Source organism: Garra rufa, chromosome 2 (genome assembly GCF_049309525.1).
Source record: "Garra rufa chromosome 2, GarRuf1.0, whole genome shotgun sequence".
In the NCBI taxonomy this organism is placed as follows: Eukaryota; Metazoa; Chordata; class Actinopteri; order Cypriniformes; family Cyprinidae; genus Garra; species Garra rufa.
Genome location: NC_133362.1, coordinates 29,496,246 through 29,568,334, shown reverse-complemented (window position 1 = coordinate 29,568,334; position 72,089 = coordinate 29,496,246). Strand labels below are relative to the sequence as shown.

At 37.9% G+C, this 72,089-nt stretch overlaps 4 protein-coding genes across 5 annotated transcripts in view; 2 read left to right on the top strand and 2 right to left on the bottom strand.

The window, feature by feature from the left end:
* fam204a (family with sequence similarity 204 member A) overlaps nt 1–7,574 on the bottom strand; it is a 22,184-nt gene extending 14,610 nt beyond the window's left edge. The window contains exons 1-5 of the mRNA XM_073835070.1: nt 7,166–7,574; nt 6,926–7,016; nt 6,577–6,619; nt 5,234–5,336; nt 1,702–1,791 (exon numbers count right to left, since the gene is read on the bottom strand). Of these exons, the coding sequence (XP_073691171.1) occupies nt 1,702–1,791; nt 5,234–5,336; nt 6,577–6,619; nt 6,926–7,016; nt 7,166–7,396 (558 nt within the window). The 5' untranslated portion in view covers nt 7,397–7,574. The remainder of the gene's footprint in view (nt 1–1,701; nt 1,792–5,233; nt 5,337–6,576; nt 6,620–6,925; nt 7,017–7,165) is intronic.
* Nucleotides 7,575–43,596: 36,022 nt separating this feature from the next.
* LOC141325097 (probable E3 ubiquitin-protein ligase TRIML1) lies at nt 43,597–48,934 on the top strand. Its single transcript, XM_073833600.1, has 5 exons — nt 43,597–43,689; nt 44,119–44,343; nt 44,523–44,542; nt 47,360–47,502; nt 48,006–48,934. Exons 1-5 carry the CDS (start codon nt 43,597–43,599, stop codon nt 48,554–48,556), a joined length of 1,032 nt encoding a protein of 343 aa, XP_073689701.1. The 3' UTR covers nt 48,557–48,934.
* Nucleotides 48,935–49,304: 370 nt separating this feature from the next.
* Nucleotides 49,305–63,547, bottom strand: LOC141325404 (hyaluronan-binding protein 2-like). 2 transcript variants are annotated; one of them, XM_073834066.1, is made up of 15 exons: nt 63,393–63,547; nt 63,033–63,150; nt 62,861–62,947; nt 62,559–62,666; nt 55,886–56,002; nt 55,649–55,759; nt 54,121–54,292; nt 53,735–53,829; nt 53,454–53,573; nt 53,208–53,288; nt 51,410–51,701; nt 51,071–51,213; nt 50,346–50,480; nt 50,106–50,251; nt 49,305–50,016 (listed from the first exon to the last, which is right to left on the bottom strand). In XM_073834066.1, exons 1-15 carry the CDS (start codon nt 63,450–63,452, stop codon nt 49,852–49,854), a joined length of 1,950 nt encoding a protein of 649 aa, XP_073690167.1. In that variant the 5' UTR covers nt 63,453–63,547; the 3' UTR covers nt 49,305–49,851. The 2 variants fall into 2 exon arrangements, with proteins under 2 accessions (XP_073690167.1, XP_073690168.1); XM_073834067.1 differs by having other exon boundaries at nt 62,870–62,947.
* Nucleotides 63,548–71,228: 7,681 nt separating this feature from the next.
* Nucleotides 71,229–72,089, top strand: part of atrnl1a (attractin-like 1a) — a 326,819-nt gene continuing 325,958 nt past the window's right edge. Inside the window, exon 1 of the mRNA XM_073834640.1 lies at nt 71,229–71,449. Coding sequence (XP_073690741.1) covers nt 71,229–71,449 — 221 coding nt within the window. The remainder of the gene's footprint in view (nt 71,450–72,089) is intronic.

Here is a 72,089-nt window from a genome sequence, read left to right as displayed (position 1 = left end):
TAAGGGGAATATGAAAAAAGTAAATAGATTTTTTTATTGGTAAAAGTAGCATTAAAACCTTCTGTGTTAGCAGTTTTGGCTCAGACTTAGTGTAATGGCTGATTTTAGGTCAAAATATCCACTCTGTTAGTATCCACCCTAAGTCAAGTCAGAAAGAATGGACAGCAAATTATGTTTAAGTTGAAGTAGTGTATTTAAAAGTTATGACATTTTACATTTGTGTCTCTGGACCACAAAACCAGTCATATGCTTTCCATTGATGTATGGTTTGTTAGAATAAGGCAATATTTGGCTGAGATACAACTATTTGAAAATCTGGAATCTGAGGGTGCAAAAAAAAAAACGAAATATTGAGAAAATCGCCTTTTGATATATTTATGGTAGGAAATTTACAAAATATCTTCATGGAACATGATCTATACTTTATATCCTAATGATATTTGTCATAAAAGAAAAAAAATGATAATTGAATTGAATTGTTGGTTATTGCTACAAATATACCTGTGCTACTTAAGACTGGTTTCGTGGTCCAGGGTCATATGTTTTACATAGTGTTTCCACCACAAACAAAATTACTATTGTAATTAGCTGTATGTCTCTCAAAGAACGTCCATACATTTAAATCATAAGTATTTAATTTAAATTGTTATTTATTTGTCCCTAACATTTTTGATTGCATTTGGCTTATAATTATTTAAAATTATAAACCTAAGGTTGACCAAACTTATTTTTTCGCATCTTTTACATTTCATCCTAATCATAAATTACACAAGAATTGATTTAAAAAAAAACATTTTTTAATTTTTTTAGTGTTATGATGTCCAAAAGGCACTGAATACTAGGCATGACCCAACAACACAATACAACAACCACATCTGTAATAAATAAATAAAAAAAAACACTGGTTTTGGAGTGGAGTGACATAAAAAAAAATCCAAATGATATTCACAAAAGAATTATGTCTTCTTTAAAAATGCTCACCAAATGTATAGGCAAGTGAACTGGAAGCACATTCCTAAACCTTTTCTGTACTAAACTGTTTAAGGTTGACAGTGAACATCAATTCCATGCAGTAATGCTGAAATCAAAGCTTAGGCCAGAATTTAGCGGAATGCATTTCAGATTCCATTGAATCAAAGTTGCGAGGCTTAAAAATATTGCCCGCTATGATTGCCCCAACTTCAGAAAAGTTGAATGTCTTTTTAACTGCAATTACAGCTGTGCGAATGTTACATTTTCTGCCAAATTAGCTTGGAAGCGCTTGATCCTACGTACACTCCTAAAATGTGTCTTTTTAAAACTGCAGGCACTGTATTTAGGTACGAGCTCACTTCAAAGGTGTAAAACTGGCACCTTGAAAATGTTTTAGCGCTCGGGTTGAAAGCATTGTAGCCTTCATTAAAAGGCAGAACCGAAAGTTCTATACACACTGCCGTACTTCAAACTGGGGGAGGGCTTTCCATTAACTTTAGTGTAAAAGGGTTGCAAGACTTTCTGCCCAAGTCGAATGATGCGTGTGTGTGTGTGTGTGTGTGTGTGTGTGTGTGTGTGTGTGTGTGTGTGTGTGTGTGTGTGTGTGTGTGTGTGTGTGTGTGTGTGTTTGTAGCTTCTGTGTCTTTGCAGGCAAAATGGCCGCAGACCCATTAGCTCAATTTGTCACAGTTGAAGCGCCCCCCGAGATGGCTTATCTGGGCAACATACCTCTCGAGTAGAAAGTCTGTCACTCAGCTCTTCCGCCTTCCCATAGTCCCCTTCAGCGATGGCACTCTCTATGCTCTTTTCCAGGCCTGACTGAAGATGAGAAGGAGGGAAATAAAATGAAGTGATTTTCAAATAGAAAGAGAAGGATGAGAAGAAAAAAAAAATCAAAGAGTAACTTAAAAACTCCCTCAGGCATTCTTTTTAATATGATTGCCATTACAACAAATATGTAGATTTCCTCTCATAAATGAAAATCGTTGGTTGATTAAATATTAGGCAAAAAATCTGTCTAGCCACAGGAGGTTACCAAACATAAATGTTGGTCTTTAATTAGATATTTCCATCAAAGCAGCAGGATTGGTGGAGCAGGGCTCTCTGTCTGCTATTATGGATCTTCATAAGACAAATCCCAAAACAAAAACACATTCTCATTTTCTACAGCATGTTTGTTGGTCTTACCGTCCAAAAAAAGCTGTGAAAGCCCAACAATACATACATGGAATTACACCGAAGACATAATTTATTCTTGAGCTAATGTATATTCCATACTGTGATTTCAGAAACGGTCATATAATATTCATTCTGCTTAGGTAAACATTTCAGAGGGACTATTCCAATCAGCCTCACTCACAACTCTATTAAAATGTATTTTCACAGCATATGCTCAGCCCTTTAATAATGTTTAATCCAAAATAGATATAGCCTTTGAAAGCGAGGGAAAATGGGGCAGCAGAGCTGTCTAATTTAGCAGGACAACTGGATATATATAATCTAAACAATATTTTAACTCATTAACCCAATATTTTAACTTGCTAATGCAAAATTATGTGAGCTCGACATGAAACGATATGGACAATTGAATTAGCAGCGTTTTCCTACTTAAAACATTTGCCAACATTCTGCTTACATGACAATTTACAAATTAAAATAACGGCAAAAAGTGTTTGGAGTTAATGCCGCAGAATGATAAGTAATATGCATTAGTGCAAAATTGGCTTGAAGTTACAAATGAATTAGTTCTGTTTACAAAGCTTTGCACTTAAAGAGACTTATTTATAGAAAATTTAATCAGTAAATTCCTGCATGACGAAATTAAATTATGAGCCAATGTACAAAGTCAGCTTTCTTGAATCATTCCTCGTTCTCTCACATATTCTGCTCTCATCTTACAAGGAACAGACTGAATTCATATACTGTATAAAAAAAATTAAATAAAATAAAAAAAAAACATATTACTGCTTTAAATGAAACTAAGCTGGACAATATCTAAGCAAAACACCACGGACAAACATCTATTGCTTTTTTTTTTTTTTACAGCTTTTTAATGGTTTAATGACTTTCTTATTTATTTATTTTATATGTACTTTTGTACAAACAAATGAATTTTAAATGAAAGTTTAAACTTTTAAATCATATTTTCAGATAATGTGTTTGAATTTTGGTAACAATTTACAATAAGGTTCATTAGTTAACATTAATTAACATGAACTAAGAAAAATGCACAATACCTCTACAGCATTTATTAATCTTAGTTCATGTTAATTTCAGCATTTACTAATGGACCATAAATTGTGACCCTGGACCACAAAACCAGTCATAAGGTTAAATTTGACAAAACTGAGATTTATACATCATATGAAAGCTCAATAAATAAGCTTTCTATTGATATATGGTTTGTTAGGATCGGACAATATTTGTCTGAGATACATCTATTTGAAATCAGAAATCTGAGGATGCAAAAAAATCTAAAAGACTGAGAAAATCCCCTTTAAAGTTGTCCAAATTAGGTTCTTAACAATGCATATTACTAATCAAAAAATACATTTTGATATGTTTACAGTAGGAATTTTACAAAAAATCTTCATGGAACATGAACTTTGCTTAATTTCCTAATGATTTTTGGCATAAAAGAAAAATAAAAAATTTTGACCCATGCAATGTATTTTTGACTATTGCTACAAACATACCCCAGCGACTTAAGACTGGTTTTGTGGTCCAGGGTCACAATTGTGTTTTTTAACATTAGTTAATGCACTGTGAATTAACAAGAACAAACAATGAACTGTATCAACTGTATTAATAGTGTAATAAATGTATTGTTCATTGTTCATTCATGTTAGCTATTATATTAACTAATGTTAACAAATGACCTTATTATAAAGTGTTACCAAGAATTTTAATGTGACAAATTCTCAAATGTGACCCAAGACCACAAAACCAGTCATAAGGTTATATTTTTTGACATTTCTATGTATACACCAATAAATAAATACGCTTTCTATTGATGTATGGTTTGTTAGGATAAGACAACATTTGGCCGAGATACGACTATTTAAAAATCTGGAATCTGAAGGTGCAAAAAAATCAAAATATTGAGAAAATAGTCTTTAAAGTTGTCCAAATTAAGTTCTTAGCGATGCATATTACTAATCAAAAATTAAGTTTTGATATATTTACAGATTTACAATTTACAAAATATCTTCATGGAAGATGATCTTCACTTGATATCCTAATGATTTTTGGCATAAAAGAAAAATACAATGTATTGTTAGCTATTGCTAAAAATATACCCGTGCTACTCATGACGGCTTTTGTAGTCCAGGATCACAAATATAAAAAAAAAAAAATTGTAAAATGTCCTAACCCTCACATATCAATAATCAAAGCCATGATCATCAGATCTTTATTCCTATTCCAAACATGGCATAAATGTTTGAACATGTTTGTGCTGGATTCGAAAGTGGGTAGTACTAAAAAAGGTCCATTTAGAGGACAAATAAAGACATATGGGCCCGGTTTCACAGACAGGGCTTAGATTAAGCCAGGATTAGGCCATAGTTCAATTAGGACATTTAAGTCATTTTTATTAATGTGCTTAGAAAAAAAACATTACTGGTGTGCATCTTGAGACAAAACAATGGCACTGATAAATTTTAAGATCAATCAGTGCAATTTGATTTCAGTTGAAACAACTCAGACTTACAGTTTAGTCTAGGACTAGGCTTAAGCCTTGTCTGTGAAACCAGGGGATGATGTTTATTATATCGTTTATTCTTTTTTATAACATGTGATGCCTTTTCAGCATCTGAGTGGGAAAAATCCTAATGTCATATTTGTTAGAGAAGCTGTCCAGTGTATTTGATTTGCAAGCATAGCCCTCCCTATCACTGAATTACAGCATTACAGAGAGCTCTTGACTCCATTATGCTGTGGCTTTCAATGGAGAAATCCACCTCATATAAGAAATATTAAACACCAACCAGAACAGACAGTGCAGCTACATCCTCATGTCAAGATTAAGGTAATCTCATCATTAAATATAATATGATCTATTCTGTTATGCTCAGTGTCATGTGGAAGAAAAGACGCCTCCTCTCTCTGTCTTTCACGTTTGATAGAGGAAACAATTACGAGTTACACATACAGTAGGCACAGAACAGAGCAAGGCAGTGGGATAAAAATGCTTTCAGCATTAGAGTGGAATTAGGACACCCACAGAGTGCTAGAGGAAGATGGCAGAAATCATTGTTACCATGAGAGGAGGTCTGTTACAAGGAGGCGGCTTGAGTCTATCATTGATGCCAAAATACTGCGCGAGTCCCTTCCAGTGCTCCTCCCGTTTCTCTTCGGGCTCCCTGGGCAAAGACACAAAATGACAAGTCTCTCTGTTTATTATTATTATTCACTCTAGGACTAGCATGTACACTTCAATTATTTCTGCACACATCCCTTTTTGCTGTAACAGTCAGTATTTGGGAATATAAGGGTGTTCAGTGAAATAGGAAGGAGATGTAAGTACTACGATGAAACATGTTTGTTCCACTCCTTTTCCCTCAAGGCTGCAATAATCTTAACAGATTTTAAAAACTAAGCATCATGCAGCTGTCGATTCTCCATTCACTAAACAACTACGGACCACACACTACCAGACTTTTTAAGTGGTTCCAAACACAACAAACTCACGTAGAAACATGCGCCTTGTTGCTTGGAGGTGCATGACATATGAAAACAATATGTGCTCTAAAATCGACTCAAAATACCAAACTTGTTTGATATTCTCCGATTTTATCTAACAATAAAAAACGAGTCTGTGTCCGCCATACGCTAATTGACTTTCAGTTAAATCTGTCAATTCCAATCTGTAAACTGTGGAAAAAATCTGCAAAAGTTGTGTAGTGTATTCCAACCTACAGTGGTTTTTTGGTATCGGTGATTGCGGAATTAAGTTGCATCACATCGTGTTTTTCTGACATCAATAATTCATTTTAGAAGTATATTTGAATTTAAAATCATCAAATGCGAGGAGAGTTGAATGATTGATATGAAGTTTTCAGTACATATTGGAAACTAATTCAGTCAAAGTTTATTAAGCCTAAAAATGTGTTTTAGCTTCAAGTTGTTTGCACAACATCCCTCATAGTCTCTCATGACTTGCTGACTAATGTACTGATGTTTTGATGAATGATCTATTACGGAAATCATCATTAAAGGAGTAGTTCACTTTCAGAACTAAAATTTACAGATATGTACTTACCCCCTTGTCATTCAAGATGTTCATGTCTTTCTTTCTTCAGTCGCAAAGAAAAACATTTCAGGATTTCTCTCCATATACTGGAGTTCTGTGGTGCCCCCGAGTTTGAAGCTGAATTTAAACTGTATTTTGGAAGCTCAAACTCGGGGGCACCATAGAAGTCCATTATATAGAGAGAAATCCTGAAATGTTTTCTTCAAAAACACCATTTCTTTTCGACTGAAGAAAGAAAGACATGAACATCTTGGATGACAAGGGGGTGAGTACATTATCTGTACATTTTTGTTCTGAAAGTGAACTTCTCCTTTAACTGTCTTGGAGCAAACCATAATTGTCCATCATACCTTTTCTCCTCAGTGTCACAATCCTGTGTCCCACCTGTTTGAGCTGTAAAAACCAAAATATATTAATACACTGCGAATAAAAAGGTATGTACAAGCATTACGATACAAGCATATGAGAAAGGCAATGACGTCTGTGAGTTATAGTTCTAATTTAGAAAATCCAACTGGACACCCAACGTTTAACCCCAACAACTTAAAAAAAGTGCCTAGCATTGTGAATGCATTAGAAATTCCTTTCAAACACAAATCAACACAGCTGTATGAATAAATAGGATACTGTTAACCGCAACAGAAATAATATAGGAGAAAAGCACTGGTAGGCAATGAGAAAAAAAAAACTTATAATGACCTTTCTTATGGCGCCTTTTTCTTTTCCGCTTTTCCGTTTGTGGTTCCTTCATTCTCTGATCATCTTTAACTCTCTGGAGCTCTTTGAACTTCTGAAACAATAACAGAAACACTGTTTTTAAACAATGATACTGTCATAATGATATTAAAATACATTTTGAATGAACCAAATGCAACTTGCTTTACTTTCTTCTGCCCAATTAAATCAGAAATCATGCATAACTACAGTAGACCCACATACTTGCCACTTTTCCAAGGAAACTCCAGGAAGACAATCATCCCCAACTGCATCATTGTGCAAACCGGGTTTTGTGTTATTACATTCAACCTGTTCACAAACTGAATGCGGCTCTGTGTCTGACTGACATGTGAGCTGTTCGCCTTGTCTGTTTTCTGCTGTCACTCCTTCATCAGCTTCATCAGAGCTCAGGTCAGCCTCAGTGAGACCCGGCGGCAGAAGTCCACTGTACATGTTAAATCTGGCGAATTATCGAATACGCGACTCTTGCAGACGTCCGCATTATTCTCTGCCACAAAAGCGGCGGTGATTATGTCTGAAAGAAATATATTTTTACATGCGACTGATGATTTAACGATATCATAATATATCAGAGAACTACATCAACAACTGCATAATGCTTACCGTTGCCTTCTGTATTTCCGCATTTTGAACATAGAGCTTCATGATTGGATCGGCGGAGGAGCAACAGCTGTAACATAAACGCTGATTGGGCACTTTGATCTCATTATGAAATGTGATCCGCCCCTTTACAAAATAGTGGCGGTTGCTGTTCTGTATAATGAATCAAAAAAAGGAGTTTAGTTCACGGTTAACATTTATGTTAAATTCGTTAGTTTGTCTAGCTCTGTATAAATGTGCTTCTTAACCATGGTCGTTTGCCAAATTATAATAATAAAAAAAACAATTAAATATGAAGATCATATTTTATCAAGTACAATATAATATCTAGTATAGTATTTCAAGTGTATCAAGTCTGTTTAACATTTATTTCTTTAAAACTTTGGAAGGTTTGTTATTATTGGTGATAAACTGGTTAAAGCCTAACAAGCAAAACGACTGTATCACCCACACTCTTTTTTATTTGCACAATAAATAAGCATCTACTAACCTGATACTTTAACCAAAAATGCAACAAATAACAATACAGGCCTACTTTTTTATCCAGTAGCTGTACATTTTAAGTTAGGAATGAGTAAACTTATTCAAACATAGTTGTATGGCAGTTAAGTTATGAAATATATATATATATATTTTTTTTTTCTGTTCACATTTTTTTCTTTTTTACAAATGGCAAACTAAAACACAATTGCTCATGTTTTCCAGAGTGATAAGAATGTTCTTATATGAGCAATGTCTCCCAATTTATTCAGACAGCTGAGGGCATCACCACATTATCATTCAAATGATTAGCATGCTAATCTTGTTTAGCCTGTGGCATTGGCAGACGAAAAACACTGATGCTTAAATTGCTTATTTATATCAAATAACATCAGTTTTCTGTTTTGTTGCTAAATAGGGGTGGGCTTTGTGCCTAATTGCAAAACCACCTATTTACTTAAATGATTTATTTAGTGTGCACAGATTCTGAGGCAACAAGCTCATTTGTATTGTCATAATGTCAGAAATTTTCATCAGTATAATTTCTGCTTGTTATGCCTCCAGCGGGGGTGCCACTAGTTTTGAATGTGCCCGGCAATTTATCTCTCTCGCTCTTTCTCATTTGCTTTCTCTCTCTCTCTCTCTCTCTCTCTCTCTCACTCCCTCTCTCATTTGTCCCTTCCACACTCTCTATCTTTGCCTGTACATGTATGTTCTGTAACCTGTAGTGAATGAGGAATGCTCCTCATTTGTGCTCACTGCCCCTTTAGTTGTTAACCCTGGGCCTTTTTTAAGTATTTATTGACCTTTTATCCCTGTATGTGTGCGTGTGTGTAGTATACAGTTGAGGTCAAAAGTTTACATCCCCCTTTCAGAATCTGCAAAATGTTAATTATTTTACTAAAATAAGAGGAATCATACAAAATGAATGCTATTGTTTATTTAGTACTGACCTGAATAAGATATTTCACATAAAAGATGTTTACATACAAGAGAAAATAATAGTTGAATTTATAAAAAGACCCTGTTCAAAAGTTTACACCCCCCTTGATTCTGATACTGTGTTGTTACCTGAATGATCCACAGCTATTTTTTTTTTTTTTTTGTGATAGTTGTTCATGAGTCCCTTGTTTGTCCTGAACAGTTAAACTGCCTGCTGTTCTTCAGAAAAATCCTACAGATCCCACAAATTTCCAGTATTTTTGTGTATATTTTTGTGCAATCCTTTCGAACAATGACTATGATTTTTGAGATCCATCTTTTCACACTGAGGACAACTGAGGGACTCACATGCAACTATTACAGAAGGTTCAAACGCTCACTGATGCTTCAGAAGGAAACACGATGCATTAAAAGGTGGGGGGTGAAAACTTTTTGAATTTGAAAATCAGGGTAAATTTAACTTATTTTGTCTTCTGGAAAACATGTAAGTATCTTCTGTAGCCTCTGAAGGGGAGTACTAAATGATAAAAAAATATGATATTTAGGCAAAAAAAGAAAAATATAGGCCTACACATCATTCTGTTCAAAAGTTTTCACCCCCGGCTCTTAATGCATGTTTTTTTTTTCTTCTGGAGCATCAGTGAACGTTTAAACCTTCTGTAATAGTTGAATATGAGTCCCTCAGTTGTCCTCAGTATGAAAAGATAAATCGCAAAATCATACCATCATTGCTGGAAAAGGTTCAAATGCACAAAAATGCTGGAAAACCAAAAAAATTGTGGGACCTGAAGGATTTTTCCCAAACTGTGCAAAAATATGGCTTTTGATGCAGATTATAAGGCCCAGGTGAAATTCTGATTGTTTGTAATATAAATCAAAATGATATTTGTAACAGTATAGCAGACTTAGGGCTGGGCGATAAATCGAAAGCGATTCTAAAGCGCGTTTAGTGAATGAAGCCGGTACTTTGATTAGTAGTAAATCTCCATCACGTGCGTTCAGCTGCGTTCAGCTGGAGTGTTCAGAGGCGTAAATCACTGACAAGCTACGCCTAATCGCGCTCAAAATCGAATCGAATCGAATGCGATTTTTAGAATCGCTTTCGATTTATCGCCCAGCCCTAAGCAGACTACTTACATAAAATGCATACAAATGCAAAAAAATCACTATATCTCCCAATAATATGTTGATTAAAATTATATCAACTTAGTTTATGATTAAAGCTCTCTAGTTTTAATTGTGATGGACAAAACATATAATGCAATGCAATGAAGACATTGGATAAATAGAAAATGGATAATTGGATAAACCTATGTTACTTCAGTCCAATAAATGTTCATCTTGAAATATTAATAACAATCATATCATTTTTACAATTGGTTTATAAATTTCAGAGCAAAAAGACACATAAGGGTGGACATTTTTAGGATTATACCAAAGGCCCTTTACTCTCTAAAAGAGTATAAATTATCAAGACATGCAGATCGTTTGCAATGTTTTTTTTCCAGCAAAGCTTTGATTATTTTGAACATTTAGAGGCCTAAGACATTTATGTATCAGATGTGATACTGTAGGTTTTATATGGTTAGTATATGTTGGATTTCTTGGTTACTGTATGTGCTTAAAACATCAATTTCATCCAAAATCAAGAACTTTATGTAAATATGATATGATAGGGCTTAAGTCAGCAAGATATATTAAACGTCACTCTATGTAGCCCATATCCCCTCCACTGCAAACTGATACCACCCATCCCGCAGTTAATACCAATTTAATTACATATGTGACAACTCAATGTCAAAGGCAACTAGAACTTTTAAAGGTAATTTGGTGGTGTAATATATCAGTGAGTTACTAGTGTCAAAATTATGTGTATTCGTATTTTATTTAACTTTATTACAAGACATAATTTTCTCTCTACACTGGCACTTTTGTTCGGTTTGGGCTCCAGATCATTATTTCTGTCATTTATTTTTTATTTAGAGTTTGTTGTTTAAAACTTGGAAACCCTTATTAGTTTTGGTTAAAGCGGAAAAGAGGTGGTAAGTGTGGTGAGATAAACTAATAATCTCAAAGCCTTAATTATTAGTATCTTACTGTGACAGGCTGTATTTTTTTCCCAAGCCAGCCAAGTTGAACCTCAAATGAGGAAGCGCATGTCTGAGGAAAGAGTAATAATTTAAGTCATCTGGATCTGGCTTGGGGTGGCAGAATTCATTAGAGCAGATTAGCTGAGTGTGTACAAAGTAAATGAGATATCTAATACTAGCCAACACGGAGGTCCAGGGATTCCTCATTTAGCTCTGAATATGAGAAACCATGTTAAGAGGCGATTATATATAGCTTGACTTCTGGACTGGCTATATGCCTGTTTTCCTGTGCATTTGGCCCAGTGGTGCACTCTCGTATTTAATGACCCTTGACTTTTAGCCTCCATGTGTACAGTATAAAAACGGCCAACGCCGCAGCGCGAGGGAGGAGGAAGAAAAGGGTGTCACCCAGATGAGATTATTCACTGTTATCCTGACAGGGCAGCCAGCTGAATTGTTTTTGAGAGAGAAGCGAGGGAAGCTAATTATGAGTTTAAGAAGAAGGTTGAAGGAAAAAAAATAATAAGATTACAAAGAATAATTTGCAGATATAATTACACCAAAATTGGGTACACACAATCGTCAAATACATGTATTGCTTGACCTGGGTGAGCCAGTGAAATAAATCCTTCTTCTATAGCCTTTGTTAATTTGTTTTTATCATCTCCAAGTGGTGTTTGTGCAGGCAGTGCAATTTGCATGTGTAATTCCACTGTGCAAATTGACAACAAGTAGATAATTCTGGGAAATGGGCTAGTTGCAAGGCCCTAGCTATCTTCCTGTGCCGATTCATTTTGAGGAACTGCTGAGGCATGAAACTCATACATCAACTATTTCCTGACAATGCTCAGACTTATTGTCCCCTAAAATGTCATTACAGCCATTATTTATGGAGTTAATTCATTTATTAAACCATATTTACGCAGACAGAATGTCACATTGTGTCCATCGTCCAGAGTGACGCCTTTAATGATGATTTTAACACATTTTCTGTTTTAAATTCTAGAAGAAAGCGAAAGCACAAAGGGGTTTTGTTTTTACGTCAAGGCTTAGCTACTGTTGGATAGAGGTAATATAGTAAACACAAACCTTATAATAGTTGAACATAGCCAGACATTTAAAATAGCAATATATATGTGAAATAGAAATTATGTGTTTGAAGAATTAAGTTGGAATAGAGTGCAGTATTGAATTACAGTACAATACACAATATTTTTTAGAAACAATTTAGTGTTATGTGTAACAGGTGCTCCTTATGTTTCTGTTGAGTATGTTAATGCAGCAAATTTTAAATATGTGACCCTGGACCACAAAAGCAGTCTTAAGTCGCTGGGGTATATTTGTAGCAATAGCCAAAAATACATTGTAATTATTGATTTTTCTTTTATGTCAAAAATCATTAGGAAATTAAGTAAAGATCATGTTCCATGAAGATTTTTTGTAAAATTCCTACTGTAAACCTATCAAAATGTAATTTTTGGTTAGTAATATGCATTGTTAAGAACTTAATTTGGACAACTTTAAAGGTGATTTTCTCAGTATTTTGATTTTTTGCACCCTTAGATTTTAGATTTTCAAATAGATGTATCTCGGCCAAGTATTGTCCTATCCTAACAAACCATACATCAATAGAAAGCTTATTTATTGATGATATATCTCAGTTTTGTAAAATTTAACCTTATAACTGGTTTTGTGGTCCAGGGTCACATATAGGTATATACCCAGCAGGCACCTGATGTCAAAATAACGCCAGGTTAACGTTGGTCCCCAGTGTCGGACAAATGTTGCATTTTGGTTGAGAATGAAAATCGGGTTGATTTCAGTATTTGACATCAATTTGACATTGACTTAACATTGGATTTTGGTTACACAATCTAAAAACTACAAAATATCAATGTCAGCTGACTAATTTGATTGGACATAAATGAACGTTGACATTAGACGTTAAATAGACATTGAATTTTTGTCTCCCAATGTCGCAACTGAAATTTAACCAAATATACTTCATTCTAATCGGTCAATCGCATCATCTAGCAGTCAGATATTTCTTAACATTCGCTTTCACAAGTTAATCACATTAAAGTACAAAACATACAAAAATTTACAGATAATTTACTCACCCGCTTGTCATCCAAGATGTTCATGTCTACTTTCTTCAGTCGTAAAACAATTTTGTTTTTTGAGGAAAACATTTCAGGATTTCTCTCCATATAATGGACGTCTATGGTGCCTGTGAGTATAACTTCCAAAATGCAGTTCAAATGCAGCTTCAAATGGCTCTAAACAATCCAAGCCGAGGAAGAAGGGTCTTATCTAGCGAAACGATCGGTTATTTTCTAAAAAAAAATTACAATTTATATACTTTTCAACCTCAAATGCTCGTCTTGTCTAGCAGTTCAAGATAGATTCAAGACAGTTAGGGTAGTTCGAAAAACTCCCTTCTCATTTTCTCCAACTTCAAAATCGTCCTACATCACTGTTTTACTTTTTTTTTTTGTAAAGGCCATTTTATCTTCTTTGCACATTCACTTTGTAAACCCTTTCTGCAGCGATGTAGGATGATTTTGAAGTTGGAGGAAAAAAATGTGATGGGAGTTTTTCGACCTACCCTAACTGTCTTGAACCAGAATACACTGAGCATTTGAAGTTAACAAGTATATAAATTGTCAGTTTTTTTTTAAGAAAATAACCGATCCTTTCGCTAGATAAGATTTCTTCCTTCTTCCTCAGCTGGGATAGTTTAGAGCCCTTTGAAGCTGCATTTAAATTGCATTTTGGAAGTTCAAACTCCATAGAAGTCCACTATATGGAGAGAAATCTTGAAATGTTTCCCTCAAAAAACAATTTCTTTATGACTGAAGAAAGAAAGACATGAACATCTTGGATGACAAGGGGGTGAGTACATTATTTGTAAATTTTTGTTCTGGAATGAACTTTAAGGCTACTTCCTAATAATTGGCTCAAAAGAACAGTTCATTCAAGAATTGGATCTAGTAGCCTGTTTAAGTCCACTTTTCCACTTATAATCTTGAATATTTCATGTAGCCTACACATATTTATTTAGAAAGTTGCCATGTAATAAATGAGAAAATGTACAGTCTGATGGTCATTAAAGCCGCATTTCAACTGTTTGCCAAAAATCCTTAACTACTTTCCATCCAATGGTTAGCTTGCTGCGAGTGAGAGATGGTAAGTAGGAGCACTAAAATAATATTCAATATTCCGTTTCAGTCAGAAATACATCACAAATTTGAATTAATGTTGCAAACAACTTACAGTTCACGCAGATTTTTAAAAGTTCCAGTCTGTTGTTTGTTGATAGTGGAACTGAAAACAGCAAGTACCACAGAGCAACTACATCGGTGTGCTTATAATTAAGATAATACATTAAAATAATATAATAATATAAGACACAACAATTTCCAATATCAAGAAGCAAAACAAGCTGTTTTGTACAGCCAAAAATAGCTGGATGCAGATGAGACTGAAAGCCAGACCCATAAAATTTACAAATGGCTGCACCCACTCTTACGGGAAGAAAAAGGTGGATACACATTGGCGATTATCTAGCAGCTGACATTAGCTCTCACTAATTGGACTATTAACTGTTTGTGAAAAATGTACTTCTGTATTCTGACACTGTATCTCTACTATAAATAAGGTAACTTATAGTAGATCTTTACAGTACACCCATCGTTTTCTACCCCAAATCTTCTGAGAATGCTGAGTGGTTATACGTTGTTTAAATTCTGCACTAAATATGACAGAGCTCCTAATGTGTAATTGTGCAGCGGCAGACATCTCCTGGTGCGTCATACATTTTAATGGTACATATCTGCACTGGATAATTCCATCATGCCATTCTCATTTATTTTATTTTCTAGTTTCACCTGTCACCTCGAACTACTTATTATGGCAGTAATAGTGAGCTGTATTTGAACCATTAAGCTGTAATGATTTGCTTGTGTGACATTTTAATTCATATAAGGAGTTTGAAGAGGATGGCAGTGTTACTGGGATTAGACGGTTAGTGCTAAAACAAACTAATTTGATTGGCAAGATAATACTTACAGGCTCCACAGGAGGTTCAAGTAGATGTTTGGATGGCAAAAGGAAAAAGCTGTATTTGTAAACACTATATTTCATTAATCCACAACCTTGCTCAGGTAGCTATATGTGACCCTGGACCACAAAACCAGTCTTAAGTAGCACAGGTATATTTGTAGGAATAGCCCAAAATACATTGTATGGGTCAAAATTATCGATTTTTCTTTTATGCCAACATTCATTAGGATATTAGGTAAAAATCATGTTCCATGAAGATATTTTGTAAATTTCCTACCTTAAATATATCAAAACCTAATTTTTGATTAGTAATATGCATTGCGAACTTCATTTGGACAGCTTTAAAGGCGATTTTCTTAATATTTTAATTTTTTTGCACCTTCAGGTTCCAGATTTTCAAATAGCTGTATCTCGGCCAAATATTGTCCTATCCTAACAAACCACACATCAATTGAAAGCTTATTTATCCAGCGGTATAAATCTCCTTTATGTAGGACTCAATGTGATTTCTCACTATGAGGGAGAAGGTTCAAATCAAGGAACCATTCTGATTAATATTCATGTTTTGCTAACTCTTGGAGTGTGCATGCTTTGGTATTTGTATATACTAAAGATAAAGAAACAACTGGAGTATTCATCAGAGAGTTGAGCAAACAATGCTTAAAAGATGACTGAGAGATGGGGTGAGAGACAAAGACAGAATGAGAAAAAGAGAGAGAGGTAAATTTGAAACACTCCACTGAACAGAAACAAGGTTTATGGGCTAAGCCAGCATAAACATATTAAACAGATGAGATTCATCAGTTCTCCAGTGTTAAATCCACACTGCCCAAAAGTAATTTCTGAAAACCAGTGTACAAAAATCGAACCCATCCTCAAGTGTTACACATTGTGAAAATATGTTTGCTTAAATATGTTTATACCCAACAGGGAAGATTCTCAAAACGTTCTTGCATAAACATTCCTTAAGTAACATTAATAGAATGTTCATTCAAAATTATGTTTTTAATAACATTCTCAAAATGTTAGCACCTAAGAATTATATATATGTCATATTTATACAAAGAACCTCAATGTTTTCTCTAACGTTCACATAAACAAGAAAATATAAACATTTTTAAAACATTAAAAAACTAGATGAACATACTTTATTTCTATGAAGAACATTCAGAAATAAAGTTATACACTGTAAAACCCGACAAGTTACAGTAAGTCAAACCGTTTGAGGAAATTTAAGTTTTAAAACCAATAAATAACAGTACTGTAAACTCATCTACATTGAGTTAAATTAACTTTTTTTTTAAATATTAGCTAGTCAATTATTACACTAAACACAACTTAAAAATTTTAAGTTTATTCCACTCATTCAGTTTGATCAACTTATAGTCTTATCAACTATGTAGCTACTTAAATGGTTTAAGTTCATCAAACTCAAAGCAATAAAGTTACATACATCTTACCAAAAACACTGGTACAAAGAAATCATGACAGAACAGGAGGGTTTGCTTAAAGGAGTAGTTCACTTTCAGAACAAAAATGTACAGATAATGTACTCACCCCCTTGTCATCCAAGATATTCATGTCTTTCTTTCTTCAGTTGTAAGGAAATTATGTTTTTGGAGGAAAACATTTCAGGATTTCTTTCCGACTTCTATGGTGCCCCCGAGTTTGAACCTTCAAAATGCAGCTTCAAATGGCTCTAAATGATCACAGCCGAGGAAAAAAGAGTCTTATTTAGCAAAACGGTTATTTTCAAAAAAAAAAAAAAAAAATACAATTTATATAATTTCTCAATTTCTCAAGACAACCTCAAATGATTGTCTTGTCTAGCTCTGTGTGTAGAGATTAAAAACTATATAAATTGTAAATGTTTTTAGAAAATAACCGATCGTTTCGCTAGATAAGACCCTTCTTCCTTGGCTGGGATCATTTAGAGCAATTTGAAACTGCATTTTGGAAGTTCAAACACACGGGCACCATAGAAGTCCATTATATGGAGAGATATCCTGAAATGTTTTCCTCAAAAAACATAATTTCTTTACGACTGAAGAAAGAAAGACACGAACATCTTGGATGACAAGGGGGCGAGTACATTATCTGTAAATTTTTGTTCTGAAAGTGAACTACTCCTTTAAGTATTAATTGAAATACACCAAATGTTCTCAAGCATACATCAAAATAAGTGGGCTGTTTAGCAAAAATTAAGTTTTGATGTATTTAGGGTGGGAAATTCACAAAATATTTTCATGGAACATAACCTTTACTTAATATCCTAATGATTTTTGTCGATATTTTTGACCCTTACAATGTATTGTTGGCTATTGCTATAAATTTTTGGCATAACTGCTCAAGCAAAAATGTCAAACATTTCTAACTCCACATTTAAAATAAAGGGGTATCTATTTTAAAAAGTACAGTAAAGTGAAATCAGTGCAGTGCATTTTATGAATGCGATGCATTTGAAATGCATGCTATGCCAAAGTCATGGTTTTCAGAGCTGACTGAGTTTGCCGCCATTCATATGTAATTAGTTTAGGCGCAAAGTTGCACAACCAGACCATTCCCAGATAAAATCGTACATTTAAATTGAATAATTTATTCCCTTTTTTAGTGCAGGACTTCCAACACATTTATCTGTTGTCTGTTTCTTTATTTTAATCACACTTCCTTGCCTTTTGGACAGCTTCACTGGCTTATAGATTAGTGTGAAATGTACCCCAGTTAGAATCTCTTACACGCTCCAATCAGATGAGCGCAGATTTAATCAGAGTGAATCGTCCATCCCACCCGTGAGGGGCTGCCCAGATGAAACACACCTTATATTCATAACTTCACTTACATGCCTGATTATGAAGCGGGAGATAGCAGGTAACTCTCATTCTCTGCTTTTTTTTCCGCAGCACAATTTTGCCTCCAAACTTGAATAGTTAATCGTAGCCCCTTTCTTCATCAGCCGAGAATCAAAATCTGAACAGAGGGGAATATATATCATTAAAGATGAAAAAGAATCACAAATTGAATTGGCCTTCTGGACCAGATATATTGTGTTGAATTTCACTTTCAATAGCTTTTTTTCTCTTTGCATTAATTTCCGGCCACTCTAACTATCATTTTCTAAGAGAAAACGTTCACGTTCCACTGCTAATTTGTGTGCATGGCTCTGTAATCATGCCATTACTTTCTTTGACATAAAATAATGCCTTTGAATAATGGGAAGTATTACCTGATGAATTAATTTAAGAGATAAGATCGAGGGTAAGAAGCTTAAATGCCATCTTAAATTATATGCAGACCTTGGAAAACTTTCAACGAGTCTCATTTGCATTAGCTTAGTGTTGGGTTCACAGCATGCCTCACCATGAGAAGCCTGAACATACCTCTAAAATACTAGCAGACGGAATAATAAGGGCAATACACAGGAAATTATGCAATTAGTAAAGTATTTACCCCCTTAAACAGCACCAGTATCTCCTTACCAGTATGATAATATCTCTTTTTAGTTTTAAATAGGCCCATTTGCTCTATTCTAAAACCCAACAAAAAACCAAACAGCATTTTAAGGCCTCATATACACACTTCCAATGTGAACAATGTTTTAAAATGTATTTTTATTATGCTATCTTCCAAGGTTAAATTAAAAAGTATATGGGCCATTATACAAAATTGGTGCAAACTGCAGTCTCATAACCAAAAAACACATTTAAAAAGCATTTCATTATTAAAATCTTAGATGTTTACTAAGATCCTTCTATAATCTATTGAAACCCACAATAATATTTAAAATATTAGTAAGCTTAATATATTTATAATCATAGTTTATTGGGTACTTTTAATTGGGAGGTGGCTGTCCCGAGCCCTAAATTTCAACTTATGAAAATGATTTTGAAATCATTTTTGTATTTTCTTTCCATTTATGTTTTTAAAAGTATCTTTTTGATTCTTTTAAAAAGTGAAGTTGAAAAAAAGGATGTACAATTTATGTACAAAATGTGTCCTGCCTTTTTCATGTCATTACCGAAACTAAATTTATGATCAGGAAATATTCCTGTGTCCCTCTCTCTCATATCTACAAGGTGTGAGTAGATAGGTCCCATCATTTTGAGGTAAATGTGTTCAAAAGTCTGAAAAATCTGTGTGTAACTTTAAGAAACGTCACTACCAAATACCTTTTTTTCTGCTATTAAGCACACTCTTTTGGGAGTTATTTCATATTCAAATTGTGTTTTTATATGTGTACCACTGTTCAGAACTGTGCTAGATAACCATCTGCTGAGCTATAGGTTCAAAAGTATCTAAAATTGTCACTACCGAAACATTTGGTGGAGTTTTGGTAGTGACATCTTTATTTTTTTGGGCGTTATCCTATAAAATTGTCAGTACCGAAACAGTCACGACCCTCATATTTGGGGTAGATAAACTAAACTTACAGAGTACAGTTATGCAATTTTTTTTGTATTTTAGTATGTTTATTTTAGTATGCGAGTTGTGTGCTGTCAAGACCGAAACATGTGTCACACCCCCGGACTTTCATGTTGGTTTCTCCCATTCTCCCCCGCAGTTTAGTGTGTGTTTGGTTCCTCCTTCATTGTCTCCACCTGAATGTGTAATCAGTCTGTGTATATGGTGTGTGCTTTCCCCTGTATTCTTGTCGGTCTTTGATGTTATCCTGATGTTTCCACTCCATGTTCCTGTGCCTGCCTGTTCCTATTGGATTTATTAAATGTTCGTTTTTTACTACGTCGTTGTTCGTCTGTTCCTGCCTGAGTTGTGACAGAAAGACCGACCGATAGTTTTTTTTTTTTGCGTGTTCACCTCCGTTTTGTTTTCCGTTTGTTTTCTCCAGTCTTTTGTTTCCGTTGTGTTTCTTCCATGCATCACCTTCGACCTGAAGTCATCCTCCTCCGGCTGAAGCAGGGGGATTTGCCGCTCGAGGGATTTACCGTAATGTTCCAGCTAGTAGCTAACACCACCAGCTACCCAGACGACGCGCTCTGTGCGTTCTATGACGCGAGTCTAAACGCATCATGCAGAGCGCCGTCGTCCGAAGAGAAACAGACCGTCGTTTCCCGCCTGTTCCCAGGACTATCTCGTCAGTGCCACTCCGGACCCAGAGCCCAGCCAGCCACCCCGACCTGCGGATTATGAGCCCATCGTAGACGGGAAGCCCGAGCCCAGAGCGACAGAGTTATGGAGCGCCGATGGGGTCAAAACTTCCGACCAGGTGCGAGTGAGGCTACTACATCAGCGATGGTGGAGTGCTTCGTGGAGCAAGAGAGGGCTGTAGAGAGCCCCGTCCACTGCACCGCCACTGGGGGTGAGCAAGAGCACAACTCTGGGGAATTAATTGACTGTTTCACAGAAATACCCATCTGCCTGGATTTCCCACCCACCCTCCCTCTTCTGCCTAAGCCTGAATCTCCGCTGGTTCCGCCCAGCCGTCCAGAGTCACCGCTGGTTCCGCCCAGCCTTCATGAATCCCCGCTGTCATCTGTCAGTCCCCTTGCTCACCCTCAGCCCACCATCTGTGCGGTGGGTTCGCCGCGGGTCTGCCAGTCTCCATCGGTGTCATGGCTGGAGGATCCCTCACCATCGCCTCCAGCCTCAGAGTCCTGGACTCCGCCTCGGCCCTCCGACCCTGCGGCTCCACCCCGGCTCTCTGCTCCCTCGTCTCCGCCGTCGCCCGTCGGTCCACCAGCTCCACCGGGCTCCATCGTCCCTCCGGCTCCGCCCTGGTCAGTCGTCGCCCCACCTTTGCCTCTGGACTATACTCCTCCGGCTGTGCCTCGTCGCTCCGTCCCACCGGCTCGGTGGACCTCCTCCCTCCCGCGGGCACAGCCTCGGCCCTCTGTCGCTCCGGCTCCACCGCGGACCTCCGGATCTCCATCTCCGCCTTGGTCGCCAGAGCCTTGGGTTCCGCCTTGGCCCTCCGGATCCGCGGTGTCACCCAAGATCTTCGGCTTTCCGTCTCCACCTCGGGCTCTCCCACCACCTGCTCCGCCTCCGTCGGTCGGACCCATGGAGTCGTCAGCCTCTCCTCCACCATGGCTCCTCCCTTCATCGGCTCCACCGTGGGATTACATCTTGGCTGCGGCCTGGGTCCCACCTGGCTCCTCCTGCTCCAGCCCCCTCCTGTCACCTCCTTGGCTCCTCCCTCCGTCATCACCTCCATGGACTGTTCCGTCACCATTCTGGACTCCATATCTTGCCCTCCTCCCGGGAGTCCGTCCTCCGCCGAAACCCCCTCCTGAGACTGTTTGCTGTTTCCCGTTTGTCGGTGTGAGGACACGCCTTCCGGGAGGGGGAGGTAATGTCACACCCCCGGACTTTCATGTTGGTTTCTCCCATTCTCCCCCGCAGTTTAGTGTGTGTTTGGTTCCTCCTTCATTGTCTCCACCTGAATGTGTAATCAGTCTGTGTATATAAGGTGTGTGCTTTCCCCTGTATTCTTGTCGGTCTTTAATGTTATCCTGATGTTTCCACTCCATGTTCCTGTGCCTGCCTGTTCCTATTGGATTTATTAAATGTTCGTTTTTTACTACGTCGTTGTTTGTCTGTTCCTGCCTGAGTTGTGACAACATGGGATGTTTTGTCAAAAATAAATACTGAATTATCGGCTAAGATGTTATGATAGTTTTTAGTTCAATGTATTTTCAAACCAATGAATCCTTAACTTTGAAATCAGTATGATCAACTTTTTGCCTTTTACTAAGAAAAATTATATTCAAAATACAACAAATCTCATAACTTACATCTGAAATATTGTTAAAAATGTAATTTTTATTTATTTTAATAAAATGGCAAAAAAAATATTTACAATGTAGATGTAAGCTAAATCGTAATAGGTCAATATAATTAAATTATTATTACTGTTTTTCGGTAGTGATACATTTTGGGATAGGACAAATATTCCAAAACTTTCTGAAAATACAATACGAGAATTAACTGCACAATTACTAGAAACATGTACCTTGGATATTATACAATTTGCATACATATGTTTGAAAAAAGAAAAAAAAATTAAGACGTTTCTAATTCTGATTGTAGAATGGCCCATATGTGTATAGTGAATATATAAATATTTCAAATACAACATTACATCCTTGAGTTTGCAAACGGGGGACTCTAAGAACATAGCCTTGTTGATGCAAATGACACACCATTGCTTGTGAATGAGAAAATATAGCTCTGCTTTCAGTGCTATGAATGTGCATCTAACTGGAAAATGACCCAACTAAAATGTTAAATTAATTAAGTATAAAAGTCTGAAATCACTTAAAATGATTTTTAATTCCTATTATGGAAGCTTCCTATGTAATAAAATTCTGTAATTTCTAATTCATTTCTGGTCATAACACAATTATTTCTTTTATTGCAGCATAAGGGCATCATTTTGAGCTCTTAGCTCAGGTGGAGAGAAAAAAGGACTCTCAAATTCTAGAAAATCTCATGCCTAAAGATAGAGAGAGACAGGCAGAGAGAAAGAGAGAGAGGGAAGGAAGGAAAGAGGGATGCCTTGCTCATTACACTGCTGTCATTTACTCTTCATCCTTCGTACTCTTTAGTGGCATTAAGACGGGATGTAAATTTGACAGTTAACGCTGTTAGAAAATGGCTAGTTCAAGAAGGGCAGGAATTAGAGATGGGCATTAGGCTCTGATAAGCTGCTTTCCTCCACTGCGGCAGCTGCTTAACATTCATGGGAAAGTCATCATCAAACAACGTTATCGCAGCTCTGTTGACGGCTGAGGAACATCATCACTATGATAATTTTTTTTATAGCTGTGAGCCAGAAAAGCCCCCTTTTATTTCAGCGGTGTGTTAATGAGATAGGGCCTTGTTGGTATGGGCAATGCAAACTTGCCACTCTCCACCGTTTGTTTGAGTCCCTCTGCCTCCATCGCTTCCCCTTTCCTCCCCCTCCTCTTGCTCTCTCTCTCTCGTTCTGCCCATCTCTCTCTCACAATACAGGAGAGACTATTTTATAGTGTGTGTTCGAAGAAAAGAAAACCTTTATGGCCACGTGTACAATCACAGTTTGGTGCGTAAACAGGGATATCGTCGTAAAGTACCAGAAATCTTATCTTATCAATATCCTTTCTTTTTTGCCTATATATGAGGGGCATAATGTATGACTGCCAGTTTTTGGCTCCTTAGTCACATTTAATAATATATCACAATGCAATTATCGTATATTGCCCATTTTGTTTGGTATTATGAGCAGATATGTTGGATAATCCCATATTTGGGCTGCATTATTGTGTATTTTGAATAAGTTATTGCCCTTCAGATAAAAAATGTGCATTGTCCAGTGTCAAAACAGTCCAGTGTGGATAAAAATCAAACCATTCCTTTGTTTTAACCTGCTTATGGCAGTATCAGAGATGAGGGCAGTCCAAATGGATTCTTGGTTTCTTAGATTCACGCAGATCCTAGTACTCAGCAGAGAGAGAATGAGAGAGACATGCACACACCCTGCACAATGAGTCTCTGTCTGTGTTGGGGATACATGGGCTGCCTACTGCAGATACCAAAATCAGATTTAGGATTTATTACTCAGCTTTTGTTTGTTGAGTGGTTTGGGAGAGATTTAGGCACTCTTGATCTTCCAGAGATCTCTGTCAAGGGGGAACACAATGCATGTAGAATCTGAGCGGTTTTAATTAGTTTTTAAACTTTGAAAACTGCCGGGCTTTGTGGTTCTGACGGCAAACATTACTGATTCAGGAAGAGTTTTGTACTTCTTAAGTGGTCTTTAAGGGAACCCAGTGTCATATTGTGTGGCTGCATTGTAGTTACGAATAAGTACACTTAAAACTCCACCAGCCTGTTTTCAACAGTGACACTTGGAATACCTAGTTGTGACTGCTGTGAAGAACTTCAGGCCAAATTTGATAGGGGGTGGGAAGCAGATTTATCAGATTTCAAATATCTGATAAATGGTGATCCTGAATGAATGTGAACACGGATAATATTGTAAATGTTCTGTTCTCACAGCCACAAAACACAAATTTTGCTAAATTGTGTGCTTTCCCATGCCAAACTATTCATTTCAATTGAATTCAAAAAAAGAATATCATAGGAGTGCTGTAGCTTCAGAAATTAGATTTTAAACCAATCTCACTAGGTGGTGGATTGGTGTCTTAGTGTAGGTGTTTTTTATAAAGCATTTCTAAACATTCCCTTATATTCCCTAAAGTGAACCAGAACAATATCTTACAAATTCATTCAACTGATTTGTTCAAAGACACTGATTCATTCAGGAATGAAACAAGCTCTGACTAGGTCAATCCAAAACAGCTACTTTCACACTGCGAGCCTTAGTGCTCAAATCCAATTTTTGCTCAGATCTGATTTTTTTCCTATTGCTATTCATGTTGTTTTAAATGTGGCCAATATCAGATTTCCAGTGTGAACAGATCATGGTTCTGAACTCACCTGCATGTGCAAAAAACTATACGAACAGGGTTGCCAGGTTTTTACAACAAAATCCACCCAATTGCTTGTGAAAACTAGTCCAAAACTAGCCCAATCGTTTTCTGGTGGGTAACTGCTGCGTTTGTGGGGTCGCTTCAACCCACAAAGTTGAAAAACAACTCGCGGCAACAGTGAAAAAGTAGCCCAATTCTGTGGGAAAACTGTGGACTTGGCAACATTTGCTCAGCACGCCGTCATACGGAAGTAAACACAAAGGACATAAAGTAAGCGATTATGCATTTTTTTTTAAAGTGCGATCTGTTGCAGAAGCCAGTAAAATTTTGCACAGACAATACGAAAGATAAAGACAAGGATATGATAAGTTTTGAAACTTTTATGATGCAAGACCTCATGTTTTGCTTGTATATAGAGTTGTCACTGTAACACTTATGAGTTCTGACACATCGCACTTCCACTGACTACCTTTCGCAACTGTCTTTATAATTGGCCAATTATCAGTAAGTTGCTAATTGTGTATGTAAAATCTTTAAAGTGACTTCCATGAGCACAGAATCATGACGTATGTTGATCTTGGGTGACGTAAAAGTTGCATGAATTCCGATATGACTGTTCAGACTGCGGTCGCATTGCAAAATATGACCTGTATCTGATTTAGTACCACATATGGAAGTGGCACAAATTGGAATTAAAAAGATCAGATTCCATGTGGTTTGTGCTATTCACACTGCCATGAAAAAACTGATCTGAGTCATGTAGAGGATGGATACCCGAGCTGAGCCCGACGGTACCCGACGGAACCCGACGGGCCGGGCCGGGTTCGGACAGATATTTAGAAAGGATGCTCGGGTTCGGGTCGGGCTCGGTTACATCAACGCGATAGTGCGCCTGTGTTATAACAGCGCTTTTTGCCCCGTGTGCACTGATGCGCTCATCTGTTGACATTTCCGAACGCCTTCCTACAGTTGATTAATAAAAGCGGGCTTTCCACACAAAAAACTGCACGTGTCATTAGTATGAGAAAAAAAAGAAGATTTTAACTGTGTCGGGCTGGGATCGGGCTCGGACATAAATATCTTAATGCCTGTCGGGTTCGGGTCGGGCTCGGTTACTGCTCTGTCGGACGCGGGCCGGGCTCGGACAGAAAAATGCGGCCCGATCCGCACTCTAGAGTCATGTGAAAAAGAAAGTGTGAACGTAGACAAACTGTCTGAGTAGTATTAATGAAATCTGCATGTACTGCATTTGCCATATTGTAATTGTCATGTGACTTATTGGATGTAAAATTGTCCATCTGTTTTATGAATACTATGAATTTGAATATACTGCCCTGCATACTCTTTTTCACCCACTATATAGTACGGAAATAAGCATATTAGGACGCAGTGACTGTAAGTCATTGAATCGCTCACTTAACCAATTTGTTCAAAATTAATTTAAAAAGGAAATGCCTCTGCTTCCTTTTGCTGTGATTTTGTTTGGATCCATTTACACTGGTGAAGCAAAGCAGACAAACTAACTAGCAATATGAAACGTAAGTTACTTTATTAGGGCCCGAGCCCAAAAGGGCGAAGGCCCTATTGTTTTTCTAAGGATTATTATTATTATTATTATTTTTTTTTCAATGTTTTGGGGGATTTCGGGGGCCTTAACATACACGAAAACTCTTGAAACTTTGCACACACATTGGAACCTGCGGCCATCAGGGCCGGACAGACTTTGACATGGGGGGGTCACCTGGGGGGGGCATGGCACAGCGTTAAAAATTGCGACTTTTGAAGGGCTCTGGAGCGCACAACGGTTGACCTACAGTCACCAAAATTCATACACATATAGACCTCATCTGGCCGAACAAATTTCACACTCAAAGTCCGTGCTTCGCCAAACAGGAAGTCGGCTATTCAGGGATGTCTAAAAAGTGCATGCAATGGAATTTGAAATACTCCTACTAGGCCTTTCCACCGATGGCCACCAAACTCGGTCAGCATGATCTCAAGACATTGGGGACGCAAAATTGCCAGGGGATTTTTGATATCTCGAACGGTTTGACCGTGACGGGGCGACAAATTTATGGCGAGAAATGAGAAACAGGAAGTGCCTAATAACTTTGACATACTTTGTCTGATTTTAACCAAACTTCAGCAGTTTGTTCATCGTCTGATGCCGATCACAGAGATGGGACTATTATGAGTCAAAGTTATAGCGCCACCAACTGGCAGCAGAAAGCGTGACGTTTTTGAAACGCTTTAAACTCAGCCTCTTAATTTTACTCAATTTGCTTCAAACTTCATCCCAATAATGTCAAAACACGACCGATAAGAATCTGTGAAGGGCGTTATCCATAACTTTTATCATGTTGCCATGGCAACGCGTCAAACTTTAACTTTAGTTTTTTGTGTTTTTGAGCCACTTAAAATGCTTAGAATTTCATGAAACTCAACACACACATCTGTATTAATGACAGTTAAACACTGATAAAAGCCCATAAATGGGCGTGGAGCAGGCGCTCCATAGCGCCACCTTTTGACAAAAGTTGGGGGGTTACTTTGTCCTACAGTCACCAAACTCGGTACATATATTGGACTCATCAAGCCGGACAACTTTCTAATTTACACCCATTAGCTACGACCAACAGGAAGTCAGCTATTTTTATTTAAATATGGATTTTTGGAAAAATCAAGCTGTGGAATTTGAAATACTCCTCCTAGACCTTTCCACCCATGGCCACCAAACTCGGTCAGCATGATCTCAAGATATTGGGAATGCAAAATTGCCAGGGGATTTTTGGTATCTCGAACGGTTTGGCCGTGGCAGGGCGACAAATTATGGCGAGAAATGAGAAACAGGAAATGTCTAATAATTTTGACACACTTTATCTGATTTTGACCAAACTTAAGCAGTTTGTTCGTCGTATGATACCGATCACAGAGATGTGACTATTATGAGTCAAAGTTATAGCGCCACCAACTGGCAGCAGGAAGTGTGTTGCTTGCAAAACGCTTTTAAATCAACCTCTTAATTTTACTCAATTTGCTTCAAACTTCATCAGAATAATATCAAAACACGGCCGATGAGAATCTGTGGAGGGGTCCTTGATACATCAAATGCTGTTGCCATGGCAACATGTCAAACTTTAACATTTGTTTCCTGTGTTTTTAAATATAGCTGTGAATAAATTCATATCACTCATAGCAGAATCAGACAGTTCACACCAAACTTTGTCAACATGATGCCAAGATACTGAAGATGTTAAATTGTGAACGGCTTTGGGACATCTTGAACGGTGTTGATGGGGTGATTTATGAAAGTAACAATAAAAAAGATGAAGAGTTATTTTCATATATCTTCAAATTGCATTATTCTAACTCATCAAAACTTTTTACATATAAAGAACAAGAAATTCTTAGGAAATACGTGTAGTTTCAAAATGTTATCATGCTCAGAGGCCCCAAAAACATTAAAAGTGTCACATAAATTTGTCAGATTAAAGCTCTAATACCAGGGATGAACACTAGAGGTCCTCATAAGATAAGGAATTGTTTGACCTTTAATGCTATTTAGCTCATTCTCAGTGTATAAGAATGAAAATAATCCATAGAATCAGTTGATATAGACTGTACTGTCAGTGTACTTTTACATAATTATTTTGTATAGGTGCTTAAAGAGCATTAAAATCTTTTTTTAATATTTTAAGGAAAAATTATATGATTTATATACATATATACAATCTCACTGATAGAATAAAAAATCTTATAAGTATGACACTATACTGCTCAGTTCACTTAATTAGAATGAGAAACAAATACATCAACTAAGTTAATATGTATTTATTTTTAATATATTTGTTTATAATTATTTCACAGATGCTTATAGATCATTAAAATAATATTTAAAAATGGATGTAGATCATAAAACATGGTAACTATTTAAAATAGGGTCTCTTTTGTTAACATTGGTTAATGAACTAACACACAAACGAACAACGAACAATATATTTGTACTCGATTTTCTTCAAACTTCATCAGAATGATGTAAAAACACGGCCGATGAGAGTCTGTAAAGGCGTCCCTGATGCATCAAATGCTGTTGCCATGGCAAATAAATAAAAATACAAAATACATTCAAATATTTGTTTCCTGTGTTTTTGAGGCAGATAGCGTGCCTAGAATTTTATTTTCCATTTTCAATTTTCAATGATTTATTATACATTTAAAGTGCAGCATCCTAACTCTTTGAAACTTTTTTCATACAAATAACTATTCATTCTGATTAAACACAGTTCATTTCATAATTATACAAAACTTCACGAATGAAAGAAAATTAAAAAACAAATCTGATCTCACTCTGCTCTGCACTCTATGTGTGTGTTTGTGTGGTAAGTGGCTGAGTGTAAGGAGATGGGATGGGTGGTAAGAGAAAGAGTCAGACAGGAGGAGAGACAGTTAGGGTTAGTCCAAAGGGTTATTGTGAATGCATGTGCCAACTGGGCACCGTTTTCCTGATGCTATCGGGATGGCGACTGCCAGACGGCGAGGGCCCGGTCAACGCTGCTTGCAGCTTTAATTCATTTGTTGTTGTTTATTAGAAGCACAATATGTAAGACCATTTTATTAAAATATGCAAAAACCACTAGAACAGTGTTATAGTTTCTGCTGACTTGTGTACTTACATTATCCCAAATGTTTCGAAGAATGTTTAAATCCAGAGAAATAAGCAATTTTACTTAGTGTAATAGACTGCGTCATTGCGTCACCTGCCAATGACGTCATACACCCTCGATTTTTCGGTTTTATGTTGTAGAAAACGTGGAAACCCCAAAGATACTTTATTAGACAGGTGATGAACGCACAGAGTAGAATTATAACAGAACTTTCAACACACTCAAATGTAACTAGTATGATAAAACAGCACTGCTTTTTCCTACATACACATGACCAGAAGAAGCAAAACCGGTCGACTGTGGCATAATAAAAGCTCTGCTGCTTTCGAGCCACGTGCCGCGTTTGTCCTTCATTAGCAATCGCTCCAGCATCCTCGTTTCGCTTCCACGACTTACAGTCCCAACCTGCTTTGTCCTACAATGATCTTAATAAGTCTTTAATACATTAGCTCATCCATGGACATAATTGCTGCCTGATTCCTGCAATTTTGCGTCGGCTGTGAGGATGAAGACAACAACTCCCATGATTTCACACTCAATCACAGCATCATCAAACGTCTTTGTTTTAAATATGTGCCCTCTAGTGGCGTGATCTAGTTAACTGTGATTTGAATGTAGGTGTTACGATATAACCTACATGTTCAGAAAACAGCTTAATTAAAAACAGTATGCTAAGGGACGGTATAATTTGATATTGTGCCATACATACTCTAATGTTCGTGATAATTTACCCCCTGGAAATGAGTCTAATTAGCATGTGTGGCATATATCCAGATTATAGGAAATGCCATTATGATTCTAAAACTCCAGAGATGCTGATTCACGATTGGAATGTAAACAGCTTCTCATTGTTCATTACTCAAACCACGCTACCCCATGAGTCCTGCATTGCATAATGGTGAAGATCACATAGAACATATGCAAAGCATCATCGAGGCACAATGCTTTGACAGAAGCGGAGGAAAGCAAAGCAAACAATTGTAACAGCAGTTACTGGCTTTGATTTCTCTGGTGGCTGAATAAATAATAGCCTGCTTAGAGCTGTTGTTTGTTTTCCGTCACTCCACGCGAGCACCTTATTTTTCTCATGGCACCATTTTTCTCTTTCAGGATTTGTTCTTTTCTTCAATTACAGCCAAGAACCCGGACCGTTGAATGAGAGGCCTACAGCTCTTTGTATTGGTCTCTCAAGCTACTTAAGGGGTTTGAACATGAAACGCACACCGCTCAGCTTTATAAATGAATTGAACTTTATTCCTCGCAGTTCCAGAGTATATGAAAGCAACACCTGTAAGCCTGTAAGAAAACTGCAATAATGATTTTTTTTTTTCAAACAACGTTCAAGTATTCTGGAAAGGAGTGGTGGAGTCACATAAAAGTGAATAAACAATGGCATAATCCACTGGTTTTCAAATGGTTTTGCCTCAGGAACCAGATTTTACATTGGACATCAAGTGGTGATCCAACACAATGCTAAAATTATTTATGATACAAAATTGAATTTTATTGGTTTCATGCTCTTGGCAGCCAGTAATTCAGCTTGGAATACATTGGTGTCAGAACAAACCTTGCTACAAGTGAATCTGTGTTTAATGTAGTGTTGTATTTTCCTTTAGTTTGTATAAGAAATGAGGACATGTCATGCAACCTGCCTAATTTGACTAGCTTCCTCTATAAAGTGACACTGAATTTGGAAAATACTGTAACACTCATAATTTGTTTTTGTTTTTCAAAGTTTTCTAGTCTTAGTTTTCAATTTAGTTGTAATCTTATACAGATACATAAATTTCCCCATACACGCAAGTGTTTTTAGTGGTATTTTCATGTTTAATGCAGACAAGTTGTAAAGGTTTCAGTGTTTTATAAGTGTTTTATAATATACCATGTATCTAAACCTTAAATTAACTTCTGGATTTTTTTCTGTAATTGCAGAGTGTTGAACAAGTATAGTTTAGTTTCAGTTTTTCACAATTGGGTTAGTTTTTGATTTAATATTAATTTTAGCTTTTGCTAATGACTTTGAGAAGCACCTAAAGACTGTAGTTTATGACCTAAACAATCTTTGAGAATAACTTTTTGTCGTCATAGAGAGTTTCATTTCAGCTACATGCAGTGCATCTCCCAATGATCAGTAGGGCTGATTTACAAGTGGACAGCGACATTTCTGTCCGATCTGACCGAAGTCTCCTTCTCGGGACAGAAGAGGACTGTATTAGCACATGAGGCTTGATTTGTCTCAGTGCGCCCTTGTTAAGTTTCTTTAATAACCTTGTGTAAACCTAAACCCTCTGTACTCAGCGCTCATTAAGGCAAGCTGGGAGTAATGCCCTACTGATTGCTCTCCCTGCATCAGCGGCAAGGCGAGGAGGCTTTAACGTACGCGTGCCTCTCACATGGAAGGGAAACCAATAGGGGTCACTACTTCGCATTCCACAGAGCCATTACGGGGTGAAGCGGTTCCACCTGGGCCTTCGGAGGACTCCTGGAGTCAGTGTGTGTGCATGCGTAGTAAGTTATCGCAGAGGAGGACAGAGGACTCATTGTTGACAAAGGTGGTGGGCACCAAATCAGGCCCTCATCCATTTCAGCGGCAGGCAAGCGCGGCTCATTCCGTAATGATTTTGATATCGGAAAACGAAGTCGAGCCATTGACCTTCAATAAGGGAAAAGCCTTAATGGAAATTCCCCATTTTTTCTGCACTGCTCCCATAAGCTGCGGGAGCATTATTTCAAGCCCATTACTTCCTAATCACATTGTAAAAATCCTTGCGCCTTTCATCTATCCCACCCCCTCCTTTATTTGCGATCCCTTCTCTTTTTTCTTTTCCTTCCCTCTCTCTTTTGCACTCGCTCTGCGTTGGTGTTCAGATTCTCAAGTATGAATGGATTACTCCGAAAAAGCTGTTACTCAAATTTGAGGTCAATTCCAAATCCAGAAGAGAGAGCGAGAGAAAAGAGAGAGAGAGAAAACAAATAATGTTGCATTATTCCTCTACCCATAGTGACCTGCTTTTCAACAGTTCCTCATCTCCCTGTTCTGAGCTGAGGCTTAGTTCCCATTGATAGAAGGTAATCTGCAGCACAATTTCTCCCCTAATATATTTACATTATTGTGTGGGCCTAAAAACAGTCTTTCATGGCTCAGTGAGGCTCGGGTCGTCTGGAGAATTTGCCTACAGGATTGAATCCTAAACAGATGTCAAACAGAAGAGCGTTATAATGACACAAACAACAATGCCGCACACTTTGTCTAATTACGACTGAATTTTGAACATACCAGCGGTGTGTAAAGTCGTAAAGTTGCGCAACTCGTCTCTTATTTAAACATGCAGGATTCAACCCAAACTCTGTGTACGCTCATTGTTCAGGAAGGACAGTTAGCGCGGACTGCTTCGGTCAGAGACGGTGATAAAGCGAGGCTCAGTTTGCTCGCAGTCATGGAAACTAGTTATAATCTAGAGAGGGAGGCAAATAGAGAGGCAAGCTGACCTCCTCGGTATCAGCAGGTTATCCTGCCCCGCAAATATTAAAGTAAGTATGTCTGCTCTGCCAAGAGGCCTGCACAATAGGCACATTTGTACAGGGAAACTGGATCTGGTGGACGGGAAACCATAAACTGACTTGGCAGACTTACACAACAACTGGATGTCATTGAGTCGGAGAGACCTCTGCCCGATCCGGGAGGAACCGAGGGAACGCGTGAATGCTATCTTGGCTCGTAGCTGTTTTGTTTTCTATACGGCGAGGCTAATATTAAGGATTCCGGAGCTAATGATAAGTTAATGTGCATAATTAGGAAGCCATACCAATAACAGAGCTAAATGTGCGCACGAAAGTGTCCGTGTGTCGGAACGTAGAATAAACAACGTCGGAAGGCGAGTCATTTTCCGTAATGTATGTAATAAACAAAGCTCGGATTGTTTATCCAGCGTTCAGTATGTGTGAAATTAGCACTCGAGGAGAAATGTATTATATCTGTTAAACAATCCCTTCGTGAGTTTTCTGAAAATGACGCACCTGCTCGCTGTTTAATTTCTTAAATCCCAATTAGTACATGTTTTAGTTCAATTAACCGATTGTGTTTTAGTAGTTATACGAATTTGGCAGAAACAAATCCTCTTATTGAACCAAATATGAATGTTTGTAATAAGAAAAGGCCCCCTCGGAGAAAGGCAAAGTGCATTAAAGCTAACGAAGTGCATTACACACATATTAAAGTAATTTTCTCTCCGCCTAACAGAATTGGCCCAAAAAAAGAGAGGGGAGAAAAAAAATCACTTTTAACTTGTCATTGTACTTCAAGGTATATAGGTTTTTCACTCCTTAACTTTGAAGTAGGCTGCAAAATGTGCAGGTAGAGGGAGGATGACATCTAATCATCAGCAACTTCAAAAAGCATGCTGCCACTTAGCACTCCAAAAGCTAATGTCCCCGAGACATTCAGAATGTAAATTATTCAAACTCATTTAGCGTCGGCAAATTGGTCTAAGTTCAATCAGAAAACAGACTGACACTGAACAAGAGGAGCAGCCTAATTGTACTTGTTTGTCAAATGAAAATTTCATTTGGGTGGAAATGGAGGCTCCCAGCAAATTCTTTTAAGGTGAGCTCCTGGTTGTATTATCAGCTAAACACAGTAAAATCCATAATCATATGGCGATAATGAAAATGGTGCCAATGTTAACATTCAGGCTTTCTTTGCCCTGGGCGAGTGGTGATAAAAATTAAGTACCATAGTCCTCTGGCAGGCACATTGACACCCAGGCTGGTCTTTAGCCTCTGCCATGCATTTTTGCATTTTAAAAACTTTATCAAAGCGCTGTTGCAATGTGGAAAATGTCAACGCGAAATGCTCTGAAGGCAAATTGGAATTTCATTAATTGTAAAATTATTGCTTTTGACTGATGTATTACTATGCTTGTTAAGAGCTGGGAGTGGAACAGACCTGGCCCTGTCTCTGCCGCGCGCTCCCGTCCCTCTCAGACATGCTCCGAGACCAAACTTTTCGGATCTGCTTCCGCTCGGGATGACCACTTTGGGAATGGTGTCAAGTCCAACTGAATCATTCTATCCAGGTGAATTTGCCTGTCAGCACAGGAATGATGTGTCTTTTGAACCCCTGTAAAATGAATCGAAGACAATGTTCACAAACTCCTAACAGAAAGAGAAACACAGCACAATAGTCTCATGAGTGAAATCATTTCCAATCATTTTCAGGTTTTTCTTTTTGTTGCAGTTTAGATTAGTGAGATTCTAATTTCAGATTTTTTCTTCAATATGAAAATAGATTAAATGAAGTGAGCAAAATGCAACTCTGCCTAGGAAAAAAAACCTTAACATGAATGTGTTATGTAAATTATGGAAAATCTTTTCTTTTGCTGTTCACGCATTACTTTTTGTATTTTTAAACATACCAATGTAGTATAACAATATTGTCGTTACATTTTTACATCAACAGGATCGAGAGTACAAACCAAATAATATTATAATTATTGATTACTTTGAATTTGCATTGCAAGTGTTTTTTTTTAACTTAACATATTGTGAAACCTACCTCAGTTGCAATTTTCTGTTCTCTGCAGGAATAATTATTAAGGCAAACTCTCAATTTATTTTCATAGAATTGTGAAATTACAACAAATGTAGAGTTTGTGATACCTCTGTTATATGAATCATAGGAAAGTACTTACTGGCCAATATAAAATACTACTCACTTGGTCACAATCAATCATCACAAAGAGAAAATAACACATAAAATTACAGATGTATTGTCACTAGACAAATTATCAATTAAATGTGTTTTTCCTGGCAGAGCATATCACAGGGAAAGCTGATATAACTCAGCAACCTGGATAATTTATGTCTGATTTATTTAAAAATAATTTGAACCATTTGTCTAAATTAGAATTATGAAATTATGAAATTAGGATTTGCAATAGCATTTAAATCTAACTTATTTTACTGTAAATCTTGACTTGGTGATAAGCAGACTATTCGAGGAATATTCTCAAGTACAGAAAAATGTATGGAATTTTGCTCACTTGGTCACAATCAGTCAAAACAAAGAGAAAATAACACACACAAAAAATTACAGTTGTATTGTCGCTGGACAAATTATCAGTTAAATGTGTTTATTCTGGCAGAACATACCACCGAGAAAGATGATGCAACTCCGCAACCTGGATAATCTATGTCTGAATTATTTAAAAATAATTTGAAGCATTTGTCTAAATTAGAATTATGAAATTAGGATTTGCAATAGCATTTAAAACAAACTTATTTCACTGTAAATCTAGTCTTGTCCCTTGACTTGGTGATAAGCAGACTATTCGAGGAATATTCTGAAGAAAAGATGAATTTTGCAGTCAACTTCTGTCCTCTAGTGGCTGTGCGACAGAAGCACAAATTATTAATGTGACTGAATTTTATTTTGAAAGTAGCATAATTAAAGACATTAACATGACTGTGTGTTGGACACAGTTCACAATATTGTTAAAATCTAGAAAATATTAATTGACTAATATGCAGTCATTACAAATCATTCTTAAATCCTCAATGGATGCCCAGTCAAAATATCAATTAAACTTACAACATTTATCATTTACAGATGCAACATAAACCATGTCAAGTTGTTAAACAACCCTAATTCTTCAGTGCCTCGACTTTTTGTAATTTCCCTAATCTATCCGCTCATCTAACGCTGTTTACAACATTAGAGCAGCATATCTCGTTGTGTGTTCTGCTCTCGCTGTTCACTTTCTGTAAGAATAACCTGTGATAGGGTTAGACGGAGATCTGCAGTCATTCCCGTGGTTGCTTTCTATCAGTACTCTCTTTGTGCAGCGGACAAGTTTTAAGCAGCGATCAGCCAGGCACGCGACCCCAGCTCTTGACCCGCTCTAATTAAATACTGGATTAAGCTGGAGGAAGAGGCCCGCATATATTTCAGGTTAATGTCTGTCTGTTCAAAGCCTTTTAAAATGAGCTAAGTGATGCGTTTAACTTTAGGAAGCTTACCTCCTCCACATTGGGTGTCATGTTAGTCTCCATACAAAGACTGTGTTTGTTAGGGATGTTGAGCAGTTGTACTGCACACAGGACTTCAGGTGAGGCCCGAGAACATGGAGAGAGATCTAGAACCTCACATGAGTCTATTATTTTCAACAAATCTGCCGAGTCAATATATTGTAAGTGATAGAATGTCAATGTGAGATCAGATTTTGATTTATAAGTGTGTTTGAGTATAATTGTCTGTCAAAATGTAACTATTGGCACAATATTTTTATTGGTGGCAAGTCAATTGAAATTCTGAACAAGAAGGTACACTATTATATATTAAAAAGCTGTAACATTTAGTAAATGCGCTGGTATACTTATATAAAACATGCAAATGACCGCAGGAAATGTCTCATTTCTTTTGTACGGCTCTTGTTGCAATATAAAGCCAACATAATACGCAAATAAATACATGCAAATTTTGAAATAATAAAATTGCTCCTGGACATTCGCAATATTTTTTGTCAACAGCGCACACAATGCAAGCATGGAATTGCCTCTGAACTCTTTGAAAAGCCTTTAATAAAGAGCCTTTAGTATTATTGTAAATTACTAATTAAACAGAAATGGATTTCTTTGACACTTTTGACCTATTAGTTGAAATTGTAAGCAAATTTATTTTGATGAGTGGAACATGAAAGGCATTTTTAGTCTTAGTTCTTATTTGTGACTCTGGAACATACATATACATCATCTGAAAGCTAAATAAATAAGCTTTCCATTGTTAGGATATGACAATATTTGGCCAAGATACAACAATTTGAAAATCTGGAATCTAAGAGTGCGAAAAAATCAAAATACGGAGAAAATCGCCTTTAAATTGGTCCAAATGAAGTTCTTAGCAATGCATATTACTAATCAAAAATTAAGTTTCGATATATTTATCTAGGAAATTTACACAATATATTCACGGAACATGATCTTTACTTAATATCCTAATAATTTTTGGCATAAAAAAATCTATAATTTTGACGCATACAATGTATTTTTGACTATTGCTACAAAAGACAGTAAACTTAGATATAAATGTACATTTTACAGTATACTTTATGATAGCAGTCGATGAATCAAACTTTCTTAGGTTTGACCCTGTGACCTTCAGATTATTAGAGCAGATCTTTAACCGCTGAGCCGCCACCACCCTATAATCTCACTGTTAGTGTAGCATTTTAAACAAGTTTTTAAAAGTTTGCGATCTCAGCTTTCACAGCTAATATTCTGACTCCACATATCATCACGGACACAAATTACCGCTGCATATTTCTGCCGAGTAAGATTGGCAGTGCTAACAGTGTTCATTTCTGGGATTCAGTCTGGCCTGAAAGGGGCATTTAGGTATGAAAATGAGACCGCCATACCAACTTGCTATTCAGGATGAAACAATTACCTTGCGCCAGACCCACACACACTTTTCTATAGATAAATAGGACTGATTAATATCCACTTTGCGATTACTGTAGAGCCAAAGCTGCTATTCCAAATTGAATGCTTATCATGTTTGAGCTTTTTCAGCAGAACACAGACAGTAGATGAAAGCAAAATGATCTTTAAATAGTGGTTTAAGATTGGGCTTCCGATAAGTTGTTTCACAAATGTTTTGATCAATGAAGCGTGTATTCAACATATTGCCTATTTAGATCCTGGTGATTAGTTTAACTGGACCTTTAATGCTTCTTAAATTATGTGCACTGCAGTAATCTTTTTACTACTTTAGTTTATTATTAATATTACTAGCAGAGGTACCTTGTAATACACGTTTTGAGACTGTGAATGTATTATTAATATTACTAGCAGAGGTACCTTGTAATACACGTTTTGAGACTGTGAATGTTGAATAAATTAACAACAGGCCTACTTTTTTCTCTTTAGTTTGACAGGGAATGATTTGGACTAACTGAAACAGCCTTTTATTTTATATTTGATATATTCTCTAAAACAGTGTTTCTCAACTCCAGTCCTCGGGGCCCACTGCTCTGCACATTTTGTATGTCTTCCTCATTTAAGGCACCTGATTTTGATCATCAGCTCATTAGAAGAAAGATTCATGAACTGAACTGAGTGTGTCAGACTCAGAAACATACAAAATGTGCAGAGCAGTGGGCCTCGAGGACTGGAGTTGAGAACCACTGCTCTAAAACATTCTTTCTATAGCATCTCATATTTGACGCAGTTTGATAGTGTGAGAATCTCATCGCGTGCTCCTCTTACATTTACCAAGCACTTGAGTGTGTTTGTAAAGCCAAAGGCAGAGTGTCACTCACACCTCTTGGTATTCCTGTCGGCAAAGACTCTTATCAACAGAAGACAGTCTCAATGCTAATTTTCCTTTCACCAGTCTGACGCCTGTCCAAATAACGATTGAAATCTTTCAACACTGTTTGCACACCATTTCATATGAGCGTTTTTTTTCCGGGCCTAAACTCCATTTAAGTTTTTAATAATACTTTAAAACGGTCCCGTTCAGGTAAACACAATCTGATTACCGTGAATGCTTGAAAATGTGCTTAGACAGTGATTGGTTTGATTTATTCTTTTCTTTCTTTCTTTTTGTTTAAGGTTGCGTGAGTAAAAATTCTGATAAAAAAAATCTGTAGATATAAATAGCATTTTGTAATGGTAATATGATCATAGATAGATAGATAGATAGATAGATAGATAGATAGATAGATAGATAGATAGATAGATAGTTCCTGAACAGTTCAAATGCCCTCTGTTCTTCATAAAAAAATCCTTCAAGTTCTACAAATTCTTTGGTTTTTCTGTGTGATTCTGTCTATGATTTTGAGATCCATCTTTTCACAATGAGAACAACTGAGGGACTCATATGCAATTATTACAGAAGGTTCAAATGCTCACTGATGCTCCAGAACAAAAAACGATGCATTAAGAACTGGGGGTGTAAACTTTTGAACACAATGAAAATGCGCATTTGCCTAAACATTTAATTTTTTTTCATTTAGTACTGCCCTTCAGAAGCTACAGAAGATACTTAAATGTTTCCCAGAAAACAAAATAAGTTAAATTTACTCTGATTTTCAAATTCAAAAAGTTTTCACCCCCCTCAATGCATTGTGGTTCCTTCTGGAGCATCAGTGAGCGTTTGAACCTCCTGTAATAGTTGCATATGAGTCCCTCAGTTGTCCTCAGTGTGAAAAGTTTGATCTCAAAATCATACAGTCATTGTTGGAAAGGGTTCAAATACACAAAAATACTGAAAAACCAAAGAATTTGTGGGACCTAAAGTATTTTTCTAAAGAACAGCGGGACTCATGAACAGCTATCACTAAACAAAAAAACACAGCTGTGGATCATTCAGGTAACAACAACACAGTACTAAGAACCAAGCGTATGTAAACTTTTGAACAGGGACATTTTCATAAATTCAACTATTATTTTCTCTTGTGGACTAGATGTAATATAGATAAAATATCTTATTCAGGTCAGTACTAAATAAAAAATAACATGCATTTTGTAAAACAATTAACATTTGCACATTCTGCAAGGTATATGCAAACTTTTGACCTCAACTGTGGATAGATAGATAGAAATATGTGCAAATGACTGCTTGAATAACAGCTGAAACGCTTATAAACAAAGTGTCGCCCAAAACAACCAATTCTCTTCTGTTTTCGTATTTAGGAAGTAAGGCGGCCCAAATAATTTCGACGTCCCGATCAGGTATGTAGAGTTCAGGGCCTAAAACTATTCTTTGATCGTTTTAGATTTCTCTCCATAAGCAGTCCTTTGTGTGGAGTGTGCTACTTTGGACAAGTGCTGGCCCACGGCTGCCTAAATGAGGTTATTCTGTTTCTTCCACTCACTGTAAATTTCAATAATTTGTTTGAGAGGCCTCTCTCTCTGTCACTTTTTATCATATTATCAATGACCACTCAATTTTCCCCCGGCTGCTCATATAGCGTGGCTCACCCTGGCCCTATTACTGTTCTGTAATGAAGTGCAATGGAGTAGTAATTGGTTCACATTATACCAGATCAGGTAACATTAGCCTTATTTCCTTATCGCAGTTAGCCCTGCTGCTGCCTCTCAATGAGAAACTCAACACAGCTTCCCCTTGCTTTAATGCACGGGTATCATCCAAATAACATTTCAGCCCATCCAGCAACCCCCTAGTCCTGCTCCAGTTTTCTGTTTCAAGATTGCTCTCTGCATTTAGCTAAGCGATTGCTGCTTGTCTGCCGGTTCCTTCTGCTTGAAAACTCCCCAAAAGGCAGCAGCCATTAGAGATGCAGATACAGCGGATAGCTTTTCCCGGCTCTGGGGAAGTACAGTAAGTGAGACGGTAATATAAGCGAGAGGCTGTAAGACGAGTGCGGCTGCATACAGTGCCCGGCTGGCCCTGTTTTCATTCAAGCCTGTATGTGCATCCTTTGTTCTGTTATTTATGTTGCTGCCTAAACTAAACAGGAAGGGCTGCTGGAAAATAAAACGTAAATCATTTAACACGGAGAGTTTCCTATCGCTATTAACACAGGGCTTCTCAAATGTTGCCAGGTTGCGCTCTATTGCTCAACAACAGCGTTGACCACAATAAATCTCAAATAAATCTATAAATGTTGTATTTCATGTCTAAAAAGATAAAAACTTAACACACCTGACAATTAAAAAATGACTTTCAGATGAGGGTATAACGTTAGTTTTTCTCTTGAGGTTGAGCTTCGTCTAACATGTAACGACTAACTATGTTTAAAAATGTTGTGTTTTATGTTAAGTAAATCTGAAATGAACTTAAAAACTAAAACAGACTTACGTTTTGGCGATCTAACCGTCGGATTTTCACTGAAGGCATTTGTTCCGCGTACTGCTAACCTTCATGATTTTGCTATCTGGTTAGCACGTTCGTTGTTTGAAACGCTGTTAAAACGCATTTTATTAATAAAAATAAAGACATAGGCAACATTTAACAACTTCTTGTTTTGACCTTACAGTTCAATTGTCCTAAACTTAATAGTCAGGCTATTTTAACTGTCCACGTATTTCAGCCAGGCTTCAAATGTGGATGTGACACCAATAGGTGTCTAAAACAGTATGCGGTTACAGTAGGCAAGGACCTTTTCTTTATTGATACAATCCTAAGAGGTTTACAAAGCACTTAACCTCACCCAGCACAACTACACACTCTGTACATATTTAATGAACTGTCCTCTGCCAAACATAAACAGGTGTCAAGTGCAGCACACTCATTTGTGTTGCTCATGTACAGCTTAAAGAAACACACAAACTGTATACTATTCCATGTCCTTGGTCACCAAGATTGACCTTTTAAATCCTCAGATTGTTACAAATTAGAATAGTTCATAACTTTCTTTTTTCATACATTTATATGGACTTGTTTTTATTGTCTAATTAATGACCTATTTATGTTTTAAATATAGAAAGGAAAAGTTTTTAAAGGCCTGCTTTAGTCATGTGGGCCCCAAGTCAACCACCCTTTCTGTATTAAAGCAGCCCATAGCATGCACTCTGAGGAATATAGAACAGGATATTGGATAACAAGGTTAAAATACAGGAGCAAATATTCTCTTATTAAAGTCCAACAGCAGGGATTTAATTTGAGCTGCCTAATAGACAGTGGTTTAAAGATCGAAGGACCAGAGGGGAGGTAATGCTGGGGTCAAGGTTTTGCTGTCTAATGGTGGAGATTGGAGAAATTAAGGGACTTTATTTCCACAGGAAATTCTGATGAAAGGTGGATTATGGATCACAGTGGTCCTCCCAATCCACCTCGGAGTCTTGTAAAGAGCTCGGGCCTGCGTTTATTAGAGCACACGTAAACCTGAGTGTGCTTTATTGTTACACAGGGAGCAAGGCAAGGACAAAGGACGATCAAAGGAGACAAGTGAGATCATACTTTATTTGTACTTGTATTTTTATGCAATATGATGTGTTTTTAGACCACCAGACGTACTACAATGTGGTTGTAAATGCCTGTCCTCACACTTTTAGACAAATAAAAACCTGAGCAGTGGATAACAGCACTAATATAAATGAACGAAACTCACATATTTTGCTGATTATTGCTGCTGAAAATGGTGAATTATTGTCATGTTTTGGCCTGTACTAATTGGTCACATCAGAAAATTTAAATTTAAAGTACTACAGACTGACGTTTTATAGTTGGCCAAACTGAACCAGGATTTCCAGAGCAAGATTTGTGTTTGTTCTTATAATTTCCAGTCAGGTAGGTAAAATATTAGGTTAATATCTTTATTAATACTGCTCGTACATATCTTTACCACCTATTAACTTTAGTTTGTCAAAATATTGCGCCCTTTCCTGCTTACTAAGTCCTTCTCTGTATGATTTAGCAGCTTCTACACATTTTTATTGTGGTTTAGACTAATAAATTCAGTATTCAGTAGCACATTAACCGCAATATATGCTGTTGTTTACATCCAAATATCGCCAGTATGGCTGTGCTCCCGGGTAATTGACCAAACCTTATCTATTTTTTGCATATTTTTCTGATTGTATTTGCAAAATATTGTACAAACATCTTGTAAACTAGTAGCAAATCATATGATTCTCCCAAGATGTCCAGCCATGTGCAAGCTCTGCTGCCATCTGGTGGATTCATCTGTGAGCTAGAGCTGAAAGTTATAGATTTTTATTTTTTGTGTTTAATTTTACTCTTTTTAGTCTTCTGTTTACTCATTCTGTTCTCATCTTGTGACTATTCTTAATTGCAGGACCTCCTGCTTGCTCCTGCATGAAGGCTGTAACTGACCTTCTCATTCCTGCATTTCCCAGAATCCACTTGTACTTTGTTTCACTGTGAGTAACATTAATAGCCACGTTGTAGAAAGTATACTCAGGCTGTATTACAGAGGCTGATTGTTATGAATCCACACGGGACAATGTCTCACTATCCACTTCTTTAAATACCACCTCTAAAAATGGCCTGGAGAGGAAGCGGTATGTGAGTGTCCAGTCACAGGTGGCGAGCAGCACTGCAGTGACAGATGCGTCACAGCCACAAGTCAAGGTGAATGCTATTTATCTCTAGCAGGATCGTGCCACTGTGACCCACCCATGTGATCTGCTTTCACTATTAGTGAAGCATGAGCTCCTTAAAATCTCGCTTGCTGGAACATCTACAGAGTTGCAAATTACCCCCTAAGGATTTGTGAAAGCAACATAAGGACTGTCTCTCAGTCTAACAGCTCAGTCTAGCAAGGTGACATGAACGCTCAGTGTCAGGTACGCTTTGTTCTCTCTCTTATTTTTTATTTTTAAATGTGAAAGTTTGCCTGAATTCTCATGCATGTTTTTTGTCGTTTTCTTAAGACATGCAGAAAAATAACCAGGATTGTCTCATGAGGCAAAGGGAAGTGATCAAATGCAGACTGAAGAAATTGAACGGCAAGCAACATGAAATCAAAGTAAGTCTAATGTGTAAAATAAAAATCAAGCGATGCTTCTTTAAATAAACACACAGTATTATCCTGATCATATATGTGCTGCAAAAAATATGAAAGATTATTGGAGTACAAGAAAATACTGCTGTAGTTTCACTACTTTTCTATTTTAAATTTTATTCAGTGTGTTCAGTGTTGTGTCTGTGTAATTATTTTTTAAATTTACTTGCAATTTCTGATCAAAAACAGCTTCAAAGTACCCTAAATTTTAATTATATTAAAACATAAAACCTTTACCATTTTCACAACATTTTTAATCAAATACATGCAGCCTTAGAGAGCATAGGAGACTTACGAAAGTTTGCGACATTTGAATTTGGAAAATGAAATACAAATAATCTATATTTTAATGGATTACCCAATTGGGTCTAACCATTTCATCATCTTCCTCAGTCAAAGTCATCTGCAATGAGAGAAAGTATAGTGAAGAAGTATGAGGAGATGCGGAGAGTTCTGAAGGAAGACTGTAGGATCACTTTGTCCCTGCTGGAGATGGAGGAGACGGCTGCGGTTCGGGCGCTGGACAACCTCATTGAGTCCAACTATGTCCTCCTCGGAGACATTGAGGTTCAGCTGAATGAAGGGATGATGGACAGTGACATACAGCCTGGTGACAGGGTGAGCCTTTTATCAGAAGAACAATTGGTTTGACAGATCCACTGTTGTGTGCCCTTTTTGTTTCCATAGGCTATCATTATATAAAAAAAGTTCAAATGACCAACAATACATGGTGCCATACAATCCATGCAACATAATACATTCTCACTAGCCTATATATTTCTGCCTCTCTTTTATAGGTCACATTGTGTGAGGACAGGTATGTATATTTAGAACCACATTTAAGAGTGATTGTTTTGTCACCATGTCAGGCATGCTATACTTTTACTGACACAATGAAATCTGAATGACTTAACTGCAAAGGCATTATTGTTGTAGAGATCATGTTTGCTAGCATCCATTTCTGTCAAACATGTTTAGATTTATTAAATATGCTGTTATGCACACTGTTTAGCTTACTGGAACAAACGTTTTTTTTAAAGGGAACCCTGGGTATTGAGACTTGTATGGCTTAATATAACATAAATGATGCCTCTTACTGAAATATGTAGTTATTTTAAAAAAAACATTGTTTTACATATTTTAGACTATGGGGGCGCCATTATTTCAATGATGTGAAATGGTTGCACTTAGTGAGCTACTGGTGCTACCTATTGCTATTTTTACTGCAAAAATAAAATACTGATAATGATGCCACATTGTGCAGCATTGTGTGTAATTTTCAGTCGAAAGGGCAACAAGAGAAGCAATGTAAGTCACTGCTTTTCTAGTGATAATAAAATGAGAAAAAAAATTGAAGATGCCTATGGACGAATAAAACTTCCCTAAAGACCTGCGTCTTTGTTCTATCCACTTTATCCCTGATGCCTTTGAGGCTCTTTGTAGACCACAGCTACTGAAAGAGCTAACAAATGGCAGAGACAAGAAACGCTAGATGCCATTCTGGCAGGATGTAAACATGCCGATGCTTGTCATGAATCTGCAGCCACTGAAGGAATTTCTCAGCGTGGATTAAACTCGATATCCTGAGGCGTTTAGAGTCCTTGTGGGGAAAATTAATGATACATCATTTGGTTTAAGCCTACGCTTATATCTATCACCACCTAGTTCTTTCGGTAGCTCTGGTCATCTTATAAGTATTTTATTTTCCAAGTTGTGTTGTGGTAAAAATAGCAACAGGTAGTGCCAGTAGCTGACTGAGTGCAACCACTTCACGTCATCGAAATAATGGAATCGAAATAATAACCCATAGTCCAAAATATGTATAAAATAGTGGTGGGCCGTTATCGGTGCTATGATGAAGCTATGATGACTTTCACCTTGATAGTTTGGCACGGATGTATACCTAGCCGAATTGCGCTGTAGGGGGCGAGAATGAGTCTTCGAACCTGTGTGTATGCCTACTGTGAAATTACCACATCAAACGAGACGTGCTAACATGGATGCAGCTATGAAGCCACCGGGATTGCTTCAGGGCAGGGGCGTTGCTAGACCCTTTTTACTGGGGCACTATAATCTCTGTTATAATTTAGTTATAATTTACTTTGATAATCCCAAAATAAAGACATTAAATTATATGCAACAACTGAACTGACGCTTCTAAAAGCGACGCAGTTTAACCGAAGACTATGCACGCAGATATCCATGCCCGTGCGCGTCTGTGTATTTAACTGCAACGCGCACGTCGCGCAGCCTTTTACGCAGAAGTACATGCAGTGTAGGAATAGTTGGTTACACAAGTTTGTATAGTTAATTGTGTTGTAAATGCAATTGTCAAGTAGTTTGTGATGCATTTTGGAAACAGGAGATGAGCCCCTGGTCTAATGCGCCACCTGGCTTGAGAAACCCGTTCTCAAAGACTTACTTTAGTCATTATTTGGGTAGCACACATATTCTGAATGCCTTCGGCAGAATTCAGATTAGCCATTTTAATCTAGATTAATCTAGATTAATTCCAAGATTACAGTGAGATTAATCTAAATTAAAAAAAATAATCTATGCCCACCACTAGTATAAAATGATGTGGATTTTTTAAATAACGTAAATTTACACGGGTTTGATGGAGGGACGGATGACCGACAGAGACAAAGCTGATGTCAGGGGATCCCAGAGAGCCGAGTGACACTGCTGGCACTGGAGACAAGCATCCAAGGTGGAACTAGAGTTCCCGAGGACTGAGGCATAGCCGGTGGAAGGAGGACCTCGCTGAAACCGTAGGAGTGGAGAGATGGAGCCCAGTGGAAGGCACCAGGGGACCAGGTGGAGCTGTAGAGTTGAGTGTTAGACTTGTGAACCCAAAAGGTCACTGGTTCGAGTCTCGGTACCAGCAGGGATTGTAGGTGGCAGGAGTGAATGTGCACCACTGTCTTCTACCCTCAACACTTAAACTGAGGGGAGACCCTTGAGCAAGGCAGGCAACACCCAACTGCTCACCATTTCTGTTGGCTGCCCACTGCTCTGGGTGTGTGTGTGCACTTGGATGGGTCAAATGCAGAGCACAAATTCCAAATATGGGTTATCATACTTGGCCAAACGTCATGTCTATTCCTTTCTTTTCCTCAAAATCCCTCCAATAAACAGACGTTGTCACAGAGGGCAAAGTGGCAAATGTCAGGAACTCCTCCACGCAGTGCTCCAGGTCTCTCCCATGCTGAAACACCAACACAGTCGTTACTCTTATTAATTTGGTGCGCCTCATTGGGTCAATGTTGATGGAAGCTATTTCCATTATATTCTCATTTGCAGGGTCCATATATTCTCATTTGCAGGGTCCAGTCTTCTGTCATGCTCATTTACAGGAAGAAGCAGGAAGATGGTGATGATCAGACAGCAACCTAAATACAAGACAAATGAATGAAATAATGATGAACACTTGTGCTAATAAAATGAATTACAATGACAACTAAAGAATGGTGGTAAAAACTTATCAAAGGAAGACAGGAAGCTAATGAAAACAAACTAAAAGTTCATGTTAACGATAATTCTGTAGTTGTTAACCCTAAGCTCAGTATAACTCTTAAACTTTTATATAGAGGACAGGTGTTATCTGTGGTGCTGATATGCTTTTTGTTGGCAGGGTGCTGGAATTGCTAGCAGTGACAGACCCAAGTCTCATAAAACTTGATGAGGCCAAATCAGATCAGCTACTGGGCCTCACCAACAATTTACTACTGTTTATCCGCTCCCAGATCCCAATTGCTAAGAGGCTGCTTAAGAGCTGTGAGTAACTTTTTTAATAGCACATGAAATTGTTGATCTTTTGCATGAACGATTTACACCAAATTAATGTTACTTTTTTAACACACTGACAAATTACAACATAGTTCCACAGATTCTTTCAAAGATATAAACCTTGAAGGATTACTCTACCCCAAAATTGAAATTTTGTCATCACTTACCCCCATGTCGTTTTAAACCCGTAAAAGCTTTGTTCGTCTTCTGAACACAATTTAAGATATTTTGGATGAAAATATTCTTATTGACTTAATTACTCAACGGACATTTCAAAGTCAGAACTGCGGCGACACATACAAAACCAACGTCACATAAAACATACCATATGTACCTTAACACTCTTTTAGCACCACTCAGTAGACATTTCACATTGAATATGAAACGTAAATGGCGGTAAGTATTTTGAGTCCCCACAGGTACGTTTTGGTGATGAGACCAGGTTGTCTAATTTAGATATTTCTAGTTTTGAACCCGTCTTTGATTCACAGATTCTTCAGAAGTGGTCCTGGACCCTTCCACTGCTCATCCCAAGCTGATTATTTCATCTGAAGGGGACTGTGCCACTTTCACAGATGTATGGCAGAATGTTCCAGAGCATGAGGGACGCTTTGACACCACCCTTAACGTCTTAAGTGTCCAGAGCTGGGATTCTGGCCACCATTACTGGGAGGTAGACGTGAGTGGAAAAATCTACTGGGAACTGGGTCTCACCTACCCATCCATCTCAAGAAAAGGCCAAAAGGAGGACTGCTGGTTGGGGCGGCATGGTGAATCATGGTGTTTGGAATACTTTGATGGAGATTATAATGCTTGGCATGGAGGTACTGCTCATGCTTTACCCATTTCCACATCCTTCCAACGGATAGGGATCTTCTGCAGCTTTCCTGGAGGTCTGGTGACATTTTTAGGGGTGGATAGCATGACGCTGCTGTACTCATTCTGTGCTGGGACATTTACAGACTCTTTACATCTTGCTATTTGTCCAGGTCATGATCTTCAGGAGACAAACTCAAAGCCTATTAAGATCTGTCAATCCTAATCACATACTTCATACCAAAATACATATTATAGAAGATACAGTAGGCCTCTCTAACACAGGTTTGATTTCACTCTGACTTTGTGTAGATTAGATTTGTTCATTTGTCTTTTCAATAGTTAAAATGAAATGTTATGAAAAGTATGAATGTGATAAACAAATATGATTTCATTCAAAATCAGGTAGAAGAATCAGTAGTTCTTCAAAATGGTAGAATAATAGATTTCAAATTTTGGGGTCAGCTAGAAGTTTTTGAAAGAATTCACTCTTATATGAAAGCCTGTTTCCGCCACTGAATAAAAAATAAAAAAGGTAATTGCGTCATATAAACTCACAATTGCAAGAAATAAAGTCAGAATTGCAAGACAAACTCGCATTTTTGACTTTTTTCTGGCAAATTCCGACTTTGTATCTCGCAATTCTGACTTTTTTCTCGCAATTGCAATTCTGACTTTTTTTCTCAAAATTGTAAGATATAAACTCGCAACTGCGAGTTATAAAGTCCAGTTCTGAGGAGAAACAATATGTTCACAGAACTGTGAAATTATATCTCACAATTTTGACTTAATAACTTGCAATTGCCAGTTTATATCACACAATTCTTCATTTCTCAGAATTGCGAGTTTATATCTCGGAATTCTGACTTTAGAACTCACAATTGCGAGTTTATATAATGCAATTCTGACTTTATAACTCACAATTGTGAGTTTATATCTCACAGTTCTGAGAAAAAAAAGTCAGAATTGTGAGATAAGTCGCAATAACCTTTATTTTTTATTCAGTGGTGGAAACGGGCTTCCATATTCTTATGCTCACCAAGGCTGCATTTATTTGACAAAAATACAGTACAACAATATTGTGAAATATTATTACAATTCAAAATAACAGTTTTCTGTTTTATTGTTTTAAAATGTATTTTATTCCTGCAATTGCTATGCTGAATTGTCATCAGTCTTCAAGGTCACATGATCCTACAGAATTCATTCTAATATGCTGATTTGTTGCTCAATTAACATTTCTTAATAATGCTAATGTTGAAAACAGTTGTGCTGCTTAATATTCTGTGAAAACTGAGATGCATTTATTTCAGAGCTCTTTCAAAAGTTCAAAAGAACAGCATTTTGAACTAGAAATGTAGAACATTTGTGTGTTTTAAAATTCAAATAAAATGTATTTATTCCAATTAAATGAATTCCACAGTGACACAAGATTTGATTAATTCATCAGAAGCATTATCTCAAACTCTACAATGTAAACGAGTACAAAGCATTTCTGGTGGCTAATCTTTCATGGATATGCTACTGTGGTCCACCAGTTTTTTCATTGATCCAATCCAAATAATTAAGTACTTTGGTATAGACACCAGGCTTGTTCTTCTGGCCACAGCTGTCTCCCCAGCTCACTATACCATAGATATAGTGTTTTTTATCTTTCTCACAAGTTAAAGGCCCACCAGAGTCACCCTGTCAGAAAGACAGTTCAATGTTAATATCATTATTGTTACAGCTGTACAGGATCCTTTCAACATTATACAGTTAAAACAATGACCCACCTGACAGGAGTCCACTCCTCCCTTGAGATAGCCCGCGCAAAACATGTTGTTATCCAGTAAAGTCGCATATACTTTATTACTGGAACAAGCCTCCTGAGAAATTAGCAAAACCTGTGCATCGAGCAAATGCACAGAGCCTTGCTCTGCTACAGAAAGGATGTAAAAAAGAACAGATTCAGTCCTTTCATTGATGATGACTTCAGAACACAAATTCAGAAATAGACATGTATGGAAACATACACTTCTCAGTGACTCCCCATCCAGAAATCCTGCATTCTGTTCCATCTGCAAAAGGTTCTTTGGGCAAGCATGCAGCCTTCACAAACTGACTTTCCTTAGCACATTCTCCATTAGTAGCTTTTAGTTTTAATAGAGCTGCAACCCAAGAAAGAATAAAAAATGAAAAGACTTAAATGGAATCTCAACAGTAATGTGAACCACATCAACATTTTTGGGGTCTTTTGTTTTGAAATTATTCATGTCAGGCTTTTATTTTTAAGGTTTGTGTTCCTTGTCCTTGTCACATGTGATTTTTGATCTTTTTCTGATTTTATCCAGGGGTTTCTCCTGTCTTGTTTTTCTGAAAAATTAGCATTTTGCATATTTATAAGAATATAAATTGTTTCCTTTGTATGAGATTCAAACAATATATTATGGGTATTCTGTAATACCCAATTGTACACTACTAATCGCAGTGCATTATGGGATTGAATGAAATTTTATCTGGTGTCTGAATAATTTTTGGTATGACTGTAATTTTCACAAAAAATGGCTGACACTCAAAATAGTGCACAATCCTATAAGGTGATAATGGCTGCAATTTTGGCCACAGCTAAGAAAAGGAAACACAGCTTTCAAAATAAAAAGCCAAATGAGTTTAAGAACAGAAAACACTAGAAAATCCAAATAAAACCAAAATGTTAAACTAAAATCTATAACACTGATTATTATTAAACATTACTTACCAATGTCATTGTAGACAACGTCAGGGGTTTCCTTGAACTTTTCATGGAGGATGATGTCCTCCACCAGTACAGTCTGGTCTGTTTTGTCCTTTTGTTTTAGATTTAGTCCACCCAAAATAACTCTGTAATCCTGATTTTTACCACTGTACATACAACAAAGGAAAACGAGGTATGGTTAATTTGAGTTTAAATGTGCCTAAATATATTATTAGGAGCACATCATCTAGTTTATTAACAACAAAGACACTTTTAAGAAAATTGAAATAATGCAGATAAGAAGTCAGATTTAATATCAAACTGAGTTTTTGATTTTTTCTGTTTACTAAGGGCCATACTTACATACAGTGGCCAGCAGTCAGCACCCAGCAAGGCTTGATAAGGGTGCCTCCACAAATGTGTCTGTAGTCTTGGATGGATCCTTTTGGCCTAACCTGTACTGATACTTGCCATGGATGGGCTCCAGGAATTGCTTTAAGACCCCCATAAATTCGGTTTAGTTGTTTTTTTGGCTCAGGTTTACCACAGGTAGGGAAACTCCTTGATGAAGTATTGTTTATTGGTAATGTGGTTGGTGGGACAGGAGTAGTGGTTATTCGGGCTGAACTGGTGCTCTCTGGGGTTACGCTGCCATCTGGTAGGCATTCAATAAACAAGAAGTTAATATTAAGTAACTCAAATTTTAGACATGGTATTGACAATTACGCTGGGATACACAAAATGACTTTTGCCCTGTATATAGACTGTGATTTTTTTTAGCTTTAGACTATGAATCTGTCCAGTAAGAAGATATCCAACATGCCTGCTTTTTTGAGCTGATTTTAAAGCACATATTGCTTTGGTTTCCTGTTGTTCTGCCTGAGTTTTTTTGTGTACTGAAAAGCTTGAAGGTCTAAGTAAGGAATAATTGACGACGTGCCTTAGAATTCTTAGAAAATAATGCACACCCGAGGTGTTGATGCCGTTACACCTCGGGTGTGCATTATTTTCGAATAATTCTACGGACCGAAGTCAATTATTCCGCTTATACTACGGTCACCACACCTCAAGACATCGATCAGATAATATATTTCAAGACTTTCGTCCCCTTTTTATCCTTAAAATGCTACTGTGAGTAGGATTAATTTCTTATGCAGCTCATCCAACCCTTTGTTGGCAGTTCTAAAACGTCATTTTAGACCTAGTAACGACGCTTGAGCCGTTAATAGCAAATAAATGCAGTTAACAATGATGTTTAGACAGACCGTCAGGCAAGCAGACAGACAGAAAGAGAGAGGGAGAGAGAGATTAAGTGCATGAATTACCTCTCTCAAGTCTGTGTGTCTCTCAAAGGTGACTGGCAGCATCGTCTCTACTAACAGTTAAACTTTTAGTCCATTTTCTTCAAGACCACGCCATTGTTACCTCGCGTGTGAGAACTGTCATGTCGTTTTTAAGTTGTTAATCGTCAGAGCAGGGCGAACAACATTAGCGCAAATGCTAACACGAGTGCTAACTGTATGTGTGCATCTGTGAGGGAGAGAGAGCGAGAGAAATAGAGTTTGTGCTTTCCGTACATAATAAAACGTAATATTGTGGAAAAAACATGAACATAAAATGTCGTTTTTATCCTGTTGTTTCCTGTTATCCAGGCTGTAAAGACCTTTGAAATAACTGAAATCGTGTGGCGAAGTGATATAGACATGTAATGCGGTCAAAAGCTGCCTGGAACTACGATCACCGTGCGTTTCCCTGAAAATAATGCACACCTCTAGAACGTTCGTCAGCCAGTCAGATTCAAGCATTCAACGGCCCCGTAGTATAATAGTGTATAATCCACTGACATTTAGTTTATAATGTCCAGTGTTCTCTGTAACTTATTACAAAGTCATCAAGTGTATAATTCCTAGTGTTTTAAAAGGTGTTCAGAGAAAAAGTTCAAAGTTGTGTTGTGTATTCCAACCTTTACTTTGTTTTTGCCTCACCACCTCCCCATTCACGAGTCTCAGAGTAACGCACACAGCAGTGGCATTGAATGAGAGCCACATTTCACCAAAATGTCTCTAAAGCAACTGCACCTTTATATCAGTGTTTTGAACGAATGGGCTGAATAAATGATTCACTTATAAAGACAGGCATGTTGGTAATGAAGAAGTTTTACCTGTCTTGGCTGGTACGGTTGTTTGTAGAGTAGTTGGATTTGGTGGAATATCGTGTGTGACTGCAGCTGTGGTGGGTGGACCTTTAGCAGTGGTACCAATTTTTATGGTAGTTGTTGTGGTGGAAAAAATGCAGCATGTGAGTAATAGCTGAATATGTGGAAAAACTGGAAATACAGTTCTCATACATAGACAACTGGAGTGATACAAACAGTAAGAGTCCTAGTGCTGTAATGAAGAAGTTTTACCTGTCTTGGCTGGTACGGTTGTTTGTAGAGTAGTTGGATTTGGTGGAGTATCATGTGTGACTGCAGCTGTGGTGGGTTGAATTTTAGCAGTGGTAGTCACCATTTTTATGGTAGTTGTGGCTGTGAAAAAAGTGCTGCATGTGAGTAAACTGGAACTAGAATTAGATGGCGGTTTAGTAATGTTACATCATGTAATTTAATTTAATTCAAATGACTCTAAAGGCCGCTGTGTTATAGTTCATGAAGGAAAAGTATCAGATTATAAACCACTTTAGTCTTACCAGGTGTGGGACATTTTCTGACATTACAATAATCCCATCGGAGTCTCTTGTTCTTCTTTATAAAGCACCATGGCTTCTTATCTCCATCAGGGTTTCTGTAATGTAAGATTTGTAGTTGAGATGAGGGTTAAATCCACTGCTTCTTAAGTCTAGACAAGTGTGTTTTTGCCCATGTGTGCATATACAGTTCATTCCAAAAGCCTGAGACCAGAAAATGTGGGACTAAAAATATGTCAAAATAAAATTTCAACAGGTAATTTAAAGTTGTAGAGTTTAAAAAAAAAATGTAAACCAAAGAAACATTTTCACATACAATAAATGCACTACTTATAGGTCACTACTGTAATGTGTAAGTCTCAGGCTTTTAGTCCCCGCATGTTTTTAACCTGCAGAAGTTATGTGGTCCCAGGCCTTCATTAGATGTAAATGCCACTGAAGGAAAAGATCGCTTATCCAGAACAAACTCAGAGTTCCAGTCGAGACACTCATCCCCATTTTCTGTCTCGGACACCTTCCCTCTGTATGACTGTCCGTCCCCCTCATAGCAGTCATTAGGGTCTGAGAATACAGTCACAGCACAGTATGATTGCATATGTTGTTGTCATGTTGCAAGAAAATCATAAAACAAAAAATATCACAGAAAAGAACCTTTGAGACCATCATAACAACATGTCATTGTATGGACACTTTTCAAACATGCAATTTGTTTCTTAAATATCTAACTATAGAGGGTTTGCACTTGCGTCACGTTTTGGTCAGTTACCCGGATACGCGGCCATATTGGTGATATGATGGATGTAAAAACGGCATGGATTGCATGGTTAATGTACTACTGAATACGTTGTTCTGCTACTTTATGCGGTCTAAACCACGGAAAAACACGTGTGGAGCTGCTAAATCATATAGAGAAGGATTTAGTGAGCAGGAAAGTACATAATATTTTGACAAACTAAAGTTAATAGGTGGTAAAGATACATACGAGCAGTATTAATTAAGATATTAGCCTAATATTTTACCTACCTGACTGGAAATGAAAAAAAAAAAAAAACATGAATGTTGTCAAAATTCTTACCTTGCAAATCCTGGTTCAGTTTGGCCAGACAGTGTTTTGCACACTTCTCTTGATTTGTTATAACTTTTGGCAGTCTATATACTTTTTTTCTCAGCCCAACCGATTAGTGCAGCCCAAAACATCACAATAATTCACCATTTTCAGAAGCAATAATCAGCAAAATATGCATGTTTCATTCGGTTCAGTGGGATTGTTTACATTCAGCGCCACCAATGTGGCTGATTTATGACGCATCGTGAAAACTCGGTAATACAATTTGACATTTTGTAGTTGTTATTTATTTACTTTAGTAAAATGTAGTTGTTTATTTATTTATTTATGTTGGCCATATGACAGAGATCTGATATTCTATTTGTCATATTTCTGGTTTGCATAAAACTGAAGGATATTCGGTGCATCCTATACTCTATATTCTAAAATGATCTGATATTAACTTTTGCATGGATATTATTGAAAAGTGCTTAAGCTCATGTAACCAAAAGTTTTAAAATATATAAATATGCTTTTAAGTTTTTCTTCCCTCATGGGTTTACATTATCTTAACAAGCAAAGCAATTCAACATTACATTAAATAAAATATTTGGGCAACAGATTATCAAAAAAGAAATCAGATTCACAAACTTTCAAAGATTTCAAGACCCATGGGAACCCTGTACCTACTCTGTATGTATCAATTTGCAAATATCAAGGTTCAAAACAAGTTATTTTGTACAGGTAAATATAGCTGGACGTGGATGAGACCTGAAGCCAGACCCATAAAATATACACTGAAAAAAATAAGATGGATACACATAAATGTATCCAATGAGAGAAATACAGCATCTCTGTAATTATATACTCACCAACTTGACAGTATTGTCCACTGTAACCAACCGGACAAACGCATTCAAAATCATCATCGTCATCAACACATTTGCCATTATTCTGACAAGGGTTTGGTTCACATGGAGTGGCTAGACAAAAAGACATAAATCTTGAATCAACAAGTAGACCTATTTGACCCATATATCTGCATTATTTAGAAAACTGTTAACAAACACTGGCATGGTGCAGCATGATTTCAGTGTTGAATATCTTACGTGTCCTGCAGTTTGGTGGTGCAAATGGTGGAATACACTTGCACTTATAGTAGGGAGCAGTTGGGGTCAGAAGACAAAATCCTGCCCCACAGGTTCCCTTCTTACAAACCTTTTTTCCTAAAATAAACATAAAATGCTTTTCAAAATGACTTCTGTGTGGGGGTGTGTGATATGACGACTTTTGATCGTGGACGATTAAAATGTCTCCACGATCTGCTTTTCAATAAATATCGTAGTATCCCTGCTGAAAAAACAGCTAAAACCAACCTAGGCTGGTTGGCTGGTTTTAGCTGGTCAACCAGCCTGGTTTTTGCTGGTCATAGCTGGTCAGCTGGCTGGTTTTAGAGGGATTTCGGCCATTTTCCCAGCCTGGTCAGGCTGGCCTTAGCTGGCCAGGCTAGGAGACCACCAGCTAAAACCAGCCTGGCCAGACTGGGAGAACAGCTAAAACCAGCTACTTCCAGCTTAAACCAGCTAAGACCAGCCAACCAGCCTAGGCTGGTTTTAGCTGTTTTTTTTTTCAGCTGAGATCATGCTACAGTGAGCCTTAGTCTCAATATACGGTACAACACGTCATACATTCCCTCATGGCACACTGCACTTATTCGTATTCACAATCACAAAAGTATATTATTTGCATGTGCTTCAAAGCCCTGCTGGTAAAATAACGTTATTTTGTTCGCGCGCTGTTTTGTCATGCGCTTCATGAACCTGTAGCGCACGCTAAAAGCCTGTCAAACAGCGCCTGATTACTGGACTAAGCTATCTTTGGCATCTGATTCGCTAATGCTGTCAAAAACACGCAATGATTACATATAAACACAGTCGGCTATGCCCAAAGTGAAAGTGAACAGTTAAGAGAAAAATGGGTGCAGTGACAGAACGTCTAGGTTACGAAGGTAACCCTCGTTCCCTGAAGGAAGGAACGGGGACGTTACATTGGGATCTCGCTTGAGAGACCGATCATTTCTGAGCCTATTAAAAAGGCCAATTGAAAATTGGCGAGTGGACGTGCGCGCCAGCCACGCCCCCGTACATACGGGTAAATAAGATGGAAAAGTATAGCCACAACCTGCGGGGCGAAGGAGACCCAGGCAGGATCACAGCCAAGGACTACTCCGCATCTAGCCCTGACTGCGGGGCATGGAGGACCCAGGATTCCCCGGAGGGAACATTCTGGGAGATAGCGCACGGATCCACGTGGGAATGGCGCAGCAAGCCGACACCAGCCATCCTCCCGCTCGCCTGAAGTCTTATGTTAAGACACAGGAGGATACGGCCTCTGCGCGGAGGTTGTAGAACCTAGCGAAGGGATTAGGTGTCGCCCAGCCCGCAGCTCTACTGATATCTGCTAGTGAGGCGCCATGAGCCAACGCATAGGATGAAGCAACACTCCTAGTGGAGTGGGCATGAACACCTAAGGGGCATGGCTCTCCCTGATATAGATAAGACAGGGAGATGGCATCTACCACCCAATGAGCCAACCTCAGTTTGGGGACAGCATTGCCTTTCTGCTGAACCCCGAAGCAGATAAGCTGCTCGGTGCGCCTGAAGTGCCGAGCGATTTCATTTTCACATATTTATAGACACAACATCGCAAGGCTGGGTCTGCCTCCTCCAGGGCAGAGCTTGCAGGTTCACCACCTGATCGCGGAAAGGCGTGGTGGGGAACCTTGGGCACAATAACCGGGCCGGGGTCTCAGGTTGTAACGTGAGAGTCGCCGGGCCCGATTTCTAGACACGCTTCGCTGACAGAGAAAGGTTGTAGGTCTCCTACCCTCATGATGGAAGCCAGGGCAGTCAGGAGCACTGTCTTAATGACAGGAATTCTAGCTCGACTGAGGCCAGTGGCTCAATTGGAGCGCACCGCGGCCCTGAAGGGCGACGGGGGGGTCCCAAGAGGGTATGAGGTGCGGTCTGGGCACCTCTGAGGGACCTCACGACCAGTGGGTGCTTACCTACTTTGCTCCATCTACTGCATGTGATATGCGGCTAAGCGGCGGCATATATACCGAGAGTCGAGGGGACAGCCTGCGCTCCTACTCTCCTGCAGAAAAGGAAGCACCACTGCAATCGTTTATCTCTGTGCCTCTCAGCGAGAGGAATGCCAGCAAATAGACCTCATCTCAGTGCGTAAGCCTGCCGGTGTCAAGGGGGCTCAGTACTGAGTGATAGTTTGTATCACGGTCTGTGGAAGGCCGGAGAGGTCTACGGTGTCAAACCGTGCCCTTACAGGGAGGGACTGCCGCGAGGGAATGGTTACTAAGACCTAAGTCTGGGTGGGCCATCCTTGTAGCGCAACCTACAGACTTACTCCTCGTCCTCCCTGGACTCGCACAGAGTCTGCGCAAGGAGGCTCGCTGGGGAAGGGCGTACTTGGGCCCCAGAGGTCAGCTGTGTGCCAGTGCTACTCTGGCAATGGGAGGAATCGGAAGGGCGAACGGATGTGGCTGGGCCTTACCGATATAACTCCAACTAGCTGCGTCACGGGGTGGAGTCGCCATTCTGCAGGTGGGTGGACTGCCGTGGGAACCGGCCGGCTGCACGGTTGAGTTTCCCTGCTTCAAGTGAATGGCAAGTAGCAAAATCTGCCTCGTTGGACTCCATGGGAGCAGATGGGGAGGAGCTGTAAGCCTCTGTCGTACATGGCAACCCAACCCGTGGTAAGCCACGGGCTGACTTGTCGGCAATACTGCGGGAAAACGCCAGTCCGGAGTGAGCCGAGATGCCATGCCCATCATGGGACTCGATCGTGCTGAATTGGTCTCACATGAAACAAGATTAGCGGCAAGCGGCTAGAGCTGTCATGTGCCCCAGGAGCCTCTGATTTTGAGAGGTGTACCACTGTATTGTGCCTGATTAGCTCAGGGACTACAGCACTGACTGCGCGCTCTTGGTAGCAAGGCGGGCCGTCTTGTGGACCGAGTCGGGCTCCCGACCGAGGAAAAGAATTCCCTCGGTTGGCCTGAAGGACCAGATGGCGAGGGTGCCGAAGCACCAGGTCCCTGTATTCGCACAACGGAACTCACGAGTGGGCTGGTAAAGCACCAGTCGAAGAGACGGTTGAGACGCGAATTCCTGTCTGCCGAAGAGGGGACAGGGGAGCTCCCATGGCCTAAACAAGGCAGGAAGGAGGGGGACTAGCCAAATGGAAGCACCTCGCGCTGAAGCGCTCGATCCCCGGGGCAGACCGCAGAAGGGGTGTGCGCCGGGGAAAGATCGAGACGCAACAGCGGGTGCCCTTCAGGCAGATGGCTGCGACCCAGCCCTGGAGACGGAAACATACCTGTATGTGCTTCGTCGTGAGCATGTGTGCCGACAGCCTAAGAAGGGATCGGCACAGAGCTCCATCCAGGGCGGATGTTAACCCACCACTCTAACTGGACACGTGAAGTCGGGACTCTTGTCAAATCCTGACCTCGTCCCGGCTGGAGGGACAGGCTGGATCGCGTCCTTTGCCAGTAGGAACGTGACCTGCGCGGGCAGAACAGAGGCACGCCACGTACCCCTTGGCTGCCCCACCATCGAGAGTGGCGAGGGGAGAGGAGCTGGAGCGCGCTCCAAATGAATAGGGGGCGCGCCACGATTTTGTCAGCTCCTCATGCATGTCCGGGAAGAACGGGACCGGGGGGGAGCGCGGCGCTGCCCCCGGTGCCCCCCCCAGGAACCAGTCGTCCAGCCTAGAAGGATCGGCCGGAGGCTCTTGGGGAACCTCCAAACCGATCCCCCCCGGGCTACCCGGAGAAGCATAGCCGACAGTTCGACATCAACCTCCGGAGGGGCAGCGACCGCGGGTGGGCGCCGCGCCGCGGGAAGAGATGTGTCACCGTCTGACTCTCCCTCTGATGCTGTGACAGACATCTCATCCTCTGCAAGAGCACCGAAGGAGATGCTCGGCCCGCCAGGCGGGGAAGCGTACTGCTGCGGAAACTCAACGGGACCACGCTGAGACAGAGAAGTCCGCAGGGCTTTTTTGAGCCGGCGGAACGTTCTCTACCATAATTTGAATGGGAGGGAGGCGGGGGGAGCCAGCTCGCGAACGAGCGGCGGGACTTCAGCGTGGCCATGGTCATGCTTTCAACGTGTGGGCATGAACCATTCGTGAACGCCGCCCCAGCGTGCTCAAAGCCTAAACACGGGAGGCAGCGTTCATGTCCGTCTGCTGAGGAGAGGAAACTACCACACCCAGAAACGCACGGCCGAAAAGACATTCTGAAAAGGACGTCTGAAACGGCCGCTAGAAATTGCTCTTTTGTGATCCTGGTTGCCCAGGGAGGCGCCGCGGGGGCAACCGTGCACTCGCCGGGGCTGCTCGCTGGAGATGCAAAGGCTTTATATGGCCGTGAAAACGGCCGCCCGCAGGATCACGCTGGCGGCTGCCAAACAATGCTCTTTCTGTGAAACACTCTTTTAGTTTTGGCAGCGCACCAGCAGGAGGGAGCATGAACTCTGAAGAACTCTTCTTAGTAGTAGCAGTCAAGAGGACCGAGGCTCAGTCCATCGGCTCTGAAGCAAAAAAGTCTGACTGAGTGGTGCGCGCCGCCATCTTATATACCCGTATGTACGGGGGCGTGGCCGGCGCGCACGTCCACTCGCCAATTTTCAATTGGCCTTTTTAATAAGGCTCAGAGATGATCGGTCTCTCAAGCGAGATCCCAATGTAACGTCGAAGTGATTCGACTGAGGGGGAACTAAATGCTGTCGATTGTCATTAAAGGGACAGTTCACCCAAAACTTTAGTCACTCACATTGTCCCAAATGTCTATACAATTTTTTCTTATGCGAACACAAAAGAAGATATTTTAAATAACGTGGATTAAGGTAAATCATGTGTATTGTGTGAATATGGATTGGTTCACTGGTTGAATGTATGGTTTAATCACAAACGCATTTGTTCATAATACATTGGTATAACCAGACATGTATTGGTTTAGATACATCGGTCTGATCACATGCACATGGGTTTGCTCATGTATACGTTGGTTCGTTTAAGTAATCATTGGTTTCCTCAACTATGTATTGGTTGAGATAAATCGGTTTCCTCAAATATACATTGGTTTGTAAGTATATTGTTTTCTTCAGGTATATTATGGTTTAGATACATTGGTTAGCTCAAGTATACATTATTTTTTTCAGCTGTAGATTGGTTTAGATACATTGGTTTACTTAAGCTTATATTGTTTTTTTCAATTACATATTGGCTTAGATACATCGGTTTCCTCAACTGTGTATTGGTTATTATATATTGGTTTATTTAAGTATACATTGGTCTGTATATATTGGTTTCTTCAGGAACATATTGGTTTGTGTGTATATATATATTGCTTTATTCAAGTATATATTGGTCTGTATATATTGGTTTCTTCAGGAATATATTGGTTTGTGTATTTATATATTGGTTTCTTCAAGTATATATTGGTTTAGATTTACTGGTTTCCTGAACTATGCATTGGTTAGTATATATTGGTTTGTTCAAGTATATATTGGTCTAGATACATTGGTTTTCTCAACTATGTATTGGTTAGTATATATGGGTTTATTCAAGTATATATTGGTTTAGATACATCGGTTTAGACCAATCTACAGCTGAACAAACCAATGTATACTCGAGCTAACCAATGTATCTAAACCATAATATACCTGAAGAAAACAATATACTTACAAACCAATGTATACTTGAGGACACCGATTTATCTCAACCAATACATAGTTGAGGAAACCATTGCATTATTGAGAAGCCCAATGTTTAAGAATGAACCAACGTATACAGGAGCAAACCCATGTGCATGTGATCAGACCGATGTATCTAAACCAATACATGTCTGGTTATACCAATGTATTATGAACAAATGCGTTTGTGATTAAACCATACATTCAACCAGTGAACCAATCCATATTAACACAATACACATGAATTTTTTCCTGAACGGCTTGCCATAATTTTTTCCTGAACGGCTTGCCATAGTAACTGGTCCCCACTCACTTTAATAGTGGGACAAAAATTAATAAAATACTATTGAAGTAAACTGGAGCCCAGCACCAGTTTGGTTACCCACATTATTCAAAGTAAGTTTTATGTTCAAAATGTTTTATGCTTAAAAAATCTCGAGAGTGAGTAAATGATGACAGAATTGTCATTTTTGGGTGATGGTATGCTAATAGAAGAAAACACAAAGAAAAATCACTCACTGCTCTTGACTAAAGAAGTTTAATATAGTTGCTTTAATAAGAGTCAATGTATAATTTACGTATACAGTGTATATAGTGTTTTATTTTTATATTTGTTAATTCAATTTCTTAAATGACAAATACATACTGTACCTGAAAACTGTAGCACTGTTTGTTTAATTTGTATATTATGTGTATTTGTAACATGTAGCCTATCTTTGTTCTTATTTTTTAAAACAAAGATAAAATAATGATAGTTTTTTTTTTATCTTCGCCCACTTTTTTTTATATTTTGTTACCTTGTAAGGTTTTGGTTTTAAATAGGGAAATTAGTTTGGCTGTACTGCTCTGACAACTTGTAAAATAGTAAAACTAACATGACAAAGAATCGTGATAAAACTTTGAATTGTGATATTTATGAAAAAAATCGTGATATTTTTGCCATATTACCCACCCCTTCTTCAGTGATGTTATATAAATGTGCAGGTGTCAGGTGAACTCATACCTCTGTCGCACCTTCTACCTGAAAACTGCTTTGGGCATTTGCATTTGAATTTATCTTTTTTTTCTTCACACTGCCCACCGTTCAGGCATGGATTTGGACTGCATTTTCCTAAATAATCAAAGTGGGAAACATTTATTTGCTTTTCTTTTAGAATCCTTTGATGAATAGAACAAAAATCAAAGATCTTTTGTAATGACTTTACTGTCACTTTTGGTTAATTTAATGTAAAGGGGGAAAAAAATCACACTAGCCCCAAATGTACGGTAGTACACACAATACTTTTATAATTGAATGAACCAAACCTCTTAGACCTTGAAGCTCAAACAGCCAATCGTTTGCATCATCATCATCATCAGAGTCATCAGAGCTGTCAAACTCAGCTTTCAGTCCTGAAATCATACGTTTATATTGGACATTTAAGATATTAAAAATATGCATATGTGTTATATTTCAACCCAAAAGGTAACCACCTACTCTCCAATCTTTCTTTGCCTCTCTTCCCATGTTTATCGTGGTGCCTATGTTTTTCATGGTGCCCATGTTTACCATGTTCCTCATGCTTATCGTGTTTACCATTTTTGTCTTTCTTCAACTGTTGAAAGATTAGAAACTTGTTTAGAAAATACATTATTATATCTAGATCAGATCATTGTGATTCAAGTCTAATATTCAGTCATTAGACAATGTGAATAATGACAAACTACTATACTATTACTATATTCAGTCAAATGTTTGATTTTGAACATCCTTTGATTAAGTAAAAAAACAAAACATAACACAGTATCACTATTCTTCCAGATTCTATGTAATGATCAGAATATAATTCATACACACCTGTGCAGGGATAATGACAGCACAGAGAAAGAGGAGCAGCAGCCACAGCTTGAGATTCATGCTGGCCGTTGGTCTCTGGAGGACTGGCACAGTGCAGATGTGCTCTAAATCTTACTCAATGTATAAGGTCAGTGTCCTGTGAGTGTGTGTGTGTGTGTGTGTGTGTGTGTGTGTGTGTGTGTGTGTGAGGGGTTATCAGGTATACATACAAGTGTGGGTTTGTGGGTCTATGTAATGGACAAAAGTCAAACCACTTATTTATGGATTTCAAAAGTCTTATCTTGAGTTTACCTATACTTGAGTGCAGCAAGTACCATTTTGTTTTGGTCATTACATCCCTCATACCCATATAAATACTTTAATATTTCGAAATATGTGAAAAAGTGACTATGGTATTATAAAGTAATGCTGAATCATGAAATAAGTAGTAATCATATCAACAAAAAGTCTTACAGAGAGTGTTACTGTATTAACAGATCGGCTGGCGGTTCACAGATCATATTGACAAAGCAGGATGCTGTTTGTTTCATTGCAGACTTTGTCCGAAGGGTAGATTGTGAGAGGTCATGATTGCAGCAGAGGAAAGATGTAAAAAAAAAACATATTAAATACCCCATGATCGATACTTTTATTTTTCTTTTAGTACACATCTCTTTAAGCTATGGGGCCATCTTTATTCTAGCGTATTCCTAAATTGACAAAATGATACAGTATATTAATTTTCTATAATGAAATATTTGTGAATTATATGGTGCTTGCAGAAGTATGTTGTCAATTATTTGTCAATTATTTACAATTAAATGCACAGACCTTCAATATGCTATTCAATAGGCCTCTTTCCACATTAAGATTAACACATAAAGCCTTCAAAGATGGCAGGTCATTATTACTTCAGCTTTACAACTTTTATTCATATAGCGCATTTAAAAACAACTTTGGTGCCCAAAGTGTTTCAATATTGATTTAAAATATAGCTGCAAGCAGCGATTACCAGGGTTCAAGAACTTTAAGGCATTTAAGCACATATGGAAAAAGACATTACATATTATTTAGCAAGCCTTTAACCAATTAAATCAATGATTTCAAAAAGCATTTTTGGCAAATACAGGTAATTGGCCAAAGAAATATGATGTTTTTTAACGTTTATGACTGTTATAGTGGCAGCTGTGGTCCGATCTCCCAGAAACTTTGCATTCTTGTTTAGAATAACCTGTTGTATGTGCTCACCAGGTTTTCATTTAGGCTTTATAGGCTTTTGGGTATATTTGGACAGGCCCCTTTTCTAAACAATCCCGTTATAGCTTCCCAAAGGGTAAATTTCAACATTTTTTGATAATTATAGACCTAGAGCGTCCAGAGAATTGTACTGCAGTGTTTTTTTTTCCAGACAGAGCTATGACTAGTTCGCAAAAGTAGGTTTAGAGGTAAAGTTGTTCGGAACAATGAGGTCTATCATATGATACGAATATCAGGTATATGTGTGAAAAAACATGCAATATACAACCATTTATGCCCTTGAAAAATGTGGCCAATTTATTTCAAATTTCACACAGACCATTAGGGCTGCGAGTCAAGCAGGCATACCGAGTTTCATTCCGATTGGCCATTGTTAACCTTGTCTATAGGTGCTTAAAGTTCATTGGCCTATGACAGCCATGTTTTTGACATACACAAATGTCCTTATAGACACTTGTGGCACTTTGGACCAAGGCCGTGTGTATTAATTTTCAGTACATGGTCTCAGTACATAGTCGATAGGACAAACAGTTGCGTAGTTATAGCCGTTTTTATGTTTTTTCCCTCTTATAATGGCACCAAATGGTCAAGCTTTGTGACTTTTTCATGTGACCTCAGATTCAGCTCTTGCATACGCGCCGTGAGTTTGGCGAAGATATCTCATTCCATTCAAAAGTTGTAGCCGTTTAATAAAGCTGGCAATGGAGAGTCAAAAGTTGTTGTTTTTTTTTTTTTGATAATTACTGATATTCAATCTCCAAAGAATCTTCATGCACTGGTTTGGTTTCAATCGGGCAAAAAATCTAGGACTAGTTCACGAAAACATTTTTATTTTTTTCAAAAAATGCAATATACCCAAAAAATTTGCCAGGGTGATGGACGAATCTGAGGCATGCGTTTTGTCTGGCGTGAGCCAGGTATAAGACATACTTGATGCGATAAACCGTTTAGGAGTTATGAGCGATTTTGTAATTGGGATTGCTGTTGACATTGTAGACAATGGGAGTACTACCATCCCTTAAAGTTTCAAGTCTCTGTGACTTACGGTTTGTTCTTGTTGATCAGATTTATGTGGAGATTGCTGATCCTTGGCCACTCTAACAATTACAATAGGGTTTCAGCGCTACACACTTGAACCCCGAAACAGAGTGTATAAAGAGTATATAATAAGAAGATATGAAAAACATAAAAAAACAAAACAAAATAACATTTAACATGCCCAGGACACACAAATGACATTTTTCATGCCTACACACACAGAGACATTACTTAAAGGAACACTCCACTTTTTTTGGAAATAGGCTCATTCTCCAACTCCCCCCGAGTTAATAAGTTGAGTTTTACCGTTTTGAAATCCATTCAGCCGTTCTCCTGTTCTGGCGATATCACTTTTAGCATAGCTTAGCATAGATCATTGAATCCTATGAGACCAATAGCATCACGTTCAAAAATGATCAACGAGTTTTGATATATATTTGTCCTATTTAAAACTTGACTCTTCTGTATTTATATCGTGTACTAAGACCGGCGGAAAATGTAAAGCTGCGAATTTCTAGGCTGATAAGATGAGGAACTACACTCCCATTCCGGTGTAATAGTCAATGAAGTTTGCTGCCGTAATATGGTCGAAGCATTCGCAGTAATATCACGCAGCACATGTGCAAATGCTAACCTAGCTGGAAACTAATTTCAGCCTGCTGCATCCATATTATGGCAACAAACTTCCTTGACTATTACGCCGGAATGGGAGTGTAGTTCCTAATCTTATCAGCCTAGAAATTCGCAGCTTTACATTTTCCACCGGTCTTAGTACACAATGTAACTACAGAAGAGTCAAGTTTTAAATAGGACAAATATTGAAACTCGTTGGTCATTTTTGAACGTGATGCTATTGGTCTAATAGGATTCAATGATCTATGCTAAGCTATGCTAAAAGTGATATTGCCAGAACAAGAGAACGGCTGAATGTATTTCAAAACGGTAAAACTCAACTTATTTACTGGGGGGAGTTGGAGAATGAGCCTATTTCCAAAAAAAGTGGAGTGTTCCTTTAAGATCCCCCTTCCTTCAAAAGACCTAAAGCAAAAAACCTCTATCCAACGTGAAAATGTAAACCTATGGGCGAAACTTCCGGTAAGCTGCTATGCTATATAGTAAAGAATAACAATGTGCAGTAAACGGTAAAACTGTTTGAACTACAAACCAGTGTGTTCATAATTAAGATATTATGTTAAAACATGGTAAGACACACCAATTTGCAATATCAACTGCAAAACGAGCTGTTTTGTAAAGGTAAAAATAGATGCGATGAGACCGAAAGCCACACCCATAAACTTTAAACGCTCTTACTTGAAAGAAGATGGAGCCTTCTGAATAAAGAGATATTCAATATTAAAATAATGATGCTTTCTTTTACATCGGGACGATATCCACATGTTACTTACTAATACATAAAAAAATTATTCTCAAAATACTTAATATCAATATATTCCTTGTCCTTCTCTGTTTTCGTTCTAGTAGTCATATGCATGTTAAAAGTAGTTTAGTGCCTCTACAGCACCTTCAGTATCTGACCACACGAGGGCACTAGAATACTTGCCTACTGAAAACACTTTCCCATAACAGTCACCACTGAGCTACAGCTTTTTAATATATCATTTTCAAAACAGTAACTTACTCAGAGGATGATTTCAATAATGTAACATAACATTACAGCTATGGTACCCATAGCAGAATACACACTTTATCACTGTAACATATATTTAAAGAATACTATAATGTAACACTAGACATCATAAACATACACACTGTCCTTTCTTCAGTGTTGTTTTCATAGCAATTTCCAGCTGCCCCTAATTTGTACATCAGTCACATGATAAAGACTATGATGAAATAGTGCAGCCTAGCCCTCTCTTTCTGGATCATATGTTATTGGGCAACCGTGTAGGTCTGATGACAGTGATGTTGATAGTTTGTTTAATCTGGATTATTTTTTTAATAAATAAGTACATAACTTTCATATTCTCTTATCCCATAGGTATTGCAGACAATATCCAAAGCCAAGCATTATGTGAGACTAAATCCTTGAAACCAGAAAGGATGATTTCATGATAGTGATTTCATAAATAGAGAGACATTGAAAGTAAGTAAGTGAGAGAGAAGAGCTTAGAAACATTCTTGACTAAAGAGCAGGTCAGCTGTTTGAGCCCCCATTACACAGCCAGACGGAGGATTCTGCCCCTCATAGCTCAAACAACAGAGAAGAGAAAGTGTGTTTTGCAGTCAGGACAGATGGTAGGCTCTATTGCGTAATCTGTTTCTGCTATAAATCGTTTACAGAATGTGATATCACATGTTTATCATCCTAGTCAGTGTTCCACAACCACTTTTCATTGCAGGTGCTTTGGCTGATGTATTCACTATGACCTACTTAAAGTTATCCAAAACACAGCATAGTAAACCAAAATGGTCTCATAGGCCTTGTATTTTAAATTAAGCATTTTATACTTAAGAGACTGACAAGCCATTACAGTTTCTTTTTATTAGCTATTAAATATTACAGTGCAGTTTACAGGAGTACCGAGGCCTTGCTGTCATTCCTCAATCTGTTTTGCTTGTGCTCATGACTTCCTTCACCATCTAAATTGACATGAAATTTGCTTAATTTAATCAAATCTTCAGCTGGCAATTCTTGTTGTAGCAGTCCACAGAGTATGGCTTCCCATGTCCTGAAATTAACCTCAGTCATGTTTCTTTTTCCAGCAAGACAGCCAGGTTACATAAAGTAGTACAACTATGGCTAATATCAAAGTTGTTTCCTTAATATGAGTGCAAAGGATGCCACAGCTTTCTGTTTTTCTTGGTTTCTATCAACAGAGCCAATCTAATTTTCCTGAGAGAGAAAGAGAAGTTCTCCTGAGTGAGATAATTTTATTTCTCTCCTGCTGTGAGTGTGCAGTGGAGAGAAAGGCCTTCTGAGGATGTTGTTGACGTCTTAGCCAGATGATAATACATCTTTATTTGTCTGTACCTGGCATACAGTCGTTTTCTGTTGTTCTAGGTAAGAATCACTGTAAATGATTTCCTTCAAAAGCACAATTAAATTCACGTCAGTGTCAACAAAAAATGGAAATAATGTTTTATAATGTTTGTTTCCCACAAAAAAAGAATATCAGCAATAAACTAAATTATTTATTCATATGTAGGCACACTTTATTTTGTGAACAGATGTACACTACCAGTCAAAAGTTTTTGAACAGTAAGATTTTTAATGTTTTTTTAAGTCTCTTCTGCATTTATTTGATCCAAAATACAGCGAAATCAGTAATATTGTGAAATATTTTCACTATTTAAATAAACTGTTTTTTATTTGAATATATTTTAAAATGTAATTTATTACCTGTGATCAAAGCTACATTTTCAGCATCATTACTCCAGTCTTTAGAGTCACACGATCATTCAGAAATCATTCTAATATGCTGATTTGCTGTTCAAGAAACATTTTTCTTATTATTATCAATATCTAAAGAGTTGAGTAATTTTTTAAAATTTTTTTGATAAATAGAAATATCCAAATATCAGCATTTATCTGAAAAAAATAAGCTTTTGTAGTGTTATACACTATTCAAAAGCTTGGAGTCAGTATAATTTTATTGGGGGGAGGAAAGAAATTATAGAAATTAATACTTTTATTTAGCAAGGATGCTTTAAATTGATCAAAAGTGATAATAAAAAACATTTAGGATGTTACGAAAGATTTCTATTTTACATAAATGCTGTTCTTCTGAACTTTCTATTCATCAAATAAACCTAAAAAAATTATACTCAGCTGTTTTCAACATAATAATAATAATAATAAATGTTTTTTAGGAGCAAATCAAAATATTTCAGAATTATTTCTGAAGGATCATGTAACTTGCTAAAAATTCAGCTTTGAAATCACAAGAATAAATGTAATTTTAAAATACATTCAAATAGAAAACAGTTATTTTAAATAGTAAATATATATATATATATATCTCAAAATTGTACTATTTTTGCTGTAAATGCAAAAAATAAATGAATAAATAATCTAAGCTTTTGATTGGTATAGTGTATAACGTTACAAAACCTTTTTATTTTAGATAAATGCTGATCTTTGGATTTTTTATTAATTTTCTATTCATTAAAGAACCCTGAAAGAAATACTCAACTGTTTAAATACTGATAATAATACAAAATGTTTATTAAACAGCAAATCAGCATATTAGAATGATTTCTGAAGGATCATGTGACACTGAAGACAGGAGTAATGCTGAAAATTTGGCTTTGATCACAGCAATAAATTACATTTTAAAATCTATTCAAATAGAAAGCGGTTATTTTAAATAGTTAAAATATTTCTCAATATTACTGCTTGATCAAATAAATACAGGCTTGGTGAGCAGAAGAGATTAAAAAAACATTAAAATCTTACTGTTCAAAAACTTTTGACTGGTAGCGTAAGTATAAAAACTAATAAAACGACAAAATAATATATCAGAATTCCTAAAACCTAAACTATAATTGAAAAAAATATATAATATGAAAAACGCTAAAATGCTAAAACGAAAGCTTTTGAAATTCTAAATATTAATTAATGCTATATAGCACATAAATAATAATAAATAACACTGCTCTAGATCAATAAGAAGGCAAAAGTGAAAAAAACAACAACAACAACGTTTTGACAAAATGCTCTTGCGTTCCACAGAATAGAACATGGGGTGAGTAAATCATGACAGAATTTTCATTTTTGGGTGAAATATCTCTTTAAGTTGTGACCTTGACAATACAAAAGCCAAAAAATACATGTCCTCTTAGCGCTTTCGTACCTCCCCGACATAAATCTGTAATATACAAACCACAACTTTTATGACCCGATGTTCTGAACAAATAAATAGTGTGCTATCGCTTTAAATCTAAAACGACTAGGAGTTTCCTATCCTACTATGATAAAGGATTGGCTCTTGAATATTAATTGCGCCACGTGACCGACTGGACGCTTCAGAAAGGTTACCAAGCAACATCAGCGTAATCTACTTAATATTCATAAGCCAAACCTTTTCCGTAGTGAGATTCGTCATTGGCTCTGAGCTCAGCAGGAGCAGCGGTGGAAACTGCACATTGTTTTGGATGGGAGTTGCGCTGTCATTGCACTCCGAGTGCATCTCCGAGAGAAACAAAGGCGAAACGGTAACAGCAGCACGGCTTATTGTCTGAGAAGGCATGCTGAAGTCATGCTGTTATTTTTGCGACTGTGATGGCACAGTTTACGAACACAACTGCACATCTGTATCTCATGCGTTGCTGTTTCTGGAACGACATAAATGACACGGTTTTGGACGACAAGGCTGTTTTTGGAATAACGCTCTGAGGTGGATGCTTTACCTCGAGAACCCAGAGCAGACTGGAGAAAGTTACGTTATTGGATATAGCCTAATAAATTCATGCATTGTGAGAGAACAGGAAAGTACACTTTGTAGCAAAACTACATGGAGGGGAGGATTCAGAGTTTAAAAGCTAAAGTCTAATGAAGACTGTAACCTCATTTCTATGTGTAGATCAGAGGAGAACAGTAGGATGGATTTTAGCAGAAGAAGAATGTCTTTCCTATGTAGGACTCAGGAGCTCAGGACGTACCTGTTCACGTTTATGGTGTTTTACCTTTTAGTCTGCACTGAAGGATCCTATTCTAAAACCTGTGAGAAAAACTGCATCTTTGGAAGATGTATCAATGGAACTTGCATCTGTGAGAAGGGATGGGCTGGGGATCAATGTCAACACTGCCAAGGGAGATTCAAGTAAGTAACATTTTCCCTCAGTGTAACAGGTTCATTGTTTGCAAACACAGTTTACAATGTGGCGTTAGCAGCGCCTTAAGGCGGATTACAAAAGTGTGGCATTGGAAAAAAGATAGCTTTTTTAGCTAAACGTTTGCTTTACTGTTATTAAGAGCAGAACAAACAGAAATAAAGGGTTTTAGGTTATTTTCTAAATGTTTAGTCTGTTATTGTATACACAGTATATCTTCAGTAGGATTCAGTAGGGTGGACAATTACTTTGAGAATGTTTCATAAATGCAATGAAGTAATTTATAATTAATTTTAATTTGGCACACACATTAAAAACATCATCATCATCATCATCATCATCATCATCATCGTCATCATCATCAACAACAACACTTATTACATTATGTCATAGTTATCATAAAACTGAGTGCAGAATTACAGCAATTGCTGTATAGTTACGTGGGCCATTCTACAGAATTGATCCAAACTGCTGTCACACAACCAAAAGAAAAGAAAAAAAAACACATTTAAAAAGCATTTAAGTATTAAAATCGTAAATGTTTACTAAGAGCCTTTTATTATCTATTGAAACCCACAATAATATTTAAAATATTAGTAAGCTTGATATATATAAAATCATCATTTAGGG

Bases quoted from the DNA above. Each gene is read 5' to 3' on its own strand.
- LOC141325097 (XM_073833600.1), top strand. From the start codon at position 43,597: ATGCAGAAAAATAACCAGGATTGTCTCATGAGGCAAAGGGAAGTGATC. The intron at 43,690-44,118 runs GTAAGTCTAATG...CATCTTCCTCAG, and splicing joins GCAAGCAACATGAAATCAAA to TCAAAGTCATCTGCAATGAG. The intron at 47,503-48,005 runs GTGAGTAACTTT...TTTGATTCACAG, and splicing joins TAAGAGGCTGCTTAAGAGCT to ATTCTTCAGAAGTGGTCCTG.
- LOC141325404 (XM_073834066.1), bottom strand. From the start codon at position 63,452: ATGAATCTCAAGCTGTGGCTGCTGCTCCTCTTTCTCTGTGCTGTCATT. The intron at 54,293-55,648 runs GTGAGTATATAA...CTGTATTCTCAG, and splicing joins TGGACAATACTGTCAAGTTG to ACCCTAATGACTGCTATGAG. The intron at 51,702-53,207 runs GTAAAACTTCTT...AATGCCTACCAG, and splicing joins AACCGTACCAGCCAAGACAG to ATGGCAGCGTAACCCCAGAG.